We start from the raw sequence: 65,178 nt of genomic DNA, 5'->3' as shown, positions 1-65,178 counted from the left end.
AGAAACACATTCACAGACAGACATACAGTATAGGCACAGACATACAGTCCATACATGCAAACCTATATTTATACCAACAAGATATTACAGTCTGACTTGGTGTCCTGAGGTCCTTGGACAAACGTCTATTTTTGATGAGTAAACTGACTTGTAAAATGTAGGCACACAGAAACAACTCTAGTGTGAAGTGTAGGCATTAATTCCGACTGGGTTAATTAGGGGTTAAGGTTTGGGATAGGGTTAAAACAGAGACAACTCTGACTGGACGGTTGGTGGAGTGGCCATGAACTCTTGCTCTGTAGACTGTGGGTTCAATCCCAGTGCAGGGCTCTTGATTTATTTATTTATTTAATTTTTGGGGCGGTTTTGACAGAGTCTCCTGACGTCCAGCGGACCTGGCACAAACGTCGAATTTCGCCTTGGATCTGGAGTGATCCCTCTGATTTACACACAAATGCACACACACACACTCAGCACCCATTCCTCCTCCTCCTCCGCCCACACACACAGCATTCATTCCTCCTCCTTCTCCACCCACACACACACGACGCAACACCCATTCCTCTCCACCACACACACACACAGCCTCCTGCCAAATGGCTGAATGGAACTAAATGGAATGAAGGCAACGTATGAATGACAGAGAGGCTAATCCCCTCTATACCACCAGGACCAGCCTCTGGAGCCTTCAGCCTCTCTTCAAATCAATTCAATCCAGACAGCTCTGCCTCCCTAAGCCCTCTCCCAGCTCACCTAAACCCAGTTACAGAAAGATGCCTCGCTAGGGACTACTGGTGTGTAAGGCTCTACTGGGATGACATTCTAACCAGTTTGAATGTTGTTTAATTTAGAATGCACGCTCATGGGATGAGTAGAATGGGATGGGATATATTCATTCAACTATGAATATTGCACGCATGATTTTAATGAATGATTAGCACAGATAGTAATTTTGTGTGTGGGTGTGTGCGTGTGTGGGTGTGTGTTCCTTGATATGCAGGAGGAAGGACAGTGTCATTTTAACTAAATTGACCATGTCATGCTAACCAAGAATGTCACGTCTTAAAGCCATCTACAAAGAGCCACGCCATATGGTCCCAGACATCTCATCCATTGTGTACGTGCCTATCTTTGCACAGTGTGCATGTGTGTCTGTGTCGGGGCTGAGAAGGAGGATGAGTGTCCCTGCACAGATGTCCTGCAGTAAGATAGACAGGGGGATCACTGGCTATTGATGTCAGCCATTGATGAGAACCAGTTCATAGACAGGGGGATAACTGGTTACTGATGCCAGCATTGAATGGAACCAGTTCATAGTGTGAGAGAAAAATTAACATGCTTTGATTAACAAATAGTAAGACATTTCTGTTCTACTATTGCTGTGTTTTTGTAAAGGGATGGTTTCTACTCCAGCTCCCTGGAGCTAGTCTAGGCGTGTGGTCAAGGACATGGGTTTTACTCCAGATAAGGGTATCTGGAGCTGACAATTGATTTATGAATGGCTAGGTGATAAAACCAACAGCCACATTCCATTTCATGTTTAGTGGTGTGTGAAAGGGAGATGTCTCCGGTCTGACTGAGCCTGCATTTCATAGACTGAATTGGTGTCTGGTGTCTGTGTGTAAGGTACCAGGACGAGATCTGTTATGAATAGTTGATAAGAACCTTGTCTTGGGGGCCAAACCCTGGTTTGCATACAATGAGAACAGTCTTTATAGCAGATACTGTCTGCTGTAAATTATTCATTTATTTCATACAAATCCTAACCTTTTGACTCATTCCACACATCTGCTGTTTGTCATGTAGACTGAGAGGGTGTATCGTGCTATAAAATATATTTGTATTGTCTGTATGTGAGAGCCCTCGGCATCACAATTCAGAGTGTGGGGAAGACAGCCTCATTATTGCAATAATTAATCGATGTTAAATAAAAATAATTGTTTGAAGAAATGACAAAGTATTTTTCTCACTTGATTATAATTTCCACCACAATAGACAGGGGGATAACTGGTTATGGATGCCAGCCATTGAACAGAACCAGTTCATAGACAGGGGGATAACTGGTTATGGATGTCAGCCATTGAACAGAACCAGTTCATAGACAGGGGGATAACTGGTTATGGATGCCAGCCATTGAACAGAACCAGTTCATAGACAGGGGGATAACTGGTTATGGATGCCAGCCATTGAACAGAATCAGTTCATAGACAGGGGGATAACTGGTTATTGATGTCAGCCATTGAACAGAACCAGTTCATAGACAGGGGGATAACTGGTTATGGATGTCAGCCGTTGATGATAACCAGTTCATAGACAGGGGGATAACTGGTTATGGATGTCAGCCGTTGATGATAACCAGTTCATAGACAGGGGGATAACTGGTTATTGATGTCAGCCATTGATGATAACCAGTTCATAGACAGGGGGATAACTGGTTATTGATGTCAGCCATTGAACAGAACCAGTTCCTAGACAGGGGGATAACTGGTTATTGATGTCAGCCATTGATGATAACCAGTTCATAGACAGGAGGATAACTGGTTATGGATGTCAGCCATTGAACAGAACCAGTTCATAGACGGGGGGATAACAGGTTATTGATGTCAGCCATTGAACAGAACCAGTTCATAGACAGGGGGATAACTGGATATTGATGTCAGCCATCGAACAGAACCAGTTCATAGACAGGGGGATAACTGGTTATGGATGTCAGCCATTGAACAGAACCAGTTCATAGACAGGGGGATAACTGGATATTGATGTCAGCCATTGAACAGAACCAGTTCATAGACAGGGGGATAACTGGATATTGATGTCAGCCATTGAACAGAACCAGTTCATAGACAGGGGGATAACTGGATATTGATGTCAGCCATTGAACAGAACCAGTTCATAGACAGGGGGATAACTGGATATTGATGTCAGCCATTGAACAGAACCAGTTCATAGACAGGGGGATAACTGGATATTGATGTCAGCCATTGAACAGAACCAGTTCATAGACAGGGGGATAACTGGTTATGGATGTCAGCCATTGAACAGAAGCCGACCTACATTCTTTACCTGTCATCATGTCTCCCTCATGTCTGGCAGGGAGATTAACAAAATATCCTACCACACTACCAGAGAGGTGGAGGGTGTCACTCACAACCATAGAAATATAAATAGGTCTATGGTCACAATAACAGGAGGTTGGTGGCACCTTAATTGGGGAGGATGGGCTCATGGTAACGGCTGGAGCGGAATAAGTGAAATGGTATCAAATACATCAAACACATGGTTTTCATGTGTTTGATGCCATTCTATTCGCACCGTTCCATCCATTAGTATGAGCCATCCTCCCCTCAGCAGCCTCCACTGGTCACAACAACCTGAAGGGAGTTTACTGAGGGGTCAGGGGACAGTCAATGACCTATTAGTATTATTTATTTACCAAAACTTGTTGTTTCAACAATAACACACAAAGCAAGAGTTGCTGAATATCTTTTCCTCCATAGTCTGAAAGGAAATAGGAGGTCATGGGAATAGATCTCCCCCACAAAAACACAATGACAAGATTGAACCTTTATTAAGTTGTTCCTCTCTCCCTCCCTGCCTCTCCCTGTCCTCCGGTGAAAAGCTCTCTGTGACAGAGTAAACTGACACACACACACACACACACACAGGCAGGGTGGTCAGGGAGGAAATCAAATAATAAACATTGCTGGAGGGGTAATTGATGAAACAGCGTGACTCAACACTAGCTGCCTGCTGTAACGGAATACCAACAGAGAAAGGCATACAGGAGAGGAGGAGAGGAGGGGAAGAGGAGGGGGATGGATGGGGTGAGAAGGGCCAGGGGTGTCAGAGAAGAGCGGGAGGGAGAGAAGGAGTGAAGGAGAAAGAAGGCTCAATGAAAAGCGAGGTGGATTCTTGGTAACGCAGCATGGTTTCTGTGGTTGTGTACTTGGACACTGCCATTTAGAAAGCACTATAGGTTTTGTTCTTCTGTACCCCCATTCAAATGACAGAGGGGACGGACAAATCATGGGAATGTGCCAGGCGGAGAAAGAATAGAGAGTAGAGGACAATTCAATTCAATTCAAACAACTTCAGTTGTCCCCTTAGGGCAATTACTAAAAGGAAAAGCAAGAGGGAGTGAGAGAAAGATAACAGTTGAGTAAGAGGAATATAGAACAGTTACACAGAAAACTTAAAGGTTCATTTATTTTGTTACAATTTTTCCTTTAGTTTATTTATTTTTCTCTTAAAAAAAAAAAAAACTCTGCATTGTTGGTTAAGGGCTTGTAAGTAAGCATTTCACAGTAAGGTCTACACTTGTTGTATTCGGCACATGTGACAAATAACATTTACTTAATTTGATTTGATTTAATTCCACCACTTTTCAAGCTCATTTTCATTATCACCAGCTCAATTCCAGTTTCTATGTTTTGTAGTAAAAATATATCAAGTTAAAAAGTTCTACCTGATGGCATCAAAAGATAAAACATTTGAAAAACAGTGATTTTCAAACACTGAGATTCGCAGTGACGTAGGGAGCAAGAAAATACACTTAACTGGCTTGAAACTCGTTGCAGGTTTTTTAAAATCACTGTTTTTCTTACTTTTAATCCTACCATGTGATGTCACAGAGAAGCATTTTTTAAGAACTCTTGTCTTTTTAAGAAATAACCGAAACAGCAATAAGCAAGGCATATTAACATGGGAGAGAGGCATAAAGCAATCACTGGTGTTAGGGCGGTAGGTAGCTTAGTGGTAAAGAGCGTTGTGCCGGTAACCGAAAGGTCACTGGTTCTAATCCCCGAGCCGACTACGTGAAAAATCTGTCGATGTGTCCTTGAGCAAGGCACTTAACCCTAATTGCTCCTGTAAGTCGCTCTGGATAAGAGTATCTGCTAAATGTAAAAATAAAAAAAAATCATAGAAACTTGCCGTTTTCACATATGTTGACACTGGTATGGTGCTGAAAATAATGAATATGAGGTTAAAAAGTGGCGGAATTGCCCTTTATGTAAAGACTAGGAAATTTCTGAAAATTTTTCAGTTGTCTGAAGCATACGTACTACAGTATGTCACCTGGGTGGGACTTGTGTCAGGCGGGTGGGGACACAGGAAGGCTGAGTTGCGTGGGCTTTTTGTTAGCCAATTTTGACTTTGTGGCTGTGCTATCTAGTGGAAACCAGAAGATCCCCATTATGTGCCTACTGAACACCACCCTCATGTCACCATGACTACTGTCCTGCTGTATGTTATTATGTCTCTTTGTCTCTTTCTGCTCACCCCAGCTGACATCCCTCTGAGTAGCTTTCCATGGAACCTGTTCCCCTGGTGACTCAGTCACCCTGGAGGAGTGTGTGTGTGTTGTGTGTCTGTGTGCGGGCTGGTGTGGCAGAGCGCACACACCCACGGCCCGCTGTGTAAACCCGGTGCCACCTGTCACCCAGTCTGGACCAGCTTGTGCCATCCTCACGTCATTTGACTGTGGGTAGACTGGGCACGCATTGAATTGGCCCTTTTTGTCCTCTATAGGCCCCCCTACCTCTCACACCCACCTTCATAATCTCTCATATCGCATCAGTGTTTGACATCAGTGTTTGACAGACCCATCAATTCATATTCTATCACAACAGATCCTAGGATCAGAAGGGTAGAATAATAGATGTGGTCATGCCAGACCCATACATGCTGTATAAATCTATGCCATAAGCAGACAGGATAGGAAATTCCGTCAAAATGTATGAAACAGCAGACAGAGGCTATTCCTCTTAGATTGGGCATGGAAACTGGCCAGTCAAAGAACAGATCTAAATCATTTATCAGGTTTGTGCCTATGACTAAAAGACATGGAGATGAACACAGATAGCTGGTCCCTTGGGCCTACCCTTCGATGTTGGCCGATCTGAAGGGTCTCGATAGGGAGTGATTACTCACCTCGAAATGGACAAAGATTTTTTATTTAATGAGTCCGACGTGAATGATATACTGCTTCTCCGAGACCAGGCCCAAATCCCCGTCTCTCGCGTGAAGAAAAGACGGAAAAACAAGGGCGGAGATCGGGGTGCCTTGTGAGAATTGGTCGGCGAGTGGGTAACCTGCCTCTACCATCCGTTCTATTGGCCAACGTGCAATCACTGGAGAATAAACTGGATGATCTCCGTTCGAGACTATCCTACCATCGGGACATTAAAAACTGTAATATCTTATGTTTTACCGAGTAGTGGCTGAACGACGACACGGATAATACACAATTGGCTGGGTTTTCCGTGCATCGGCAGGACAGAACAGCTACAGTGGGGAGAACAAGTATTTGATACACTGCCGATTTTGCAGGTTTTCCTACTTACAAAGCATGTAGAGGTCTGTACTTTTTATCATAGGCACACTTCAACTGTGAGAGACGGAATCTAAAACAAAAATCCAGAAAATAACATTGTATGATTTTTAAGTAATTCATTTGCATTTTATTGCATGACATAAGTATTTGATACATCAGAAAAGCAGAACTTAATATTTGGTACAGAAACCTTTCTTTGCAATTACAGAGATCATACGTTTCCTGTAGGTCTTGACCAGGTTTGCACACACTGCAGCAGGGATTTTGGCCCACTCCTCCATACAGACCTTCTCCAGATCCTTCAGGTTTCGGGGCTGTCGCTGGGCAATACGGACTTTCTGCTCCCTCCAAAGATTTTCTATTGGGTTCAGGTCTGGAGACTGGCTAGGCCACTCCAGGACCTTGAGATGCTTCTTACGGAGCCACTCCTTAGTTGCCCTGGCTGTGTGTTTCGGGTCGTTGTCATGCTGGAAGACCCAGCCACGACCCATCTTCAATGCTCTTACTGAGGGAAGGAGGTTGTTGGCCAAGATCTCGCGATACAAGGCCCCATCCATCCTCCCCTCAATACGGTGCAGTCGTCCTGTCCCCTTTGCAGAAAAGAATCCCCAAAGAATGATGTTTCCACCTCCATGCTTCACGGTTGGGATGGTGTTCTTGGGGTTGTACTCATCCTTCTTCTTCCTCCAAACACAGCGAGTGGAGTTTAGACCAAAAAGCTCTATTTTTGTCTCATCAGACCACATGACCTTCTCCCATTCCTCCTCTGGATCATCCAGATGGTCATTGGCAAACTTCAGACGGGCCTGGACATGCGCTGGCTTGAGCAGGGGGACCTTGCGTGCGTTGCAGGATTTTAATCCATGACGGCGTAGTGTGTTACTAATGGTTTTCTTTGAGACTGTGGTCCCAGCTCTCTTCAGGTCATTGACCAGGTCCTGCCGTGTAGTTCTGGGCTGATCCCTCACCTTCCTCATGATCATTGATGCCCCACGAGGTGAGATCTTGCATGGAGCCCCAGACCGAGTGTGATTGACCTTCATCTTGAACTTCTTCCATTTTCTAATAATTGCGCCAACAGTTGTTGCCTTCTCACCAAGCTGCTTGCCTATTGTCCTGTAGCCCAACCCAGCCTTGTGCAGGTCTACAATTTTATCCCTGATGTCCTTACACAGCTCTCTGTTCTTGGCCATTGTGGGGAGGTTGGAGTCTGTTTGATTGAGTGTGTGGACAGGTGTCTTTTATACAGGTAACGAGTTCAAACAGGTGCAGTTAATACAGGTAATGAGTGGAGAACAGGAGGGCTTCTTAAAGAAAAACTAACAGGTCTGTGAGAGCCGGAATTCTTACTGGTTGGTAGGTGATCAAATACTTATGTCATGCAATAAAATGCAAATGAATTACTTAAAAATCATACAATGTGATTTTCTGGATTTTTGTTTTAGATTCTGTCTCTCACAGTTGAAGTGTACCTATGATAAAAATTACAGACCTCTACATGCTTTGTAAGTAGGAAAACCTGCAAAATTGGCAGTGTATCAAATACTTGTTCTCCTCACTGTACGTCTGAGTGGGGGTGTGTGTCTATTTGTCAATAACAGCTGTTGGAGTGATGTCTAATATTAAGGAACTCTCGAGGTATTGCTCACATGAGGTAGAGTACCTCATAATAAGCTCTACCAAGAGAGTTTTCATCTATATTTTCGTAGCTGTCTATTTACCACCGCAAACCGATGCTGGCACTAAGACATCACTCAACTAGCTATATAAGGCCATAAGCGTAGAAGAAAATGCTCATAGTGGCTGGTGACTTTAATGCAGGCAAACAAATCCGTTCTACCTCATTTAAAAAAATACAGAACTAAGAACAGATATAGCCCCTGGTTCTCCTCAGACTTGACTGCCCTTGACCAGCACAAAAACATCCTGTGGCGTACTGCATTAGCATCAAATAGCCCCCACGATATGCAACTTTTCAGGGAAGTTAGGAACCAATATACACAAGCAGTTAGGAAAGCAAAGGCTAACTTTTTCAAACAGAAATTTGCATCTTGTACCACTAACTCCAAAAAGTTTTGGGACACTGTAAAGTCCATGGAGAATAAGAGCACCTCCTCCCAGCTGCCCACTGCACTGATGCTAGGAAACACTATCACCACCGATAAATCTACAATAATCGAGAATTTCAACAAGCATTTTGCTACGGCTGACCATGCTTTCCACCTGGCTACCACTACCCCGGCCACCAGCTCTGCACCCTCCGCTGCAACTTGCCCATGCCCCCCCCGCTTCTCCTTCACACAAATTCAGACAGCTGATGTTCTGAAAGAGCTGCAAAATCTGGACCCCTACAAATAATAATAATAATAATATGCCATTTAGCAGACGCTTTTATCCAAAGCGACTTACAGTCATGCGTGCATACATTTTTGTGTATGGGTGGTCCCGGGGATCGAACCCACTACCTTGGCGTTACAAGCGCCGTGCTCTACCAGCTGAGCTACAGAGGACCACAAATCATCTGGGCTAGACAATCTGGACCCTTTCTTTCTAAAACTGGCCGCCGAAATTGTCACAACCTCTATTACTAGCCTGTTCAACCTCTCTTTCGTAACGTCTGAGATCCCCAGAGATTGGAAAGCTGCCGCGGTCATCCCCCTCTTCAAAGGGGGTGACACTCTAGATCCAAACTGTTACAGACCTATACCCATCCTGCCCTGCCTTTCAAAAGTTTTTGAAAGCCAAGTTAACAAACAGATCACCGACCATTTCGAATCCCACCGTTCCTTCTCCACTATGCAATCCGGTTTCCGAGCTGGTCATGGGTGCACCTCAGCCATGCTCAAGGTCCTAAACGATATTATAACCGCAATCGATAATAGACAGTACTGTGCAGCCGTCTTCATCGACCTGGCCAAGGCTTTCGACTCTGTCAACCACCGCATTCTTATTGGCAGACTAAATAGCCTTGGTTTCTCAAATGACTGCCTCGCCTGGTTCACCAACTACTTCTCAGATAGAGTTCAATGTGTAAAATCGGAGGGCCTGTTGTCTGGACCTATGGCAGTCTCTATGGGGGTGCCACAGGGTTCAATTCTTGGGCCGACTCTTTTCTCCGTGTATATCAATGATGTCGCTCTTGCTGCTGGTGACTCTCAGATCCACCTCTACGCAGACGACACCATTTTGTATACATCTGGCCCTTCATTGGACACTGTGTTAACAAACCTCAAAACGAGCTTCAATGCCATTCAACACTCCTTCAGTAACCTCCAACTGCTCTTAAACACTAGTAAAACTAAATGCATGCTCTTCAATCGAACGCTGCTGGCACCCGCCCACCCGACTAGAATCCCTACTCTCGACGGGTCTGACCTAGATTATGTGGACAACTACAAATACCTAGGTGTCTGGTTAGACTGTAAACTCTCCTTCCAGACTCACATTAAGAATCTCCAATCCAAAGTTAAATCTAGAATCGGCTTCCTATTTCGCAACAAAGCCTCCTTCACTCATGCTGCCAAACATGCCCTCGTAAAACTGACTATCCTACCGATCCTTGACTTCGGCGATGTCATTTACAAAATAGCTTCCAACACTCTACTCAGCAAATTGGATGTAGTCTATCACAGTGCCATCCATTTTGTCACCAAAGCCCCATATACTACCCACCACTGTGACCTGTACGCTCTTGTTGGCTGGTCCTCACTACATATTCGTCGCCAAACCCACTGGCTCCAGGCCATCTATAAATCACTGATAGGCAAATCCCCACCTTATCTTAGCTCATTGGTCACCATAGCAACACCCACCCGTAGTATGCGCTCCAGCAGGTATATCTCACTGGTCATCCCCAAAGCTAACACCTCCTTTGGGCGCCATTCCTTCTAGTTCTCTGCTGCCAATGACTGGAACGAATTGCAAAAATCTCTGAAGCTGGAGACTCTTATCTCCCTCACTAACTTTAAGCGTCAGTTGTCAGAGCAGCTTACCGATCACTGCACCTGTACACAGCCATTCTGAAATTAGCCCACCCAACTACCTCATCCCCATATTGTTATTTATTTTGCTAATTTGCACCCCAGTATCTCTATTTGCACATCATCTTTTGCACATCAATCATTCCAGTGTTAATACGAAATTGTAACTATTTTGCACTATAGCCTATTTATTGCCTTACATAACTTGCTACATTTGCACACACTGTATATATATTTTATGTTGTATTTTTGACTTTATGTTTTGTTTTACCCCATATGTAACTCTGTGTTGTTGTTTTTATCGCACTGCTTTGCTTTATCTTGGCCAGGTCGCAGTTGTAAATGAGAACTTGTTCTCAACTGGCTTACCCGGTTAAATAAAGGTGAAATAAGTACAAATAAAAGAAATCTACCAGCAAGTCACATGTGCAACCAGAGGAAAAATAACTCTAGACCACATTTACTCCACACACAGAGATGCATACAAAGCTCTCCCTCGCCCTCCATTTGGCAAATCTGACCATAATTCTATCCTCCTGATTCCTGCTTACAAACAAAAACTAAAGCAGGAATTACCAGTGACTCGCTCAATACGGAAGTGGTCAGATGACGCGGATGCTACGCTACAGGACTGTTTTGCTAGGGATTCACCCAATGGCATTGAGGAGTATATCAACTCAGTCACCAGCTTCATCAATAAGTGCATCGAGGACGATGTCCCCACAGTGACCGTACGTACAGTCATGGTCAAAAGTTTTGAGAATGACACAAGTGTTGGTCTTCACAAAGTTTGCTGCTTCAGTGTTTTTAGATATTTTTGTCAGATGTTACTATGGTATACTGAAGTATAATTACAAGCATTCCATAAGTGTCAAAGGCTTTTATTGACAATTGACAATTACAATAAGTTTATGCAAAGAGTCAATATTTGCAGTGTTGACCCTTCTTTTTCATGACCTCTGCAATCCGCCCTGGCATGCTGTCAATTAACTTCTGGGCCACATCCTGACTGATGGCAGCCCATTCTTGCATAATCAATGCTTGGAGTTTGTCAGAATTTGTGGGGTTTGTTTGTCCACCCGCCTCTTGAGGATTGACCACAAGTTGTCAATGGGATTAAGGTCTGGGGAGTTTCCTGGCCATGGACCAAACATTTCAATGTTTTGTTCCCCAAGCCACTTAGTTATCACTTTTGCCTTATGGCAAGGTGCTCCATCATGCTGGAAAAGGCATTGTTCGTCACCAAACTGTTCTTGGATGGTTGGGAGAAGTTGCTCTCGGAGGATGTGTTGGTACCATTCTTTATTCATGGCTGTGTTATTAGGCAAAATTGTGAGTGAGCCCACTCCCTTGGCTGAGTAGCAACCCCACACATGGTCTCAGGATGCTTTACTGTTGGCATGACACAGGACTGATGGTAGCGCTCACCTTGTTTTCTCCGGACAAGCTTTTTTCCAGATGCCCCAAACAACCGGAAAGGGGATTCATCAGAGAAAATGACTTTACCCCAGTCCTCAGCAGTCCAATCCCTGTACCTTTTGCAGAATATCAGTCTGTCCCTGATGTTTTTCCTGGAGAGAAGTGGCTTCCTCGCTGCCCTTCTTGACACCAGGACATCCTCCAAAAGTCTTTGCCTCACTGTGCGTGCAGATGCACTCACACCTGCCTGCTGCCATTCCTGAGCAAGCTCTTAGGAGACGGTCCTGGCGCTTGCTGGACTTTCTTGGGTGCCCTGAAGCCTTCTTCACAACAATTGAACCTCTCTTCTTGAAGTTCTTGATGATCCGATAAATTGTTGATTTAGGTGCAATCTTACTAGCAGCAATATCCTTTCCTGTGAAGCCCTTTTTGTGCAAAGCAATGATGACGGCACGTGTTTCCTTGCAGGTAACCATGGTTAACAGAGGAAGAACAATGATTTCAAGCATCACCCTCCTTTTAAAGCTTCCAGTCTGTTATTCTAACTCAATCAGCATGACAGAGTGATCTCCAGCCTTGTCCTCGTCAACACTCTCACCTGTGTTAACGAGAGAATCACTGACATGATGTCAGCTGGTCCTTTTGTGGCAGGGCTGAAATGCAGTGGAAATATTTTTGGGGAAATATTTGACTCCAACCTAAGTGTATGTAAACTTCCGACTTCAACTGTACATGTTTCAAGCAGACCACCATAGTCCCTGTGCCCAAGAAAGCGAAGGTAACCTACCTAAATGACTACCACCCCGTAGCACACGTCGGTAGCCATGAAGTGCTTTGAAAGGCTGGTCACATCAACACCATCATCCCGGAAACCCTAGACCCACTCTAATTCGCATACCGCCCCAACAGATCCACAGATGACGCAATCTTAATCGCATTCCACACTGCCCTTTCCCACCTGGACAAAAGGAACACCTATGTGTGAATGCTGTTCATTGACTACAGCTCAGCGTTAAAAACAATAGTGCCCACAAAGCTCATCACTAAGCTAAGGACCCTGGGACTAAATACCTCCCTCTGCAACTGGATCCAGGTGGTAAGGGTAGTCAACAACACATCTGCCACGCTGATCCTCAACACTGGGGCCCCTCAGGGGTGCGTGCTTAGTCCTCTCCTGTACTCCCTGTTCACCTACGACTGTATGGCCAACACGACTCCAACACCATCATTAAGTTTTATGATAACACAACAGGGGTAGTCTGATCACAGACAACGATGAGACAGCCTATAGGGAGGTCAGAGACCTTGCAGTGTGGCGCCAGGACAACAACCTCTCCCTCAATGTGAGCAAGACAAAGGAGCTGATCGTGGACTACAGGAAAAGGAGGGACGAACACACCCCCATTCACATCGACGGGGCTTCAAGTTCCTTGGTGTCCACATCACCAACAAACTATCATGGTCCAAACACACCAAGACAGTCGTGAAGAGGGCACAACAACACCTTTTCCCCCTCAGGAGACTGAAAAGATTTGCCATGGGTCCCCAGATCCTCAAAAAGTTATACAGCTGCACCATCGAGAGCATCCTGACCGGTTGCATCACCGCCTGGTATGGCAACTGCTCGGCATCCGACCGTAAGGCGCTACGGAGGGTAGTGCATACGGCCCAGTACATCACTGGGGCCAAGCTTCCTGCCATCCAGGACCTATATACTAGGCGGTGTCAGAGGAACGCCCAAAAAATGGTCAAAGACTCCAGTCACCCCCCCCCCCCCCCATTTGTTTTTACACTGCTGCTACCCCACTGCCTATTATCTATATATAGTCACTTTACCCCTACCTACATGTACAAATTACCTCGACTAACCTGTACCCCCGCACATTGACTTGGTACAGGTGCCCTCTGTATATAGCCTCGTTATTGTTATTTTATTGTGTTACTTTTTACTTTAGTTTATTTAGTAAATATTTTCTTAACTGTATTTCTTTAACTGCATTGTTGGTTAAGGGCTTGTAAGTAAGCATTTGAAGGTAAGGTCTACATCGGTTGTATTTGGCGCATGTGACAAATTTGATTTGGTGCGTGCCACAGGAGGTTGGAGGCACCTTAATTGGGGAGAACGGGCTTGTGGTAATGGTTGGAGCGGAATAGGTGGAATGGTATCAAATACATGGAAAACATGTGTTTGATGCCATTTCATTTGCTCCGTTCCAGTCATTATAATGAGCCGTCAACCCTCAGCAGCCTCCACTGGTGCGTACCTACACCACCTGTCGACCGGAGGAGTGTTGGCCGGGCAGGTGAGGCTCATGCAGTTGATCTACCTCTTCAATGTGTCGGAGGAAACACTGTTCACCTGATGACCGAGGTCAGTCTGCAGGCGCCTGGCCCGCCACAGCGAGTCGCTAGAGAGCAATGAGCCAAGTAAAGCCCCCCCGGCCAAACCCTCCCCTAACCCGGATGACGCTGGGCCATTTGTGCGCTGCCCTATGGGACTCCCGATCACGGCCGGTTGTGATACAGCCTGGGATTGAACCCGGGTCTGTAGTGACGCCCCTAGCACTGCGATGCAGTGCCTTAGACCGCTGCGCCACTCGGGAGGCCCCCACAATATTTATTTCTAATAATTTTTTCGTGTACTTGATATTTAAAATTCTAACTTAACATGCATTAAATAGATAAGAGGGAATGTAGTCTGTATAACAAGTACTAAATGTAAATGTAAATACTAATGTACAGCATGTAGGCTGTTCTTGATTTGAAAGGCGCGTCATGGTATGAAAATATATGCACTCACTAACTGTAAATCACTCTGGATTAGAGTGTCTGCTAAATGACTAAAATGTAAATGTATAGCGCCATCTGCTGCTAAATATAAAATTACAGCATATGCCATTGACCCCAACTTAGTTTTTATTTAAATGATTAAACAAATATTATTACACATTTGTAGATGTAGACTACCGAATGGAGAAAAGTAACTCTTTCAATATCCATACATTTGAATAATTTAATCTAATTATAAAAGAGTCTTACAATATACAAAAAGGAACAATGATTGTAAAACCAAAATGCTCACATAAACCAGACAGCATTCTCAATACACAATCACTCCAATAAATACACAGATCAACACTTCCAACACACAAAAATCCCTCTTTTCAGAAGATTCTCCATTCTTCTTCCTCTGTTCTCAGTGTCCCCTCCTAAGACATTCCATTCCTTGGTCTATTCTTCAATAGTCTTTCTTAGTCGTGTTCATTAGGCACCAAACGGAAGAACACAGAATGAAACAGGGAGGGGCTACCTGGACTTGTCCAATTAGAAACGTTCATTTTTGTTTTCCGTTGCATCGTGTGCCCTAATAAACATGACCCAGGTGATTTGGCCAGTTCGGTTCCTTTGACCTGTTCCTTTAGTCAGGTTCCGTGTCCAGGACCAGAGTAGGGAACATCACCCCTCCTTCTCCAAGCAGGGAGTAAATGTCACGGAGCGCGGCGGGGTTGGGAAGTCCAGGAGCGGAGAGCATAACCATGGTGTCAGAGAGAGCCTGTCAGAGAAACAAAACACACACCAAAAAAGTGACAAATGCACACAGGCGCAAAAACACACAGTAGTCTCGATATTGACCTTTGTGGAGAAATCAACTTTTACAGGGCACAGGTGTGTAATGGCATGACTCTTGGTAGAAATGTGTAAAAGGTGTGTTATTAGCTACCTGTTACAAGTGTGTGTGTCTGTGTGTGTGTGTGTGTGTGTATATACACTACCGTTCAAAAGTTTGGGGTCACTTAGAAATGTCCATGTTTTCCATGAAAACATACATGAAATGAGTTTGAATAGGAAATATAGCAAAATGCATAGGAAATGTAGTTATTGACAAGGTTAGAAATAATGATTTTTAATATAAATAATAATTGTGTCCTTCAAACTTTGCTTTCGTCAAAGAATCCTCCATTTGCAGCAATTACAGCCTTGCAGACCTTTGGCATTCTAGTTGTCAATTTGTTGAGGTAATCTGAAGAGATTTCACCCGATGCTTCCTGAAGCACCTCCCACAAGTTGGATTGGCTTGATGGGCACTTCTTACGTACCATACGGTCAAGCTGCTCCCACAACAGCTCAATAGGGTTGAGATCCAGTAACTGTGCTGGCCACTCCATTATAGACAGAATACCAGCTGACTGCTTCTTCCCTAAATAGTTATTGCATAGTTTGGAGCTGTGCTTTGGGTCATTGTCCTGTTGTAGGAGGAAATTGGCTCCAATCAAGCGCCGTCCACAGGGTATGGTATGGCGTTGCAAAATGGAGTGATAGCCTTCCTTCTTCAAGATCCATTTTACCCTGTACAAATCTCCCACTTTACCACCACCAAAGCACCCCCAGACCATCACATTGCCTCCACCATGCTTGACAGATGGTATCAAGCACTCCTCCATCATCTTTTCATTTGGTCTGCGTCTCACAAATGTTATTCTTTGTGATCCGAACACCTCAAACTTCGATTTGTCTGTCCATAACACTTTTTTTCCCCCAATCTTCCTCTGTCCAGTGTCTGTGTTCTTTTGCCCATCTTAATCTTTTATTTTTATTGGCCAGTCTGAGATATGCATTTTTCTTTGCAAATCTGCCTAGAAGGTCAGCATCCCGGAGTCGCCTCTTCACTGTTGACGTTGAGACTGGTGTTTTGCGGGTACTATTTAATTAAGCTGCCAGTTGAGGACCTGTGAGGCATCTGTTTCTCAAACTAGCCACTAATGTATTTGTCCTCTTGCTCAGTTGTGCACCGGGGCCTCCCACTCCTCTTTCTATTCTGGTTAGAGCCAGTTTGCTCTGTTCTGTGAAGGGAGTAGTACACAGCGTTGTACGAGATCTTCAGTTTCTTGGTAATTTCTCGCATGGAATAGCCTTAATTTCTCAGAACAAGAATAGACTGATGAGTTTCAGAAGAAAGTTCTTTGTTTCTGGCCATTTTGAGCCTGTAATCGAACCCACAATTGCTGATGCTCCAGATACTCAACTAGTCTCAAGAAGGCCAGTTTTATTGCTTCTTTAATCAGCACAACAGTTTTCAGCTGTGCTAATATAATTGCAAAAGGGTTTTCTAATGATCAATTAGCCTTTTAAAATGATAAACTTGGATTAGCAAACACAACGTGCCATTGGAACACAGGACTGATGGTTGCTGATAATGGGCCTCTGTACGCCTATGTAGATATTCCTTATTTATTTTTTTATCAGCCGTTTCCAGCTACAATAGCCATTTACAACATTAACAATGTCTACACTGTATTTCTGATCAATTTGATGTTATTTTAATGGACAAAAAAAAAAGCTTTTCTTTCGAAAACAAGGACATTTCTAAGTGACCCCAAACTTTTGAACGGTATATATATATATATATACAGTTGAAGTCGTAAGTTTACATACACTTAGGTTGGAGTCATTAAATCTTGTTTATCAACCACTCCACAAATTCCTTGTTAACAAACTATAGTTTTGGCAAGTCGGTTAGGACATCTACTTTGTGCATGACAAAAGTAATTTTTCCAACAATTGTTTACAGACAGATTATTTAACTTTTAATTCACTGTATCACAATTCCAGTGGGTCAGAAGTTTACACATACTAAATTGACTGTGCCTTTAAACAGCTTGGAAAAATGATGTCATGGCTTTAGAAGCTTCTGATAGGCTAATTGACATCATTTGAGTCAATTGGAGGTGTACCTGTGGATGTATTTCAAGGACTACCTTCAAACTCAGTGCCTCTTTACTTGACATCATGGGAAAATCAAAAGAAATTAGCCAAGACCTCAGAAAAACAATTGTAGACCTCCACAAGTCTGGTTCATCCTTGGGAGCAATTTTCAAATGCCTGAAGGTACCATGTTCATCTGTACAAACAATAATACGCAAGTATAAACACCATGGGACTACGCAGCCGTCATACCGCTCAGGAAGGAGACGCGTTCTGTCTCCTAGAGATGAACGTACTTTGGTGCGAAAAGTGCAAATCAATTCAAGAACAACAGCAAATGAACCTTGAGATGCTGGAGGAAACAGGTACAAAAGTATCTATATCCATAGTAAAACGAGTCCTATATCGACATAACCTGAAAGGCCGCTCAGCAAGGAAGAAGCCACTGCTCCAAAACCACCATTAAAAAGCCAGACTACAGTTTGCAACTGCACATAGGGACAAAGATCATACTTTTTGGAGAAATGTCCTCTGGTCTGATGAAACAAAAATAGAACTTGGCCATAATGACCATCGTTATGTTTGGAGGAAAAAGGGGGACTTGCAAGCCGAAGAACACCATCCCAACCGTGAAGCACGGGGGTGGCAGCATCATGCTGTGGGGGTGCTTTGCTGCAGGAGGGACTGGTGCACTTCACAAAATAGATGGCATCATGAGGAAGGAAAATGATGTGGATATATTGAAGCAACATAATAATAATAATAATAATAATAATAATATGCCATTTAGCAGACGCTTTTATCCAAAGCGACTTACAGTCATGCGTGCATACATTTTTGTGTATGGGTGGTCCCGGGGATCGAACCCACTACCTTGGCGTTACAAGCGCCGTGCTCTACCAGCTGAGCTACAGAGGACCACGTCTATTGTTGGACATTTGCACTGAATTCATTTGAAATGTCCCAAAATAAAATGCTGCATAAAACATCTCAAGACATCAGTCAGGAAGTTAAAGCTTGGTCGCAAATGGGTCTTCCAAATGGACAATGACCCCAAGCATACTTCCAAAGTTGTGGCAAAATGGCTTAAGGACAACAAAGTCAAGGTATTGGAGTGGCCATCACAATATATATATATATGAATGATAGTTGTGCCTCTTACCTGATGCAGGTGCACCTCCTGCTGTAGCAGCTCCACTCTCAACCTCAGCCTCTCCACCTCCTGGAGCTCTGCCTGGCTGGTGTAGGTCAGGGTGGGGGGCAAGGGGGTCACCCCACTCAGGTCACCCCAATTGCCCCTTCTCCTGACGGGGCAGAACGCTCCCGTTCCTTCCCTCTTCGGCCTCCTCCATCGATCCCATGCCTCCCGCTCTGGTTGGAAAAATTGTGTTTATTTTTAGAGTGCGAGGAGCGCGAGCAACCGAAGCCGAAAACGTTTGCGCCTCCTATGTGCTTGCTGCTGCCTCAGTTTAAATAGCAGGGCCAAGCATCGAGCGTCGTCAGGGATGGACTGACTGACGGCTTTAAAACCTCACTGTCACACTCACACAGGGGGACCTGAGAAGGAGCCTCACCATCAGTCAGACACACCTCAAAAAGGAGCCCAAGGAAACAAGAACAGATCTGTCTCCGGTGTGTTACGGTGTTACTCTGACGGTTTCTATTTTTATTTTCCATAAGTCAAGACAGTGAGGGGTTCAATTAGCTCGTTAGTGTGCGTCCGCGTGGAGATTGACTCTCAGGGAGCACATTTCTCCATTGGGGGATCGTGACGTGAGAATTAATCTGCTCATCGTCCTGTTGTGAGTTGACTCATGACAATGCTGCAACAAAAGCGTCACTGTACCGTTCTATTGTTGGACATTTGCACTGAATTCATTTGAAATGTCCCAAAATAAAATGCTGCATAATCATCAGACTACCAGAATGTAAATTAGAGATAAGAAGATAAGAAATATTACTGTTATACTGAGTGAAAAGACAAAAGCCTGTGCAGAATAAGAATATTCCAAAACATGCATTCTGTTTGCAACAAGGCACTAAAGTAATACTGCAAAATATGTGGCAAAGCAATTCACTTTTTGTCCTGAATACAAAGTATTGGATTTGCCCCAAACATATTACTGAGTATCACTGTCATATTTTCAAGCATTGTGGTGGCTGCATCATGTTATGGTTGTGTTTGTAATTGTTAAGGACTGGGGAGTTTTTCATGATAAAAAACAAACGGAATGGTGCTAAGCACAGGCAAAATCCTAGAGGAAAACCTGGTTCAGTCTTGCTTTCCACCAGACACTGGGAGATGAATTCACCTTTTAGCAGGACAATAACATAAAACACAAGGCCAAATCTACACTGGAGTTGCTTACCAAGACAGTGAATGTTGTTGAGTGGCCGAGTCACAGTTTTGACTTAAATCTGACTTAAATTTTACAGAGCTTGAAGAATTTTGAAAATAATAATGGGAAAATGTTGCGCAATCCAGGTGTGGAAAGCTCTTAAGAGACTTACCCAGAAAGACACACATCTGTAATCGGTGCAAAAGGTGCTTCTACAAAGTATTGACTCAGGGGTGTGAATACTTATGTACATGTAAATGAGATATTTCTGTGTGTGAGTGAATGAGAGAGAAAGAGGGAGAGAGAGAGAAAGCCAGGGCCAGCAAGGCAGCCAGTCGAGACTCTCAATTTTAAGTGGGGACTCTGGCTTTGACTCTGGACAGAGTGTGTGTATTCTGGAACATTCTGTCACAATCTAGCCCCTAGCCAGACATCTCGGAGGCTTTGGGAGCACTAAAAACGGTCAATTCTAATGAAAAGTTCCCACCATCAGCTCCACACTGTCACAGTGAGATTGGTGAGGGGGGAAAAAAGAGCTCAGCTTATAATTGTATTTGTTCAAGGCCGTGGAGAATATGTTGCATTATACTGTGAGATGCTATATAGGCTAATTTAAATTCTGCTGGGTGAATAAATTGCAAAAGGTCACAATTTCACCACAAGTTAAGTCCCTGGAAAAGTCAGTAAATGGGGAATTGGAGGGTAATATACCTACTTTCCAAGACTGATTTTTCAAATCCGAACTAATTCTCTTGACATTTGATTATACTCTACACTGTGCCAGTGAAAAACATTGAGAGGGAGAGCTCTCACTTCGAGTGGAGATGTGTGTGAGTGAGTGTATAGAGTGAAGCAAGATGTAGTACCTTTTCTCAGCTGTCCAGCACGTTTCAGGAGGTCTGCCACCATCTTCTCCAGGCCTTCCAGCATCAGCAAGGATTCATATTCCCTATTCTGGCATGTTGCTTCACATAATAACAAAGAAACAATAAATAAACAGTGAATTTTGAAAGTATTCAGACCCCTTTTTATGTTATGTTACAGCCTTATTCTAAAATGGATTAAAATATTTTTTTCCTCATTGATCTACACACAATACTCCATAATGACGAAGCAAAAACTGTTTTTTTAGAAATATTAGCAAATGTATTAAAAATTAAAAACAGAAATACCTTATTTACATAAGTAGTCAGACCCTTTGCTATCAGACTCGAAATTGAGCTCAGGTGCATCCTGTCTCCATTGATCATCCTTGAGATGTTTCTACAACTTGGAGTCCACCTGTGGTAAATTCAATTGATTGGACATGGTTTGGAAAGGCACACATCTGTCTATATAAGGTTACACAGTTCACAGTGCATGTCAGAGCAAAAACCAAGCCATGAGGTCGAAGGAATTGTCCATAGAGCTCCGAGACAGGATTGTGTCGAGGCACAGATCTGGGGAAGGGTACCAAAACATTACTGCAGCATTGAAGGTCTCCAAGGACACAGTGGCCTCCATCATTCTTAAATGGAAGAAGTTTGGAACCACCAAGACTCTTCCTAGAGCTGGCCGCCTGGCCAAACTGAGCAATCGGGGGAGAAGGGCCTTGGTCAGGGAGGTGACTAAGAACCTGATGGTCACCCTGACAGGGCTACAGAGTTCTTCTGTGGAGACGGGAGAACCTTCCAGAAGGACAACCATCTCTGCAGCACTCCACCATTCAGGCCTTTATGGTAGAGTGGCCAGACGGAAGACACTCCTCAGTAAAAGGCACGACAGCCCGCTCGGAGTTTGCCAAAAGTCCCCTAAAGGACTTGCTAAAAACCCGTTTTTGCTTTGTCATTATGGGGTATTGTGTGTAGATTGAAAAACAATTTAATCCATTGTAGAATAAGGCTGTAACTTAACAAAATGTGGAAAAAGTCAAGGGGTCTGAATACTTTCCGAAGGCACTGTATGTATGTATGTACAGTACCAGTCAAAAGTTTGGACACACTTACTCATTCAAGGGTTTTTCTTTATTTTTACTATTTTCTACATTGTAGAATAATAGTGAAGACATCAAAACTATGAAATAACACATATGGAATCATGTAGTAACCAAAGAAGTGTTAAACAAATCAAAAAACACTTTTTTGGTTACTACATGATTCCATGTGTTTTCTACAACGTAGAAAATAGTAAAAATAAAGAAAAACCCTTGAATGAGTAGGTGTGTCCAAACTTTTGACTGGTAGTATATACATACACATATACAGTGGGGGAAAAAAGTATTTAGTCAGCCACCAATTGTGCAAGTTCTCCCACTTAAAAAGATGAGAGAGGCCTGTAATTTTCATCATAGGTACACGTCAACTATGACAGACAAATTGAGATTTTTTTTCTCCAGAAAATCACATTGTAGGATTTTTAATGAATTTATTTGCAAATTATGGTGGAAAATAAGTATTTGGTCACCTACAAACAAGCAAGATTTCTGCCTCTCACAGACCTGTAACTTCTTCTTTAAGAGGCTCCTCTGTCCTCCACTCGTTACCTGTATTAATGGCACCTGTTTGAACTTGTTATCAGTATAAAAGACACCTGTCCACAACCTCAAACAGTCACACTCCAAACTCCACTATGGCCAAGACCAAAGAGCTGTCAAAGGCCACCAGAAACAAAAAATCAACTGTGGGAGCAATTATTAGGAAATGGAAGACATACAAGACCACTGATAATCTCCCTCGATCTGGGGCTCCACGCAAGATCTCACCCCGTGGGGTCAAAATGATCACAAGAATGGTGAGCAAAAATCCCAGAACCACACGGGGGGACCTAGTGAATGACCTGCAGAGAGCTGGGACCAAAGTAACAAAGCCTACCATCAGTAACACACTACGCCGCCAGGGACTCAAATCCTGCAGTGCCAGACGTGTCCCCCTGCTTAAGCCAGTACATGTCCAGGCCCGTCTGAAGTTTGCTAGAGTGCATTTGGATGATCCAGAAGAGGATTGGGAGAATGTCATATGGTCAGATGAAACCAAAATATAACTTTTTGGTAAAAACTCAACTCGTCGTGTTTGGAGGACAAAGAATGCTGAGTTGCATCCAAAGAACACCATACCTACTGTGAAGCATGGGGGTGGAAACATCATGCTTTGGGGCTGTTTTTCTGCAAAGGGACCAGGACGACTGATCCGTGTAAAGGAAAGAATGAATGGGGCCATGTATCGTGAGATTTTGAGTGAAAACCTCCTTCCATCAGCAAGGGCATTGAAGATGAAACGTGGCTGGGTCTTTCGGCATGACAATGATCCCAAACACACCGCCCGGGCAACGAAGGAGTGGCTTCGTAAGAAGCATTTCAAGGTCCTGGAGTGGCCTAGCCAGTCTCCAGATCTCAACCCCATAGAAAATCTTTGGAGGGAGTTGAAAGTCTGTGTTGCCCAGCGACAGCCCCAAAACATCACTGCTCTAGAAAAGATCTGCATGGAGGAATGGGCCAAAATACCAGCAACAGTGTGTGAAAACCTTGTGAAGACTTACAGAAAACGTTTGACCTGTGTCATTGCCAACAAAGGGTATATAACAAAGTATTGAGAAACTTTTGATATTGACCAAATACTTATTTTCCACCATAATTTGCAAATAAATTCATAAAAAATCCTACAATGTGATTTTCTGGATTTTTTTTCCCTCATTTTGTCTGTCATAGTTGACGTGTACCTATGATGAAAATTACAGGCCTCTCTCATCTTTTTAAGTGGGAGAACTTGCACAAATGGTGGCTGACTAAATAATTTTTTCCCCCACTGTATATACACACATACAGTGAGGGAAAAAAGTATTTGATCCCCTGCTGATTTTGTACGTTTGCCCACTGACAAAGACGTGATCAGTCTATAATTTTAATGGTAGGTTTATTTGAACAGTGAGAGACAGAATAACAAATATATCCAGAAAAACGCATGCCAAAAATGTTAGAAATGTATTTGCATTTTAATGAGGGAAATAAGTATTTGACCCCTCTGCAAAACATGACTTAGTACTTGGTGGCAAAACCCTTGTTGGCAATCACAGAGGTCAGACGTTTCTTGTAGTTGGCCACCAGGTTTGCACACATCTCAGGAGGGATTTTCTCCCACTCCTTTTTGCAGATCTTCTCCAAGTCATTAAGGTTTCGAGACTGACGTTTGGCAACTCAAACCTTCAGCTCCCTCCACAGATTTGGGATTTTGACCTATGGGATTAAGGTCTGGAGACTGGCTAGGCCACTCAGGGACCTTAATGTGCTTCTTCTTGAGCCACTCCTTTGTTGCCTTGGCCGTGTGTTTTGGGTCATTGTCATGCTGGAATACCCATCCACGACCCATTTTCAATGCCCTGGCTGAGGGAAGGAGGTACATGGCCCCGTCCATCGTCCCTTTGATGCGGTGAAGTTGTCCTGTCCCCTTAGCAGAAAAATACCCCCAAAGCATAATGTTTCCACCTCCATGTTTGACGGTGGGGATGGTGTTCTTGGGGTCATAGGCAGCATTCCTCCTCCTCCAAACACGGCGAGTTGAGTTGATGCCAAAGAGCTCCATTTTGGTCTCATCTGACCACAACACTTTCAACCAGTTCTCCTCTGAATCATTCAGATGTTCATTGGCAAACTTCAGACGGGCCTGTATATGTGATTTCTTGAGCAGGGGGACCTTGCGGGCGCTGCAGGATTTCAGTCCTTCACGGCATAGTGTTACCAATTGTTTTCTTGGTGACTATGGTCCCAGCTGCCTTGAGATCATTGACAAGATCCTCCCGTGTAGTTCTGGGCTGATTCCTCACCGTTCTCATGATCATTGCAACTCCACAAGGTGAGATCTTGCATGGAGCCCCAGGCCGAGGGAGATTGACAGTTCTTTTGTCTTTCTTCCATTTGCGAATAATCGCACCAACTATTGTCACCTTCTCACCAAGCTGCTTGGCGATGGTCTTGTAGACCATTCCAGCCTTGTGTAGGTCTACAATCTTGTCCCGACATCCTTGGAGAGCTCTTTGGTCTTGGCCATGGTGGAGAGTTTGGAATCTGATTGATTGATTGCTTCTGTGGACAGGTGTCTTTTATACAGGTAACAAACTGAGATTAGGAGCACTCCCTTTAAGTGTCTGCTCCTAATCTCAGCTCGTTACCTGTATAAAAGACACCTGGGAGCCAGAAATCTTTCTGATTGAGAGGGGGTCAAATACTTATTTCCCTCATTAAAATGCAAATCAATTTATAACATTTTTGACATGCATTTTTAGTTTTGTTATTCTGTCTCTCACTGTTCAAATAAACCTACCATTAAAATTATAAACTGATCATGTCTTTGTCAGTGGGCAAACTTTCAAAATCAGCAGGGGATCCAACTTTTTTCCCTCACTGTGTGTGTATATAACAGACATGGGCTAAGCATTATTATTACTACACATTGACAAATAATTACTCTCTCTTCAGTATTTGGACATGAAATTAAACAAATGCAGTGATAAAGCGCAATGCAAATCAATCTCAAATGTATTGTAATGGTGCTATAAAAAATGTAAAGGTTTTGCTGTATCTAATTGCTTTACATTACTCATTAGAAGTTACTGTAATTAATTGTTATCTGTAGCATAAAAACAGATCTGTCAAATGATTGCTAACGCTAAAGCCTTCAGCAGAATTAATAAGTTCAGCACTTAATGAGTCCAGAGGACTAAGAGGTGATGAGCTGAAAAATTATTAACACTGAACGTTCTAATTTCTAAGCTAACTAAATCCTTAGTTTTTGGATAAATGGACCCCTTCTCCAGACTCTTGTTTTCTCATCGCCCACACTTCTGTAATCTCCTACCAGTTCTCCATCTCTCCCTTCCCCCCTACTTCTGTAATTTCCTATTTCTTACTAGTTATCCATCCATCTCTCCCCCCACTTCTGTAATTTCCTATTTCTTACTAGTTCTCCACAATTTCTGCTACTCATCCCTTCTTCCACCCCCCCTCTGCATCTCCTCTGGCTGGGCTGGTACCTGGCTCAGTGCCAGTGGTTCTGAAGGTCTGGCAAGTCAGCAGCAGCCGCTCGCTTTGGTAGCAATGACTCAGGTCCGTGCAAAGCTGTGTCAGTCTGTCCACCTGAGCCCCGGGGTCGGCCGGGCTGCCACTGGTTGGCCACTCTCTGGGGAACTGACCCATAAGTGGACGGGTCAAGGAGAACAAGCAGACAAGACTCTGGGAGATTATATTAGAAGACACTCATATGCACGCGCACACACATTGAATTTTCTGTGTGTTATTTTGAGAAACGCTGGTAGACACTGAATTTGATGCCGTGCTAATTTTTCTTACATGGGCTGTGTGAACGAGTGGGAGTGAGATAATTAGTAACGAGTTTATACTCGTTGAAATGAACGATTGATATCTCTGCAGGTCCCATGTCACATCTAAGATATATTATTAAAACACTATGTAACTACTCATTAATGCATAGATTTAACGTAAAGCAAGAGGGTGCATTAAATCAGGTTTAGCTATATGTGGGTGTTAAATGTTCAGTTCATCTGAGGAAGGATACAGTGGCTTTCACTCTCTCCATGAAGTGACTCCTCTCCGCCACAGGTTTGGATTGTTGAGCCAGGACCTTGTCCCATAACCTGAGGGTAGAAAAAACCCTGAAAGGGTCAAATGAATGTCCCAGCCACCAATACAGTGGTATACAAGTATACATCAGCGGAGGCTGCTGAGGGGAGGACGGCTCATAATAATGGCCAGAACGGAGCAAATGGAATGGCTTCAAACCATGTGTTTTATCTATTTGATACCATTCCACTGATTCTGCTCCAGCCATTACCACAAGCCCGTCCTCCCCAATTAAGGTGCCACCAACCTCCTGTGGTTTACATGTATAGCCTACTTCTTGTTTCCCAACCAAAGACAGCTCAACATCAATGAGTATGCAAAAGACGTGTAGAAGAAAAAAAAAATAATCACTTTGTGGACATTTGTTTTGGATACCTAGTTAGCTGTTCCTGCCAGAACCATAGCACATGCACCTGGACACACTGCTGTGCACAGGGAATTGACCCTTTTGCACATAATACATTAGAGAAAATTATGCATGCATTACAGAACACTGGATGGAAACTGTTACATGGAGGATGATATGAGTCAGACATTTCATCCACAGAAGATATGATTCACTGGCTGACCTGGTTTGTTTGGTCCTTAGACTGATCCATTTAGTTAACAACTGGGAGGGAACCCTGCCACAAAAACACAATCAAACATGTAGTGTCATTAAACCACACTCAAACTACTTAGTGTCACAACAGACTAGTCATATTATATCACCAATGTTGAGTTGCTTCTAGCCAACTTCTTAACGATATCAGTATGGTACTTTGAAGTTCCATTTTCATTTGCTATGTTGCTTTTGGCAAAGGAATTTGACACTGTCACAGACCCATTCTGTGGAGGTGAAACGACATGTGCTTTTGGCGTCCCCTCCATGTGTGAAACAGACACCGGGTCCTCGTTAGGGGGCTGGAAGGAAGTGGCTGCAGCTGACATGCACCTGTGGGACACCTCAACCTGATGATGTGCTGATGAGGCCTGTGGTGATTGACCCTGATCATTAGACACAGGACCTGGAGGACCAGCCTGCTTCACTGCTTTCCCAGAGGACTGGGGATGAAACCCCTTTGGTGACACGACAGATTGTTTCTGGATCTGGACAGAGCCTCTGATCATGCTAGCCCTGCCTTGTCCTGAATGACCTACCAGATGACCCATCCTCCCCCTTCCATCCCTATAGAGATGGGACGCAGAAGACTTCCTGGACTCTTTTTTGTCCACCGTGATGGGTCTGGAGGTAGTTTTAAAGCCATTTCTATTCCCTTTGGTGCCACCTGGGGTCAGAGCCCTTCCTTTGCAATGTGTAGTGTCCACTGGTTCTTTCTTTGGTCCTGTACAGTTCTGAGGGTCTTTTTGGGGTGCTGTGCCAACACGAACTCTGAGGGCCTTCTCCAGCATTCGATTCAGCAGTTCCATCTCCTGTCTCTCCTCCGGTTGGACATCTGGGTCTAAACACAGAAAGATACAAATATGCTGACAATGTAGATACAAAAAACTAAAACAAATATGACCATATCCAGTTACTACTAGTACACTGGGCTTTCAGAGTAAATAACAGATTGTGGATCATCATCGTACCCATTTCAACATCATCTGTCAGTTTTATTTCCTTGCAGTCTTCCTGCTGTGGTCTCCTGGTGAATGATCAGATGCCAAGCAAGTTAAAACATAGGCCTATCTAGTTACGTACTCATACAGAACAACTTTAGACCATTAGCGTAACAGATAGCAATTAACGTGGAGGTTTTATTGTACTTACAAAGAGCGCAGTATCTCCCTGTATTGAATGATGTTCTCGTTTATCTTGGTCTCCTCTACTTCGCACAACTTGATGGCTTCATCCACAAGGCTAAGCAGTGACATGATGCTGCCTGGCACTGTTATACACAATAGACTAAAGTTCACAGTGAACATGCGCGAACAAAACAGCGCTACTATATCTGGGTTGTAATCATTAGTCCAAAACGTTTTGCAACGGAAAACTTTTACTCCAAACGGAAAACTTCTTACAGCGAAAACAACATTTTATATATGGACACATTCAGGTAGGTCCCTCTCCGTTTCGTTCCGTTTGGGTCCTAGTGAATACACCCCTAGTCTAGCTAACGTTAGATAGCTAAATGAAAACATACGCACACTGTAAACTTAAATGCATCACATACACATTTGAAAGCAGCATCTTGAGAAAGTGTGACACTTGCAAGCTGTCACGTGTCTGTTTTTGTACTGACCAGCGAAAGCAAAAAGCGGAAGTTACGCTAGCGAGCTAACTGGCAAAACAGAGTATATTTGCAAAGTCCCAAACGACTGTCACAAAACCCATTCAACATTGTCTGGCGTTCATATACAACGTCTACTATGTAATCCTTTAAATACTGGACAACATACATATTATTCACGTAAAAAATCGCACACACGACTTTCTCCACCAACTCCAAATCCAAGTTACGCCAACAACAATAACCTCAACATCTCGCGATATTCAGACTCGCTACTATGGAAACGGGGACACTGGTGTATTCACCTGCTGCAGTGCATGGGGGAAATTATAGTTATCGGAACAATCAACAAACATTTGACTTTTACTCACTCTGATTTACAAAACCATAATGGAACAATTTCGTGGTGCGGGAGACAAAGCAGTACCCGTGAAAATAACTGTACTACGTGGAAATAACCTGGTAAGCTTGCATCCCTATCTGCTTTGCAGTAGTATCACTGAGGTATAATAAGAAAGGTCAGTAGTAGCAGCTTGCAAATGGCTAACTCGGTGTTTTAAATGCTCGGGTTCTGGGGATCCATAGTTGTGCACTGTTTTGTCCTAGCTCAGGAAGCACAACTGATTCAGTTAATCAAGAGTTTGATGACTAACTTAATTGATCAGTTGAATCAGGTGTGTTAGGCTATGACAAAAATGTGCACCCCCGACAGTGACTGAGCTCCATTGATCAAATTCAGTTAGCTAGCTAGCTAACGTTAGTATTATAATAATTACACCTCAAACAAAATGGTGTCTCTTTTTCACTTCCAGAGGGGCAACAAGGCTGAGTCCCTCCTGAACTATGTGAGGGCTGAGTTCAATGGCATCATGCTGGGAGATTCCCAGAAGCTAGATGCTGCTGTGGATCAGGGCGTGGATTACAACTTCACCTGCAGCTTTGAGTGCTCAGATGCTGGCCACACATTAGATGACATGGCACACAAACCTGTCATATGTGAGCTACTACCAACTAATCCATTATTATGATGTATGCTGCCTATTTCAGATGTTATAGCCACTATTCATCTTGAGGATTGATCGATATCCTCATTGTACCGTGTCTCACTCGTTCACCAATTGACGGTTGCTTATCACATTAATCCTCTCTGTTGTGTTGTTGTTGTCATTTAGTGACAGTGATTGAGATCCTTCCCAAGGAGAAGAAGCAGAAGGAGGAGAAGACTGCAGTTATAGGGCAAGCTATAGTGGACTTGATACCTCTCTTGCATGGTGAGAGACCAACACATTAGATCCAATCAAGTATCCATCTAACTTAATACCTTCCGGGGACAAAAAAACCTCACTCATGGTTAAAATTTAAATTTAAATTGATTCCTCTCTCTCTCACCCTCAATAGGTCAGGTCAGCTTCTCATCCACTGTGCTACTTCATCCAACCCCTGGCTCACCTGCGGATGCAGCCTCACAGGAGGGCAGCTGTAAGGTACGAGTAAAGACTAACCAGCACGAGAGACTTTGTGTGTCTTCGTGTGAGTGTGTGTGTGTGTGTGTGTGTGAGTGTGTTCATATGTGACTGTGTGTTTGTGTGTGTGTTCATGCCTGACTGTGTGTTTGTTCATACGTGACTGTGTGTTTGTGTGTGTGTGTGTTCATATGTGACTGTGGGTTTGTGTGTGTGTTCATACGTGACTGTGGGTTTGTGTGTGTGTGTGTTCATACCTGACTGTGTGTTTGTGTGTGTGTTCATACGTGACTGTGTGTTTGTGTGTGTGTGTGTACTCTATGTTTGTTTGTAATTGACATCCCCCTCCTCTCTGCCTGGCACCCAGCCATCTCTAGACGTGACCGTCTGTGTTCCCGAGCCTCTGCTATCCGGCGTCCAGCTGTCTGAATCCAACCTGCTGAAGGTTACTGTGGAGACAGCTTACTCTGTACCGGAGGTGTGGAACCCTGTCTCTGGATCTGGTCCTCCCTGCAGCTATGTGGCTGCCCTGCAGGTTCCCCTCACTGCAGAGGTGAGAGATAAAATACCTATGTTGCCATCAGGGTTGGGGTCAATTCCATTTCAATTGAGTCAATACAGGAAGTAAAGTGAAATTCCTCTTCTTCTCATGGATTTTGGCAAATATTTGCTATTGAATAGAATGACAACTCTATAGGTTAGTTACATTTACATTTTAGTCATTTAGCAGACGCTCTTATCCAGAGCGACTTACAGGAGCAATTAGGGTTAAGTGCCTTGCTCAAGGGCACATCGACAGATTTTTCACCTAGTCGGCTCGGGGATTAGAACCAGCAACCTTTCGGTTACTGGCACAACGCTCTTAACCACTAAGCTACCTGCCGCCCCAGTTCACGATCACACTGGAATAGTACAGACCAAGTCCCATGCTAATGCACTAAAGCATTTTTACTGTGGAAATGTTATCAACTTTGAACTATTGACAGTAATTCAAGGATATAATACACACACATAGATGAACCCACAATCCCTAATGTCATATGACATTTAACTTTAACTTATACCTGACACATTTCTTGTTTCCCCCCAGAAAGAGCAGGTTCTGTTGTTCTCCAATGGGCTGCTGAAAGTGGGCGGGGAGATTGAACCCATGGGAAGACCCAGGAAGTGGCCCCTGGGTCCCCTGTTGGCTTCTGGAGCTCAATTCATACCAGGTGTCTCCATAGAGGCAGAGCCCATTGAGATGGAGGATGGGGATCTCACCAGCATAGAGGTACTCTAGCCTACTTGTACTCTAGTATTATGGTAGGTAAACCATCTCTAGTACTGCTGCATGATCTCACGTTAATACGAAATGAATACAATGTTTTTATTGTTCTGTCGTATTTTCAATTATTGTCATTGAGTCAATGTTGTTTGCCCTCTCAGTGGTTTGACCAATACATTATGTGTAATGTATGGACCTCTTCCCTTCATCTCTTCCTGTGTTTTCCAGGACAGGGATTTCCGGAATGAAGCGGAGACCAATAAGAAGAGAGTGAGCTGGGACACAGAGCGTCGTTGCTTTCTGGATGCAGATGGTGCAGCCTGGTGAGACAGATACACCACACCACCTCACTGCAAATGATCTGCTTCTATTGAATCCTGCTTTTAAACACACACATCTTGGATTTTATCTGTAACAAATATACAGTACCAGTCAAAAGATTGGACACACCTACTCATTCAAGGGTTTTTCTTTATTTTTATTATTTTCTACATTGTAGAATAATAGTGAAGACATCAAAACTATGAAATAACACATATGGAATCATGTAGTGACCAAGAAAGTGTTAAACAAATCAAAATATATTTGAGATTCTTCAAAGTAGCCACCCTTTGCCTTGATGACAGCTTTACACACTCTTGGCATTCTTTCAACCAGCTTAATGAGGAATGCTTTTCCAACAGTCTTGAAGGAGTTCCCACATATGCTGAGCACTTGTTGGCTGCTTTTCCTTCACTCTGCAGTCCAACTCATCCCAAACCATCTAAATTGGGTTGAGGTCAGTTGATTGTGGAGGCCAAGTCATCTGATGCAGCAATCCATCCTGGAGGTGTGTTTTGGGTAATTGTCCTGTGGAAAAACAAATTACAGTCCCACTAAGCGCAAACCAGATTGGATGGCGGATCGCTGCAGAATGCTGCGGTAGCCATGCTGGTTAAGTGTGCCTTGAATTCTAAATAAATCACGGTCAGTGTCACCAGCAAAGCACCCCCACACCTCCTCCTCCATGCTTCACGGTGGGAACCACACAGGCGGAGATCATCCGTTCACCTACTCTGCGTCACACAAAGACATGGTTGTTCTAACCAAAAATCTAAAATTTCGACAGATTTCCACCGGTCTAATGTCCATTGCTCGTGTTTCTTGGCCCAAACAAGTCTCTTCTTATTGTCCTTTAGTAGTGGTTTATTTTCAGCAATTCGACCATGAAGGCCTGATTCACGCAGTCTCCTCTGAACAGTTGATGTTGACATGTCTGTTACTTTAACTCTGTGAAGCATTTATTTGGGCTGCAATCTGAGGTGCAGTTAACTCTAATTAACTTATCCTCTGCAGCAGAGGTAACTCTGGGTCTTCCTTTCCTGTGGCGGTCCTCATGAGAGCCAGTTTCATCATAGCGCTTGATGGTTTTTGCGACTGCACTAGGAAGACATTTTAAAAGTTCTTGAAATTATCCATATTGACTGACCTTCATGTCTTAAAGTAATGATGGACTGTCGGTTTTCTTTGCTTATTTGAGCTGTTTTTGCCATAATATGGACTTTGTATTTTACCAAATAGGGCTATCTTCTGTATACCACCCCTACCTTGTCACAACACAACTGATTGGCTCAAACGCATTAAGAAGGAAATAAATTCCACAAATTGACTTTTAACAAGACACACCTGTTAATTGAAATGCATTCCAGGTGACTACCTCATTAAGCTGGTTGAGAGAATGCCAAGAGTGTGCAAAGCTGTCATCAAGGCAAAGGGTGACTACTTAAAAATATATTTTGATTTGTTTAACACTTTTTTGGTTACTACATGATTCCATATGTCTTATTTCATAGTTCTGATGTCTTCACTATTATTCTACAATGTAGAAAATAGTTAAAAAAATAAAGAAAAACCCTTGAATAAGTAGGTGTGTCCAAACTTTTGACTGGTACTTTATATAGAGAGGGTATGAAGCTACAGTATCCTCAATAAAGTTTTTATTTAATTGAAAAAAGTTGACTTATATAAGCCAACTACCAAATTGCCCTTTGGGAACAATAACGTTTTATTGAATTTAATGGAATTTAATTGAATTCTTTATCTATGTTTTATCCTCCTCTCTCAGTCTGACCCGTAGGATAGCAGAGAGCAGACTGTGGCCAGTAGAGGTCATGAGGTCACCACAGGTTGGAGCCACTAAGGGAGGGAAGGCTGGCAAAGACAAGGGAGTAAGACACTGAATTTCTCCTGTACAGGATCTGATTAAATCACTCATGGCCATTATTATTAATATCCTTACTAATGATTGTTTGAACTGCCTTTGTATTTGTCTGTCTGTGTGTGTGTGGGTGTGTCTGTTCAACAGGGTGAGGATGAGACCCAACTCTCCTTCCATGGAGTTGCATACGTGGACATGGCGCCCCTGTTGTACCCCGGGGCAAGGCGTATCCGTGGGGCATACCGGCTTTACCCCTTCTACGACTCTGACCTACTGGTCAAGGTGAGAGTATCTTCGACTACAGCCATTCAAGGTTTCTTTAGAATATGGTGTTGACAGGTTTGGTATTGCAAGGCTAAGGTGAGATAGGCTGGCAGTGGGAGGAGTGGAGGAACGGTCAACACTAATTTGTCACTCATGATTATTACAGAACTGCTTTAGTTGTGTGTGTGTGTGAGACTGAAATGAGTGGAGAAATGAAACAGACTTGCAGAACAGACTACCAGAACAGATGCAGCCATGTTGACTAATTCATTCTGAGACACAGCAGATTATCATCATTCCATTCCGTGCCAGTTTTCATGTCCTTGTCGCTCTCTCTCTCTGTCAGTTGGAGTTTCGTTCAAAGTATCATGCTGCTGAGGACATTTGGTTTGTTTTAGTACATTTCCTATGTAGATAGATAACACTTTATTGCCCTTAAAACATTTTTCTATGATACCCTCAAGTGTCCTAAAATAGAGAATCAAAACAGTTGATGGTCCAAGTTATTACAATCTTAAAACAAATAGTTTGTGTTAGCGCAGTAAATAACAAATGTGGAAATATGAGATACATCAGTTAACCACAACTCACATTTGACACATCTTTTATTATTTCACAGCTGTGCCAGCACTGTATCCCTGCGGGTATCGTTATTACTCATTGCTAATTGGCTTGTTGTGCCATAGTTTGGATTGTTAATTGTTATCTCTCGGTCTCATCCCTCTCTCATTACACCCTTGAAGCCAATAGGATCACTCTAATGTGCTCCAGTGGAGGCTGCTGAGTGGAGGACGGCTCATAATAATGGCCGGAACGGAGCAAATGGAATGGCATCAAACCATATTTGATGTATTTGATACCATTCCACTGATTCCGCTCCAGCCATTACCGCGAGCCCGCCCTCCCCAATGAAGGTGCCATCAACCTCCTGTGATGTGCTCTAATGCTCTCGTGCTCCACCTGAGGTGCTGAATGTGAGTTTTGGCATTACCTTGGAAACATGGAACCAAACCACCCCCTGCTGAGTGATTATCTGGTGTTATTATGTGTGACCTGGGTCATGTTCATAAGGCGACAAACGGAACAAAACGGACTGAAATAGGAGGGACGATTACATGGACTTGGTCCAATAAGAACCGTCATTTTCGTTTACCGTTGCAAAAAGATTTGTTACGGTGTGCCCTAATGAACATGACCCTTGTATTGTGTTTGATAGGCTAAGAGAAACATCAGTGTCCTGAGAGAGAGTATCAGGGCTTCGGCCACCCAGGGCCGAGGTAGGGCCCTCTCCTCCGTAGGCTCCTGTAAGGCGGCCCCTAGTAAGATGTTCGACGGCGGCCACAAGGGCGGGAAGGACACCAAGGAATCGCCCAAAAGGGTGAGTGACTGGCTTACTGCCTTTTTGACCATGATGGGGCTCTGCGTCTCAGACAGTGCCTCTTTCTCGATTCATCTTTCCTTGATGCCTAGAACCCTCTCTCCTCGCCTCTGTCTCAGAACACATTGGAGAACAAGGTGAGACGGGAGGGACCTTTGACCTTCTCCTCCAATATGGTTGAGAAGGAGGCAAGGAGATAGGATGCAAGGAATCGCAGAAAAACAAAATGAGATAGAGCCAGGATATGACTTCTTTGTAAAAGGTCTCAATAGCATTCAGTGACATCCTGTTGATAGGCCAGCTGCGGTCTCCCACAGAGCATCTTAGATCAGAGACCCTGATTTCCTCTCTGATTTAATTGTGGGTCGGCAGCAACAGGAGCGCTTCCCAAAGCAATTAGCGTTAATGGCAGCAGCTTGCCAGCTTCGTCAGAGAGCGGTGAATCATCTCGTTAGCTGTTAGCTCATCTGGCCCCTCACTACAGCCCCCCGTGGTCCATCAGCAGAAGGAGCGGCGAACACACACACACACACATTCATTTGCATACACACACATACACGTAAACACACACACATGTACACAGCCACCCCACCAACTGAGCATCTGGCACGGCCAGACAAATAACACGCTCCTACACACAGGCACGCACCCACACACGCATGCTTCCACAAGTGCACACACACACACTCACACAAGCATGCCCACGGATACACAAACACAAAGTGCACAAAGTACACATACATGTTCATATAGTACACATACATGCAGGCATGCACAGGTACGTACAGGTACATGAATCCATCCACACAAACAACCCCCTCTTATTCATGGTTCATACACAAGCGTTGCCTAGAAGTGTTGCCTACACATGCCCACATACACCTAGAAAATAACTGTTTAATAACTGTTTTGAACTGTAGCATGGTTGAACCAGGGTATCATTTGAAAACAGGTGGTTTACTATTGTGTATTTCCAACTTCGTCTTTCTGCAATGTCTCATGGCAATATTCTAACTCGTAAAGAGTGAACTAGAAGAGAAGTATACTGTGCTTGTTTCCCTTGCTTGGTGGGAGAGAAGGAGATAGTGATTTGTTTTATTTCAGCCCGGGACACAGGGGAAGTCGGCACCCGTTGGCACTGATAGTGTGACGCTGGTTGAACCTGAACAGCAGCAACAAGTGAACATAGAGGGCCAGGTGAGTTGGGGTTCTGTGAACCAATAAACAATATCAAATCTAGGGGTCATGTATACATTTTATAATGTAGTCATTTAGCAGACGCTCTTATCCAGAGCGACTTACAGGAGCAATTAGGGTGAAGTGCCTTGCTCAAGGGCACATGGACATTTTTCACCTAGTCGAACTAGCGACCTTTCGGTTACTGGCCCAACGCTCTTATCCCCAAGGGTACCTTCCGCCCTCTATAGGAAGTACCTATCATCTCTGTGTACCATTTCCAATGAATCTATTGCATATGGCAAATTAACTTGAACCTTGAACTTAGATGTATGCAGATTCCAGAACCTACATCATCATTGAAATCGCTTTTGAGAAGTCGCTGGTGCCAAAGAGATCACCGGAAGAGTTAGCCAAAAGGTAACGTGACGTTTGTTCAACTTTAATCAAATATGTGGAATGGCCTCAGAGATAAACATTTAAGTCTGAAGTAATTGAGTGGAAGTACTGCAGTAGTATAGATTAGAATGGGAAGAAAAAGGGATGGTTTGTTTGAAAAGATGTAGCAGTTGTAGTAATATCCTAGTAACGTTGTTGTAACATTGTTTTATGGTTTACCACGTTTTCTATGCATTTCTGTTGAAAGGGTGATGGAGCTGATACCTGCTAGAGCTCCCTTGCCTCGCAGACCTGCTGGAGCAGAGAGAGTAAACCATCACACACACACATTCCACAAATGCAATCCAATAACATGGTCTGATGATTACACTTCCCTCAATCATTACATTCACTCTGAGTGATTGTCATCTTGTGGCCATAATCTAGATTTGTGTACACAGTCAAAGGTAAGTAGAGGCATAAAATGCCAGTGGTTTCCAGTGATGATAGCTGCTGTCTCCTGCAGTCCAGCACATCCCAAACCAACGTCACACTTAACCTTATAACGGGCTCTGGGAATGTAAGTCGTTGCCAAATGTCATAATTGTTTGAAAACAAGTATATTTTTAGCCATTACTTCCTTCCTTGCTTCCCTACTTCCTTCCTTCTATCCTGCTGTACCAGGCTGTGCAGGAGTACCAGGCCCAGATAGCCAGTGTGGCAGGCCAGGTGTTGGAGCAGTACCAGCAGCTGTTCGGGCCTGCCTTCCTGCCCGGGGAGAAGCCTCTGGACCCAACCAGCCAGGAGCAGCGCAAGACCAAGCTCCTGGGAGAACTCAACTATTCTGGGAAGTACTTTGCTTTCAAGGAGCAGATTAAGGTGAGAAAGGGCTGGGTCGCATTTATTAGCCACCAACAAAAACTGACTGACTGAAACAGGGAGAGACTACCTGAACTGACTGACTGAAACAGGGAGAGACTACCTGAACTGACTGACTGAAACAGGGAGAGACTACCTGAACTGACTGACTGAAACAGGGAGAGACTACCTGAACTGACTGACTGAAACAGGGAGAGACTACCTGAACTGACTGACTGAAACAGGGAGAGACTACCAGAACTGACTGGCTGAAACAGGGAGAGACTACCTGAACTGACTGGCTGAAACAGGGAGAGACTACCTGAACTGACTGACTGAAACAGGGAGAGACTACCTGAACTGACTGACTGAAACAGGGAGAGACTACCTGAACTGACTGACTGAAACAGGGAGAGACTACCTGAACTGACTGACTGAAACAGGGAGAGACTACTTGAACTGACTGACTGAAACAGGGAGAGACTACCTGAACTGACTGACTGAAACAGGGAGAGACTACCTGAACTGACTGACTGAAACAGGGAGAGACTACCTGAACTGACTGACTGAAACAGGGAGAGACTACCTGAACTGACTGACTGAAACAGGGAGAGACTACCTGAACTGACTGACTGAAACAGGGAGAGACTACCTGAACTGACTGACTGAAACAGGGAGAGACTACCTGAACTGACTGACTGAAACAGGGAGAGACTACCTGAACTGACTGGCTGAAACAGGGAGAGACTACCTGAACTGACTGACTGAAACAGGGAGAAACTACCTGAACTGACTGACTGAAACAGGGAGAGACTACCTGAACTGACTGACTGAAACAGGGAGAGACTACCTGAACTGACTGACTGAAACAGGGAGAGACTACCTGAACTTAAGAAACAGTTGTTTTTGTTTTCCGTTGCAAAACATTTTGCTATGGTGTACCCTAATGAATATGATCCTGGTTAGGGAAATGGGTAAAGGAAAATGTTGAGAATGACAGTTGCATGAGGGCTTAATAGCTGCTTTTAGACAGTGGGGTCAGGGCTAACCAGTAGCCAGCTGGTGCTTATCTCCTAAAGTCTGGTAAACAAGCCAGTCTGCTTGTTGTTCTTCTCATCTGAGGCTGGTTCCTTACAATGTATTATAGATTTAGAGAAGGATCAACTGGATCCCTAGTATCCTGGTCCCAGATCTGTTTGTGCTGTCTTGCCAAATTGGACCAGGCTAGCTCCGTTGTCCCTTTTTAAGTCTTTTTGAGAAGACAATCCAACGGTGTCAGATGTTTCCCCTTGTATGTTATTCATAAACAATTGTTTTTCATAGAATCTCAGAAGTGGGATGTATAATAAGACTAACAATATACATCTGTGGCGATGTTTCTGCTGCCATGTCATGGCAGTACTCTGTGGTGATGTTTCTGCTGCCATGTCATGGCAGTACTCTGTGGTGATGTTCCTGCTGCCATGTCATGGACAGTACTCTGTGGTGATGTTTCTGCTGCCATGTCATGGTTAGTACTCTGTGGTGATGTTTCTGCTGCCATGTCATGGTTAGTACTCTCTGGTGATGTTTCTGCTGCCATGTCATGGTCAGTACTCTGTGGTGCGTATCGTGAGAGAGAAGATGCTGCGGACCGAGGCCTTCTCAGATCCTGAGCAGCTGCAGGCCTTCCTCAGCCAGCTCTATGTGTTCCTGGTGGACGAGATGCACATCGCCCTCAATAAGGCAAGACACATGCAAAATCCCCACAAGTATAGTTAAACACGTCCACACACACACCAGCGCAGGAATGCATGCACATTGCGCACACACACCCGTGCTCACCCTTCCCAGTCCCACCATACATACATTTACAGTAGCAGTCAAAAGTTTGGTCACACCTACTCATTCAAGGGTTTTTCTTTATTTTTACTATTTTCTACATTGTAGAATAATAGTGAAGACATCAAAACTATGAAATAACACATATGGAATCATGTAGTAACCAAAAATATATTTTATATTGAGATTCTTCAAATAGCCACCCTTTGCCTTGATGACAGCTTTGCACTCTCTTGGCATTCTCTCAACCAGCTTCACCTGGAATGCTTTTCCAACAGTCTTGAAGGAATTCCCACATATGCTGAGCACTTGTTGGCTGCTTTTCCTTCACTCTGCCGTCCGACTCATCCCAAACCATCTCAATTGGGTTGAGGTTGGGGAATTGTGGAGGCCAGGTCATCTGATGCAGCACTCCATCACTCTCCTTCTTGGTAGAATAGCCCTTACACAGCCTGGAGGTGTGTTGGGTCATTGTCCTGTTGAAAAACAAATGATAGTCCCACTAAGCCCAAACCAGATGGGATGGCGTATTGCTGCAGAATGCTGTGGTAGCCATGCTGGTTAAGTGTGCCTTGAATTCTAAATAAATCACAGACAGTGTCACCAGCAAAGCACCCCCACACCATAACACCTCCTACACCATGCTTTACGATGGGAACTACACATGCAGAGATCATCCATTCACCCACACCGCGTCTCACAAAGACACGGCGGTTGGAACCAAAAATCTCCAATTTGGACTCCAGACCAAAGGAGACATTTCCACCGGTCTAATGTCCATTGCTCATGTTTCTTGGCCCAAGCAGGTCTCTTCTTCTTATTGGTGTCCTTTAGTAATGGTTTCTTTGCAGCAATTCGACCATGAAGGCCTGATTCACACAGTCCCCTCTGAACAATTGATGTTGAGATGTGTCTGTGACTTGAACTCTGTGAAGCATTTATTTGGGCTGCAATTTCTGAGGCTGGTAACTCTAATGAACTTATCCTCTGCAGCAGAGGTAACTCTGGGTCTTCCATTCCTGTGGTGGTCCTTGTGAGATCCAGTTTCATCATAGCGCTTGATGTTCATCATAGCGCTGCACAATGTTCCGTATTGACTGACCTTCATGTCTTAAAGTAATGATGGACTGTCGTTTCTCTTTGCTTATTTGAGCTGTTCTTGCCACAATATGGACTTGGTCTTTTACCAAATAGGGCTATCTACCTTGTCACAACACAACTGATTGGCTCAAATGCATTAAGAAGGAAAGAAGTTCCATAAATTAACTTTTAAGAAGGCACACCAGTTAATTGAAATGCATTGCAGGTAACTACCTCTGAAGCTGGTTGAGAGAATGCCTTGATGACAGCTTTGCACACTCTTGGCAATCAAATTTAACACTTTTTTGGTTACTACATGATTCCATATATGTTATTTCATAGTTTTGATATCTTCACTATTATTCTACAATATAAAAAATAGTACAAATAAAGAAAAACCCTTGAATGAGTTGGTGTGTCCAAACTTTTGACTGGTAGTGTACATGCCCAGCTCTTTCTTTACATGGATTTCCGCATATTCTGTTCTTCCCTTTTCCCTTCCCTTGTGCAGACCCTTAAACACGAACACAGGCAAAAACATGACTAGGGTCTGGTTTCAATGATGGACTCTTTTGGCATAGAGGAACTACGTCACTACTTTATCCGCTTTAATAAAATACAAAATAGTAGCTAGCTAGATGGAGATCACGCAGAGGTAATTGTTTTAATGAGTGCATTTCGCAAGTGGCTAGTTTACATCATCTACCTTAACTAAAACCACTGCAAAGGTTTTGCCTGTAAACTTTGGTTTGTTGGGAGAGTCCCCAGATTGTTTTTATTTTTCTTATCGACGTAGGTAATGACGTAGTTCCTCTTCCATAGTTGAAACCAGACTCTAGTCACTGTTGCTTAGGGTTGGGTTTTCGTAACTATCCCTTATGGGGCTCTGTTTGTAATTTTCTATATTTGTTGAAACATTAATTAATTAAACGTTTGTGTCCACAAAATCTATCACAAAAAAATACGTAACAGCCTTGCTCTTCTTCTCTCTCCAGACATTGTCAGTGGATGCCCAGGAGACTCAACCTCGCCCCCTGGTGGACTGTGCCCAGCTCATCCATTTTGCCAAGGAGGCCCAACTCAACGGGGACTACCAGCTAGCTGCCCAGTACTACCAGGAGGTAAACTGAGTGTTTGAGGGGATCAGTTTGGGCGAAGCGAGGTGCTGAAGCACTCAACTTAATCACATTCTGAGTAGTTACACTGTCTGCACCACACCCTTGTGCTGCCGTCACTAGTGTGCCTGTGAAAAAGCTCTTGAATGTTTTCAACCATTGGACCTTTAGTTGTGACGGGAGGGACAAAACATCATAACAATGGACATTTCACCCTTTTAGTGAGCTTGGTTTGTTTGTGCAGCAGCTGACCCGTGACCGTAGCGACCCAGCCCACTGGTTTGACTACGGGGTGTTCTACATGCTGACGGCTGACTACCAGAAGGCTGAGGAGTGCTTCCACTACGCTGTGTCCATGGAGCAGACACACCTGCCCAGGTAATAGGGAGGGGGATAGTAACCTGGTTCAGCATTCAGTCTGGTTTAACCAGGCTAGGGGAATAGAGGTCCATACTTAAAACTTATATCCAGTGAAACCAGGAACTTGTCATTTGCATGTATACCTCTCATGGGATGAGGGCAAGGACCCTCCTACAAGCCCTTTCTGGGGTTTTTCACCCCTGCACAATCTTTTTTATTTTTTTTATGTTGTTTCTTTTATGAGCAAATAAATGAATTACATAAAGTTTAACTGAACGATATTCTGGATATTCTCTGTCTGTCTGCAGTTTGCTTATGTGTGGTATCCTGGCAGAGATGGGTGGACGCCTCGAGGAGGCAGAGACATTCTTTGAGGGAGCCACGTGTGTGGACCCGTCCAATGTGGTGGCCTGGACTCTGTTTGGTAAGAGATGAGAGCCAGGGAGGGAGATGCTAACCTGGTCCCAGATACTGTATGTTTGTAACAACAACCCTAGGAGTTGACTCTACAGCACAAACTGATCTAGGACCAGGCTGGAAACGCCTCTATTAATCACAACCACAAACAGACATCTTACTTTCATTTGTCAGCAAACATCATCTAATCCCAAGAATTCAATACAAGGAAATGCCTGGCACTTTCTAATGACACGGCATAATACTTATACAGTGTTACAATACTAGAATAATGTGTGGTAATAGGGCTGTATGACTTTAGAAATATTGGGAGTCGATTCTGATTCTTCAATTGGGAGTCAATTCCAAAAAATGTGCAGAGTCCAATGGTGGTGACTGTATTTGTTCTGTTTGGGTCTCATTATGTGTGGTCGCTGGTCAGGCCTGTTCAATGAGGGCCAGGAGAACTCCATCCAGACAGAGATGGCCTTCCTGGAGGCCACCAAGCAGCTGAGGGCAGCCCTGGTGGTCACCCCACCCTGCAGGGTGGAGACAGGGGTGGAGCCACCAGCCCTGGGGGAGGAGGAGCAGGAGGTGGCGAGCTGTGAGTCGCTCACCATCAAGCCAGGTGAGCACTAAGCAGATACAGTATCGCTAGCTGGTTAACCGAGTGCCAAATCGAGCAACGTGCAGTGGCCACCCTGCCTGACACTAGAAGTATTGTCGGCCTTGCTCAACCAAGACCATGCTTCGTGAGTGTGAGGTGTTGTTGTGCAAGAGGTCGAACTCATTTCTCTGATCTACTTTTGTTGGATGTAGACGTGGAGGGAGACACAGAAGCCAGTGTGGTGACCGGGTCTCAGAGCTGCCAGGGCAGCAAGCCTGGGGAGGGATACAAGGGAGGTGCTGAGGCTGAACCTAGCGCCATGCGACATCTAGCAACCCCCACCAGACTAAACACCACAATCTATATGGAGACAGTGCAGTTCCTGCTGCAGAACAACGCACTACAGGTCAGCAACACACACACACTCAGCTACTAGACACACATGCTGTATAGAAGCCTATTGATGTTTATACACTAAACCATGGCCCAATCCAACAGAAGATAGTGAGTGAAAAACCCATACAGAATGTTAGACTGGTAAGCCACTATAGCTCTGTATCAAAAGTAAGAGTTGCGTGGCGCTGATCTCAGCTCTGAATCTCACCTTTTATTTGTGTCTGACCCCTTCTGGTTGTGTGTTTGCATTGTTTACATTGTGTGTGTGTGTGTGTGTGTGTGTGTGTGTGTGTGCATTGTTTACATTGTGTGTGTGCATTTATGCATCACTCCTGATACATATCTGGCAGCCTTCCCTCTGTGTCCTGTGTTTGCTACAGATGAGATGATAAGAGACTCTGATGATCCATGTGGTTTATTGTGCGTATGTAACTAATCTTGTCCAATTCTGACCCTTTGCCCACAGATGGCCCAGAGAGCGCTGGCCCAGGAGCTCTTGTGTCCAGAGGGGGGTCTGAGCAGCTCCTACCACCTGGCCCTGGCCCGCCTGCAGCTGCTCAGGGCAGAGTACAGCAGTGCCGAGTCCAGCCTGAAGGAGGCGCTCAACGACAGCTTTCAGGTAGCGCCAACAGACGTTTCCAGCCCGTTTCCCAGACACAAATTAAGCCTGGTCCAGGAGTAAAAATCATGCTCAATGGAAATTCTCAATTGAACTAGGTTTAATCTGTGTCTGGCCCTTCAAGTTAAACTTTTGACTTTATTGTTTGAAAGGGAAATTGGTTTTGCAGCAATCTGATGATAATCTGATGCTTCTAAATTTATATATTATTCCATACAGGAATCAAATGGCTAGCACATTAGCAGAGTGTGATCCCTGCAGGAATTGAACCCACAACCTTGGTGTTATTAACACCATGCTCTGACTAAGTGATCCACACAGGACCTGATTGCTATATTGTATATTCAATAATAATAATAATAATAATATGCCATTTAGCAGACGCTTTTATCCAAAGCGACTTATAGTCATGCGTGCATCCATTTTTTTTTGTGTGTATGGGTGGTCCCGGGGATCGAACCCACTACCTTGGCGTTACAAGCGCCGTGCTCTACCAGCTGAGCTACAGAGGACCACCAAGACACTTATAGGACCCAGATGTATATTCTGGACACGTATAGGACCCAGATTTATATTCTGGACACGTATAGGACCCAGATGTATATTCTGGACACGTATAGGACCCAGATTTATATTCTGGACACGTATAGGACCCAGATGTATATTCTGGACACGTATAGGACCCAGATGTATGGGCGTTGTTTGGGCACATACACCACATGACTGGGGAGTTTGGGAAGGCCCAGGAGTGTTACGAGAGGACCCTGGACTTTGTGACGGATGCCACAGACACACACCCCATCTACCTGCGGCTGGGATCCATCTACCTGCAGGAAGGGGAGGTGAGATGGACAGGACAGGGGGGGTGAGGGCTACACACACACACCTCACCTGTGACCTGAGAACTCTTTATTTACTACTGGGGAATGTTCAGGAGTTGATAGTTGTTTTGGTGGAGAACAATACATTATTCTAAAAAGTAAAAAATATTAAAGTTACACACTCTAAATAACGCCCTGTAATTAAGAATCACTAGGCGTGTGGGAGATTTGTTGTTTTTAGTCTGACTCTGCACTTCGTCAACCAATCAGGTGTACGTCTCCAGCTCCTACCTACCTATGTGTGCCAACATGATTGAATTGAACCCTTTATGTATTGACACTTAAGTTTCAGAGGGCGAAAATGACTTACCTGCGCGCCTGCAAGAGCACCCCCTCCTGCCTCACCTGGCTGGGACTAGGGATTGCCTGTTACCGGGTAAAAATACCATATCTACTCTTCTCAAATGATACCACTCTTTTTGATTACGTATCAAGGCAATATTTGTGTGTGTGTGTGTATTTTTATTTATTTAACCTTTATTTAACCAGGCTAGTTAGGAATTAGGAATAAATTCTTAGTTGCAATGATTGTGTGTGTGTGTGTGTACGTGTACGTGCCCACACATAGCTAGGGGAGCTGACTGAAGCAGAGGATGCACTGACAGAGGCCAACACCCTGAACAACGGGAACGCGGAGGTGTGGGGTTACCTGTCTCTAGTTTCTCTGCAGGTGAGCGTCCAGTCCATAGAAATAGAATTCATAAAACGGTCCTCTCCATTCAAGTCAATGATGGCCAGCCAGATTGCCAGGGTTAGAGGTTTCAAGCCCTTTCTATGGATTCTGTTTCTATGATCCAAACCGTATGATGTCACTACCATAGAATTACATATATAATGAAAGGATCTCTGTTGTCACTTCACCCAGGAATGGTTGAGGAGATGTGAAGAGATCTTGTAATGTGGGACTGAGTGCTATAGGACAGTACAGTATATCGTGTGTGAAGGGGGCCAGAAGAGAATTGGCTCCTTTAGGGCCGTGTACTGAGGGTTTTGACACAAACAAATAGTTCAGGTGAAATCCATGTGTATTAACCCTCAAGTGTGTGTGCATGTGCTGCGTGGTTGTGTTTCAGACGGGCAGAAGACTTGAGGCAGAGCAGTCCTATAAATATGCCCTGAAGGTTGGTCCTCTCTGAATTGTTTCAAAACAATGTTATCTATATGTATATGCATTTAATGAAGTAATTTACTTTTATTTCACAGTTGAACCTACAGAAAGAGGCAGTTCTTTGTGAGATCAAGGCACTCCAAGATCATGTTGGCTTTGGAAATCCATGTTTCTGAAGAACAACAGCCGGCACCATCAATAATTTAGATTAAAAAACAAAGATGAATTGTGTTTCTGGTTGGCAAATACCTAATGGTTGGCATCACAAAGTGACTGTGAATTGTGGAAGGAATTACACATCAATGACTTGTACACTTGTCTCCATCTTCAGCTATATCTGATTAAAAGTAGTTACTTATGCATAATGTAGGATGTAATATTGTGACACAACAAAGATGTGCTGATCCAGAAAGAGTATCTGTCCAGAGGTGGAGAAAGTACTCATTTGTCATACTTGAGTTAAAGTAAAGAAACCTTAAAGAAAATGGCTCAAGTAAAAGTGAAAGTCACCCAGTAAAATATTACTTTAGTAAAAGTCTACAAGTATCTGGTTTAAAATGTACTTAAGTATCAAAAGTTAAAGTAAATGCTATAAATCTAATTCCTTATATTAAGCAAACCAGATGGCACAATTCTTAGGACAGCCAGGGGCACACTCCAACAATCAGACCCCATTTATACACAATCGCTATAACACTTGAGTAATGTACAGTTTATAACATTTACATTTACGTCATTTAGCAGACGCTCTTATCCAGAGCGACTTACAGTTAGTGAATACCTTTTTTTTTTTTTTATACTGGCAACCCGTGGGAATCGAACCCACAACCCTGACGTTGCAAACGCCATGCTCTATCAACTGAGCTACATCCCTGCCGGCCATTCCCTCCCCTACCCTGGACGACGCTGGGCCAATTGTGCGCCGCCCATGAGTCTCCCGGTCGCGGCCGGCTGCGACAGAGCCTGGATTCGAACCAGGATCTCTAGTGGCACAGTGATGCAGTGCCTTAGACCACTGCGCCACTCAGGAGCCTATATAAGCTACTTCCTACTGCATACAGTGCATTCGGAAAGTATTCAGACACCTTCACTTTTTCCACATTTTGTTACAGCCTTATTCTAAAATGGATTAAATTAAAATGTTCCCCTCATCAATCTACACACCATACCCCATAATGACAAAGCGAAAACAGATTTATTTTTATGTTTGCAAATGTATTACAAAAAAAAATTAAAAAAAAATACCTTATATACATGTGGTAAAAGTGAAGGGGTCTGAATACTTTCCGAATGCACTGTACATAGCGCTTAGTGTACGGATGACCACGGGAGTCGAGCATATACTTCTAAAGTGGAAAATACAATATCCAAAGCATTCACTGCATAAGTTGAATTACTATCAAGTTTAGCAAACAATAAACTACCATACAATCACCTTCCCTGTGGAAGACAGACATATTCAATATAATCAAAGCCATCCATTACACCAGCCACTTTTATCCACAGCGATGTACAGTCATGCAAGTACTATTATTTTTTTACATATGGGGGGTTCGAACTAACAATCCTGGTGTTGCAAGCGTCATGCTCTACCGACTGAGCCGTACAGGGCCACACATTAAAGTATTGTGCAGCACCAGGTATCTGTATAGTCATCAGCACTGGCTTTAAACTCATTCCCATAGACAAAGGAAATGTGTGTCTCCCTTCCACTTGTAGGTCACCTTGGTGATATGAATTATCTCGATGGTCTGGCGCTGCAGAGAGAGAGTGCGAGAGAGGAAAATAGGGTTCCCTTAATGTCATGGGATTGGTTTATTTTATTGATGTTTTTCATCTTGGAACAAGCAAATGTATAAACATTCCTCCAGTGTAATTAGATACTTTATGTGAAAAATGAGTTGCTGTAATTTGAATAATGAGGTGGAAAGAAACGAAACAGTCTACCTGTTGTAGAATGCTGATGTCTTGAGAGAACTTGGCTTGGTGCTCCCTCACTAGGCGCTCTGCAGCACGCATCACATTAAGGTCTGGGAAACCCATCACTGGGTGAACCTACATGAACGAGGGTATATGCGTGCCATTATGAAATGATAGGAATAACGTATTGCCTCATGTACATAACAAGGCATGATCAAATATTTTAATTTCCTGCTACATCATGTAATCCTCTATTTAGTCCATTATAAATTAATCCCAGAAATGTCATATTCCCATAAATATGGCATATTACCATGTACTGAGAGTTTTACCATGTACTGAGAGTTTTACCATGTACTGAGATTTTGACCATGTACTGAAAGTTTGATCATGTACTGAGAGTTTTACCATATTTACATTTTAGTCATTTTAGCACATGCTCTTATCCAGAGCGACTTACAGATAGTGAGAGTTTTACCATGTACTGAGAGTCCTTAAACATATCCTGCCCATGGCCATTTGTAAACCACTGGACTGTTCCCGACATAGTTTTCAGGATTATTAGTCCTAGTCAGTGTGGATTCAGAAATAGAGGAAATCAAGTGAAAGTAGAAGATAAACAATAAATACATCTCCTAGTTACTCATACAAGGGAAGCAGAGAAAGTTGATGGATCTACTGGATCCACTGTATGACACAGAGGCTGAGTTTACACAGGCAGACCAATTCTGATCTTTTTCCACTAATTGGTCTTTTGACCAATCAGATCAGCTTTTTTTGCCAATAATTGGGCAAAAGATCAGAATTTGGCTGCCTGTGTAAAGGCAGTCATACTGTTATTTAGTTGAACAATGCTGAGCCAGCAACACCACTCACCATTTCACCTTGAGGTTGATGTAGACCAAAATCTGTCGTTGCCCATGACAGGTCTCACACTCTTTTGACCCTTGGCCATCACAAAGGTCGCAGCTGCAGAGAAAAAACGTCCGGAGAAAATTTCAAGCAAGCCACCCAAGTGTCTGATAGGAAATAAGGAAACGACTGCAATACAAACACTGTACTACAGCTATTTCCTAAGTAAGCATTTAGTAGCACATTACATATATGGGGCAGCAGGTAGCTTAGTGGTTAACAGCGTTGTGCCAGTAACCGAAAGGTCGCTGGTTCTAATCCCCGAGCCGTCTAGGTGAAAAATCTGTCGATGTGCCCTTGAGCAAGGCACTTAACCCTAATTGCTCCTGTCAGTCGCTCTGGATAAGAGCGTCTGCTAAATGACAAAAAAAAATTATATATATATAGTAGCATATTACATATAGTAACACACTACATATAGTAGTAGCATATTAAATATAGTGGTAGCATATTACATATAGTAGTATATTACATATAGTAACACACTACATATAGTAGCATATTACATATAGTAGTATATTACATATAGTAACACACTACATATAGTTACATTTGTGTGATTTTCTGGGCAGTTTCCTACAGAAATGCAGTTTTCCTGTTTCTAACCTGTGATTAAAAGCTGTTCAATGGAGTGCATATCATACTTACTTTCCCTTCCTCTGCCCCTCGCAATGATTGTATTGATCACAAATCAGTACATACCCACGACCATGATAACCAGATCCATTGCACACCCTGCAGATTTTCTGGTAGTGATGAAAACAAGGAAATAAATAATCTGACACTGTCTTTTTAAAGAGCACCCACTGACAATTCATTCATTAACACAAAGAGACTCACATCATTTCATGAATTCATGAATTCATTCGAACAGACTCACATTCATTTATACAACTGAAAGTAACTGGTATTTAGTTCATGTGGCGCGCCATAGCGCGGCTAATTCAATCTTCAAAATCTCGTATTCTCTTTCTTTTCACATTGTTTCCAAGACTGCAATGCACCTGTGTTTTAGTGGTTAGTATTGTCACTTAACATTACCAACTAATTGTTCACAGGGAGTTCTCCCCACACCCACACAGGTATGACACTTCTGTTCAAATCAAAATCTAATGTTGTTTGTCACATGCGCCGAATACATCTGGTGTAGACTTTACCGTGAAATGCTTTCTTACGAGCCCTTCCCAACAATGCAGAGTAAAAAAAAAAAATATATATATATATATATATAGTAACACAAGAGGAATACAATTAAATACCCAAGAATGGAGCTATATACAGGGAGTATCAGTACCAGGTCAATGTGCAGAGGTACGAGGTAATTGAGGTAGAAGGCAGGGTAAAGTGACTAGGCATCAGGATATATTATAATTCCTCTGACATAGAGGTCCTGGATGGCAGGGAGTTCGGCCCCAGTGATGTACTGGGCTGTCAGCACCACCCTCTGTAGCGCTTTGCAGTCAAGGGCGGTGCATTTGCCATACCAAGCGGTGATGCAGCCAGTCAAGATGCTCACGATGGTGCAGCTTTTGAACTTTTTGATGATCCAAATCCCATGCCAAATCTTTTTTGCATCCTGAGGGGGAAGATGCGCTGCATGCCCTTTTGACGACTGTGTGGGTGTGTGGACTAGTAACCAGGATCCCGGGACTGTCCCGGGACCACGCTTCACATTTCCCGAAAAAATAAAATGACAAGACCCGGGAAATTACAAAATGTCCCACTAATGTCGCACTATTGCAATTCAACAAAATACACAACATGCGCAGCAACAGATTGAACAAATAGCACATTATCCAAACAGGTTGTCGCCTGGAAGCCTTTAGCCTAGCGGATTTACTTCACACAAAGTCGCCATAAATTTAAAGCATACACATAAATGACACTGCAGGACTGCACATGAGACCGAATGATGAAAATATAGGCTAATGGAATTGAAGGCATGAATCAAATTCTTGCTTATACTTAAACTCCCAAAGTCATATCCAACCGTTATGCTAATTTAAAGCAATAGTTGTGTGAGGTCACCTAGATTATCATTTCAGCACCGTTTTGATTGGAACAGCGCCATAGCGATGCTTTGAGGCAAGCTTGGGGGGCTCTTCTAGATAAATCAGTCAATGTCAGGTTTTAGTTTTTAGTTTTTGCTAGCATGTTATGCAAGTGGATTTGCTCTTCACTCGCGTAGTAGTAGCCTGTCCTACTGCTGACCAAAAGCCTGTGACTTGTCTGATAATCAATCAATGTGATTTTGTTTTACTGAATCTCTGTCTGTATATTTGGTTAACTGATCTCTGGCTAGACAAGTGGAAGTGGTAGCTAATTTCTTCGTTTGCTCATCTATCACTGGTCAGAATCATTTAGCAATAATGTAGCCTAAATCAAGTGTGTTATCTGACTCACGTAGAAGCCTTATATAGCCTTATATAGAGCCTGGGTTATTTTCCTATCATCCCAATCCCACTGAAACCCAAAATCCTGACCCCAAATCCTGACTGCTGTCTCGTATGAAAATTCCAAACTTTATTCTGGATCCATATGTTACATTATCAAAGCACTTCTCGCCTATGAATGTCAAAATACCGTTCCCCCGCTTGTGTGCGCTGTCTCGTTATGCTGCTCATTAGCGATTAATATTTTCCCAAAATATACCAAGTTTCAATAACGGGAATAATTCATATTTATCCCGAGAGTCCGGGGAAATACCGCAAAAATCTGAAATCTGAAGTTCCCATTTCAAGCCTTTAAAACCAAGATATGGTCACGATGCCAGGGTGCTCCCAAAATAAGATTGTCGCTGCGCCACATTGCGGCCTTGGCTGCGCGTAGGCCTAAAGATTTCACAGCAAGTGAAACTGATATTTATACTGAACAAAAATATAAACGCAACATGCAACAATTTCAAAGATTTTACAGAATTACAGTTCATATAATGAAATCAGTCAATTTAAATAAATTCATTATGCCCTAACCTATGGATTTCACATGACTGGGAATACAGATATGCATCTGTTGGTCACAGATACCTTTAAAAAACAAGTAGATCAGAAAACCAGTCAGTTTCTAGTGTGACCACCATTTTCCTCATGCAGCACTACACAGCTCCTTCGCATAGAGTTGATCAGGCTGTTGATTGTGACCTGTGGAATGTTGTTCCACTCCTCTTCAATGGCTGTGCGAAGTTGCTGGATATTGGCGGGTACTGGAACTTGCTGTGGTACATGTCGATCCAGAGCATCCCAAACAGGCTCAATGGGAGACTGATGAGTATGCAGGCCATGGAAGAACTGGGACATTTTCAGCTTACAGGAATTGTGTACAGATCCTTGCAACATGGGGCCATGCATTATCATGCTGAAACATGAGGTGATGGCGGCTGATGAATGGCACGACAATGGGCCTCAGGATCTCGTCACGGTATCTCTGTGCATTCAAATTGCCATCGATAAAATGCAATTGTGTTCGTTGTCTGTAGCTTATGCCTGCCCATACCATAACCACACCACCACCATGGGGCACTCTGTTCACAACATTGACATCTGAAAACTGCTCACCACATGACGCCATACACATGGTCTGCGGTTATGAGGCCTTGGACCTACTGCCAAATTCTGTAAAACACTGTTGGAGGCGGCTTATGGTAGAGAAATGAACATTACATTCTCTGGCAACAGCTCTGGTGGACATTCCTGCAGTCAACATGTCAATTGCACTCTCCCTCAAGTCTTGAGACATCTGTGGCATTGTGTTTGTTGTGAGACAAAACTGCACATTTTAGAGTGGCGTTTTATTGTCCCCAGCACAAGATGCACCTGTGTAATGATCATGCTGTTTAATCAGCTTATTGATAGGCCACACCTGTCAGGTGGATGGCAAAGGACAAATGTTCACTAACAGGGATGTAAACAAATGTGTGCACAACATTTGAGAGAAATAAGTTTTGTGTATGGAACATTTCTGTGTATGGAACATTTCTGGGATCTTTTATTTCAGCTCATGAAACATGGGACCAACACTTTACCTATTGCATTTATATTTTTGTTCATTGTAGTAATGATAGAGTAACTTTGATCGCCAATTACGTTGTTCTGAATTGCGAAATAGGCCGTTCATAAATTCAAAGCATTATCATATTTAATTCAGCGCATTTCAGCAGAGCGCGCTCAGGATGTACAGATCGCAACCCATGAAGAATATAGTACACGTTTTTTTGTAATCCGTTAATCCGTTAGGCCCCAACCCTGTAACCATATACCATATATATGAATCATATTGGGTAGCTAATAACACAATAATAACACAATCATGTGACTATGGATTTTTTGGGGACGATTTGTAATGGCCATATGATCTCTACTTAGCAACTCAACACGTGGACTCCTGATTATTTATTGTGTTTCTTCCGTCCAGAAGGAGCGGGCGCTACGGACCACGTGACTAGGGACAAGAACTGTGACTTGCTTTGCTCTTGGGAGCAGGGCGCCTTTGAAAGGAGTGATAGCGGGGTGGCATTAAGTGTTGCGGAAGATCAGATGAAATGGAAGATTCCTGGTGTCTGTGATGCCTGCTGTTTTGTGCGATGCAAACACGGCGGAGCACATGGTGAAACGGAGAAGACATTATCTGGCCTGCTGAGTTTTGATGCAGTCTTTGCCCAAAAAGGTCAAGTTCGGATGTGTTAGTTATCCCATGAGAGCTTTTTGTTCAGAAAATACTACGGTATTTTAGGTGCCAAGCTTATAGTCATGTTGCTGCAGTGTGTAGGAGGGAGATTCCTAGATGTGAGAAATGTGCAGGAGGGCATGAGATGAAGGAATGAGTAGTATCGTTGGAGAAAGTTTTATGTGTAAGCTGTGGGTTGCCCATGGGGCTGGAGATTGGAGGTGTCTGGTGAGAGAAAGGCAGGTTGAGGTCAGAAAGTAGTACAGAAAATGTAATATGCTGAAGAAGTGAAGAGAGTGGTAGAGGAAGATGGGTACATGGTGAGGTTCCTGTGAGTAGGCAGAGACCAAATCAAATCAAATCAAATCAAATCAAATTTTATTGGCCACATGCGCCGAATACAACAGGTGCAGACATTACAGTGAAATGCTTACTTACAGCCCTTAACCAACAGTGCATTTATTTTTAACAAAAAAGTAAAAATAAAACAACAACAAAAAAAGTGTTGAGAAAAAAAGAGCAGAAGTAAAATAAAATAACAGTAGGGAGGCTATATATACAGGGGGGTACCGGTGCAGAGTCAATGTGCGGGGGCACCGGCTAGTTGAGGTAGTTGAAGTAATATGTACATGTGGGCAGAGTTAAAGGGACTATGCATAAATAATTAACAGAGTAGCAGCAGCGTAAAAGGATGGGGTGGGGGGGCAGTGCAAATAGTCCGGGTAGCCATGATTAGCTGTTCAGGAGTCTCATGGCTTGGGGGTAGAAGCTGTTGAGAAGTCTTTTGGACCTAGACTTGGCACTCCGGTACCGCTTGCCGTGCGGTAGCAGAGAGAACAGTCTATGACTAGGGTGGCTGGAGTCTTTGACAATTTTGAGGGCTTTCCTCTGACACCGCCTGGTATAGAGGTCCTGGATGGCAGGAAGCTTGGCCCCAGTGATGTACTGGGCCGTACGCACTACCCTCTGTAGTGCCTTGCGGTCGGAGGCCAAGCAGTTGCCATACCAGGCGGTGATGCAACCAGTCAGGATGCTCTCGATGGTGCAGCTGTATAATTTTTTGAGGATCTGAGGACCCATGCCAAATCTTTTCAGTCTCCTGACAATAGAGAGGGATGGGAATAATATGTGATTCAGTCAGGTGGGTTTCTTAGCATTTATAGCCATGGTTGTCAAGGTTGTACTGCAGAAATGGAACGCAAGTCACAGAAAATAGAGGTTGTGGTGGAAGCTGCACAGAAGTACTTGGGAATTGTGAGGTTTTACTGCAGAAGACTTGCAGGGGGTGTTGAGTGGTAGTGTTCTGTCCTCTTAGACCGTTGGCCTATAGTAGGATTAGATAAGGTTAAATAGTGGAATGGGATGGTGTTTTTTTTAGTGAGGGCTAATAGTTGGCAGGGTAAGTTTCCTTTCCCCCCAATTTTGTATTACCGGAAGTTAATGTAGGTAGGATGTGACTGGCCTCACACTCCAGTACAGTAGGTGGCGGTGTATGCACCTAAAAGTTGGATGCGATCCGCCAACCCAGTCTCAAAGAAGAAGAATAAGCAACGCTGAAGAAGAGCTCCGCAGAGTGCGCAGAGAAGGTAAGCTACTGTATGTTTATTGTCTGTACAATAGTGCCAGAATAGGACGCTAGATAACCCTATGTGAGTTATTTAGCTTTCTACAGCATCAAAACAATAGATTTGGCTATTCTAAAATGATTGACACATTTTCATCCTGAAGTAACGCACGTATCAACTGTTTAGTTAGCTGGCGCTGTTTATAACACTTGTAAACTGTTTCATCAAAAGGTTAGCAGCTACATAGCTAGCTAGCGTGCAACATCTCAAACAACTGCCAGTTCAGTGACTTGATGTCATGGGCTAAATTGTTGAACTAGCTAATGGCTCTACTGGTGGTGGCTAGCTAGCATCTTTGTTTCAACGTTAGCAAGACCAATCGACATTCTGACCTCAGTTGAGTCATGTTAGCTAGCTTACAATATTCCCTTGCCATATCCTCAAATGTATACAAATTAAGATGTAAGACGCATTAGATCAAATCCATGTAAAGTGTTGGAACAATGTCATGGATACAACCAGAACTACTGTTTGATACAGTTTACAGTTAGCTATCTAGTAAACACCAGAATAACTGAACATCTAGCATTGTGTATACTATGAGCTCCTTTGTCTGGCTCTCTCTATGTAATTCCAGGCCTCTTCATTGTTGACTTCCCTCTTTACTATGTGACGCGACTAGGGCCTCCTAATACTAGGCCCCTGCTATGTGGTGCCAGCTATTCACTCTGTTGTTACATGTGTGTCAGTGCTGCCAAAGTCACACACACATTCCCTTATCTCTGGCACTCTGAATAAGGTCACAGCTGAATCAACTGTCAGAGGACTTTTGACCAGTGACCACCAACAGCCCAAGACGACGACAACAACAACAACAACAACAACACATTGGTAAGAAAAGAGCATTGTCACTGCCTGCGTTGACCACTGGGTTGACGACTGCATCTCCCTACCTTATCTGGGAGGCATGGTGCTCCTATTTATACATGCTATGGGTTTATGGTTCTCATTTGGATTTTATTCCCTAACCCGGACGACGCTGGGCTAATTGTGCGCCGCCTCATGGGTCTCCCGGTCGCGGCCAGCTGTGATACAGCCCGGGAACGAACCCGGGTCTGTAGTGACACCTCGCGCCACTCGGGAGGCCTCTCATGTGGACTTGAAGTGGATTGGACCTGATATCATAAGGCACAGAAGCTACATATAATTGTAGTATTTATTGTAGTAGGCTGCTCCTGTTACTGAAGTGACACTGATCTGAAAAGTGTCTGGTGTTTCTGTAGAGATTATTCTGTAGATCTAGCCTAACTTGTGTTGTGAGCTGATGTTCTGCTGGTCATAACTAGGCTACTTGTCAACAAGACATCGGATGGAGAGTCTGTGTATCAAATGCTGCCTTTCTGTTTAGTCCTTCTTCTCCTAAATGTAGAAATATGTTTGAAATGGGTTTTACTTGTCCCTAGGATATTAACACGTTTATATCATATACCCAATCTTTTGTTTACACCATGATGACAGTGTAGAATAATAATGAAGTAAATATTTTGGCCCACAGCAGAATAGAGCATAGACCCACCCACATTAGCCTGAGTGCTCTTTTGCCTCTTCCAAGAAACTCTTGCACAATCTTGGCACATGAGACATTTTCAGACCGCAATAACAAAGGGTACTAATTTATGTGGCCATATTTTCATTTCATGGACCCTTCTTGATGTTTTAATGAATGTAGCTTTAGCAAAGAGTTGAGTTCATTACATTGTCATAATAAGTCAAAGAAATTGGCTAATTATGATGGGTTCTGTTGTCACCCTCAAAGATGTAGGCTATGCCTACTACTACGCTTAAACTCTACCATATTAAGTTTATACAGGGATGAGCCGAGGATTCATCATAAAATCTATATGCTTTTTGCTATGTTGAAGTTGTATCTGATATGATATGTTGTGCTGGGTTTGCACTAATTTCTGGACTTCTGCTCTTATTAAAGAGATAGTTTGAGATTTAGGCAATTAAGCTATTTCTTCTACTTGCAGTGTTATTTTCAGTTATCTGCATTTATGCCCTTTGCAAGCATAGTATTGTAAGTATCATAACAACGTTGGCTATTATACGATGAGAGAAATGTTTAAAGGTTGTGGCATTATTTTTTACACTTGTTATGAGCAAACTTACAACGCTAGCTAACTAACGTTACTGTTCTATAGTTCTGCTTTCTAACTTGGCTACTGTTATGTAACGTCTGTTTATGTGGTCCTCTGTAGCTCAGCTGGTAGAGCACGGCGCTTGTAATGCCAGGGTAGTGGGTTCGATCCCCGGGACCACCCATACACAAAAATAAAAAATGTATGCACGTATGACTGTAAGTCGCTTTGGATAAAAGCGTCTGCTAAATGGCATATTATTATTATTTATTTCTACGGTGTTGTTCTTAAATGTTAGGTTTACCATGTTATTGTTCAGAGTTAAGAAATGTTTCCTTTCTGTATTTTCATTTTAAGAAAAAAGCAACTCCTCTCTCTTATGGATTTATTGGGCAACTGTTTATGCTAGCTGTCAACCTGTACCCCAGAACACAGTGGGGACAGCATACCCATAGTCAGATGAGCATGCTAGCTGATCCCATAGACTTTCAGTCATTGCACTCATGCTAGTTGGCAATTGCTCCATTAACACTAATTTCCTTCAACTTAATTCAAACTGCACGTAGAGACATACAAATGATATCCGTGAGTTCATCTGACTGGGTAAATTGAAAAATGGATTAGTTGCCAAAATCTCAAACTATAATAATAATATGCCATTTAGCAGACGCTTTTATCCAAAGCGACTTACAGTCATGTGTGCATACATTTTTACGTATGGGTGGTCCCGGGGATCGAACCCACTACCCTGGCGTTACAAGCGCCATGCTCTACCAATTGAGCTACAGAGAACTATCCCTTCAGACTATTGTCATTGAAATTTGGACTACTATTTACAAAAGCACTACTTCTATATCTATATATGTGCACATACTGTATCTAGGCTATGTGCCTCTCATGTAGGCTACCCCACCCACTCAATAGTGAGTCAGTTTTGAATGTGTGGGTCTTGTTTTGGGGTTCTGTCTTTGGCAGAGACTGGCAAATAGTGTCTGTCTGAGTGACAGGACCAAGCTGTCTGCAGAAAAGATGGAGGACTCTGTAAATGCGGAGAGTGTCGCCAATGGAGGAGGCCTGGTGAACGCAGAGAAAGAGCCAGAAGACACTCTCAGGTACAGAAATCTGGGATGGTCTAACTTCACTTCAATGCTATTTCTGAAACTAGATGGGGGCTGGGGAATTTCTGGAAGTGAGAGGTGTCCTTTCTCATGTGTATGTTAAAGTGCCAGGGTGTGGGCAGGGTATGTTTCAGTTCTGTCAGATTTGGTCTGTCTCTTTATTTCTGAGGAGAGTCGAAAACACAATGGGCACGTTTCCCGGACACAGATTACGCCTTCTCCTGGAGTAAAAAGCATGCTCAATGGACAATAAGCTACATTGAACGTTGTTTTGTTGTTGTGCAGAACTAAGATTAATCTGGGTTTGGGAAGCCAGCCCTATGGGTAATTTAGTTAGTGTGTGCCTCTAGTTGCCCATGCGTTGTCAGCCAATGTGTCCTCCCCACAGCCCCACAGACCTTTCTGAACTGCTGGCTGCCGGGACCAAAGAGGTTCACGAGAAGGCTGAGAACACCCAGTTTGTCAAGGACTTCCTCAGGGGGCGCATCCGCAAGGAGCTCTTCAAGGTCAGTCTGGAGAATAGAGCAGCCACATAAAAGGACTCCTCAGAGAAATGTCTTTTCTGAGACTTAGTACAGCTGCATTCACTGTCTTGAACAGTATGCATAATCTGATTTACCCACAGCAGTCAGTTTTAAGGGTGTAGGCATTTTGATCTAACTTTGACATCCTCACTTTGCAAACGCTTTGTAAGATAATACTGTCAAGAATCGTGATGGGTCTTTCAGAACCACTGGTAATGAACAACCACTGTACTGAACAACGATCTCCTGTAAAGCTTTAAAGAACATGAAGTGCTTTGACATACTCACTTTGTGAGACTTTGCCAGGATACAGAAAGGGATGTATCTTGAAAACGTGAATGTTGACGCACAGTATTTGAGGGACTGTCAATTATTTGAAAATAAAATATTTGGGGTAAAATTGTCCTTTTATTCTCTTCCTGTGTCCCTGCATCTCTCCTCCCCCTCAGCTGGGCGATGTGGCCCTCTACTACACCTACGAAGCCATGGAGGAGGAGATCGAGAGGAACAAGGATCATCCTGACTTCTCCCCGCTCTACTTCCCAGAGCTGAATAGACGTGACGCCCTGGCCCGCGACCTGGACTACTTCTATGGTGAGGACTGGCGGGAGCGGGTCAGCTGCTCGCCAGCCACGCAACGCTACGTGGAACGCATCCACAAGGTGGGTAACCCAGAGGTTAGAGAAGTGGACCGGAAACCGGAAGGTCGCTGGTTCAAGTCCCAGGCTAGACGATTAAAAAAGTGGGGACTGAACTGGCTACTGGAGGGCTGCTAGTTTCAGATTCACATTACCACCATCCACTACCGTTGTGCCTTTATGCAAGGCACTTAATGCCTAAAACTACTCCATGGGTGCTGCACTGCAGCTGACCCTGTGCTGCTTCAATCCTCTGGTGTATGTGTGGAGTCCAGGGGAGGTTGAGAATAACAGAAGACAGCCAAAAGGCAAGAACATTGGACAATGAAGTTGTATTTGTATTGTAGGTGGGTCAGGAAGAGCCGGTCTTGCTGGTCGCCCATGCCTACACTCGCTACATGGGCGACCTGTCCGGGGGCCAGGTGCTGAAGAAGGTGGCCCAGCGGGCGCTGAAGCTGCCAGCGACGGGCGAGGGCGTCTACTTCTACCAGTTTGACGGCATCCACAGCGCCAAGGCCTTCAAACAGCTGTACAGGAGCCGGATGAATGAGTTGGAGCTGGACATGGCGACCAAGGACAGGCTGGTGGCGGAGGCCGTGCTGGCCTTTCAGTTCAACATGGAGGTGAGGAAGGGAAGAGAGAGAGACCTTCTGGTGTGGTGGGTCTTCTAGTAAACAGAGACTGCTGCACCTTCTGGTGTGGTGGGTCTTCTAGTAAACAGAGACTGCTGCACCTTCTGGGGTGGTGGGTCTTCTAGTAATTCCTTCTAGGTAATGGCTGGAAATATTGCCATCTCATATCTGTGGTTCCTTGAGTGGCGCAGCGGTCTAGAGGCGTCACTACAGATCCAGGTTCCATCCTGGCTGTATCACAACCGGCCGTGATTGGGAGTACTATAGCGCGGCGCACACAATTTGGCCCAGCGTCGTCCGGGTTAGGGGAGGGTTTGGCCGGGGTAGGCCGTCATTGTAAATAAGAAATTGTTCTTAACTGACTCGCCTAGTTAAATAAAGGTTAAATAAAAAAAGAGACGTTTAATTTTCAGAGGAAGCCAGGTCGCATTAGTTTAGTTTCAGAGGTAGGTCACAGTAGTTTAGTTTCAGAGGTAGGTCACAGTAGTTTAGTTTCAGAGGTAGGCCACAGTAGTTTAGTTTCAGAGGTAGGCCACAGTAGTTTAGTTTCAGAGGTAGGCCACAGTAGTTTAGTTTCAGAGGTAGGCCACAGTAGTTTAGTTTCAGAGGTAGGCCACAGTAGTTTAGTTTCAGAGGTAGGCCACAGTAGTTTAGTTTCAGAGGTAGGCCACAGTAGTTTAGTTTCAGAGGTAGGCCACAGTAGTTTAGTTTCAGAGGTAGGCCACAGTAGTTTAGTTTCAGAGGTAGGCCACAGTAGTTTAGTTTCAGAGGTAGGCCACAGTAGTTTAGTTTCAGAGGTAGGCCACAGTAGTTTAGTTTCAGAGGTAGGCCACAGTAGTTTAGTTTCAGAGGTAGGCCACAGTAGTTTAGTTTCAGTGTTAGTTTCATAGATGGGCATTTTTCAGTATTGTATCATTAAATGATTACTTAAATCTCAATAACCAGCCACTGTATTGATCCTGTCTTTGGAGATAAGAGTCTTGTGCCCAGGGAACATTTTTGGCCAACAGCAGATGGTTGGATTTGTGCTTATCACCGTAACCACTGCCAACTGGTTCTGAGAGTGTAGCCAGACAATGCGCCATCTATTATATTTCAATTTCAAGTGCCCAGATATGATCATTAATTCACTTCCTCGCATCTGGCTTCTGATTACATTACATGAATGTCAAATGTTGAACTTGATCATATTCTTGTTACGGTTCTGCATCATGGCAAATGGCCATTTATTTTACCAGTGGCACCTCCTTAAGTGAAATATCACTCCTTTCACTCTCCCACCTACCCACCCATAATGTGAAACTTTGTGGTAAATTCTGGGCCATCAGAATTCAGCTTACTGTTTCAGTTCAGGGATTGTGTTCATCAGGACACACAATAGCAAACTGTTCCAAAGCAATAACGAAAATAAGCTTTCCTTATTGGACATTTTCAGACGGTACCTCCCTGTTTGACCTTTTTTTCTGTTTCGTGCTGAGTGAACACGAACCAGTTGTAATCCCCTGTCTTTTGTGTGTTTGGTGTCAGGTATTTGATGAGCTAGAGGAGATGGGTAAGGATATCCAGGAGGAGGTCATGGACGCGGGCATGCCCGTTCACGGGGCCCATGGGACCGGAGGAGACCTCAACAAATGCCCCTACTACGCCGCACAAATGGGTACGCTAACACACAACTCCTGTAGGCTCTGTCTGGAAACAGTTATTTGATCCAGAAAACCACCTGAAAGAAAGTTGTTGTGCCATGTTAGCAATACGTGGGCATTTAGAACCAATACCCTTTCCACACTGTCATGCTGGCTTGGATATTTGCTTTTCACATTGTCCTATCCAGCATGGCTTCAGCAACTATGGTGGCTTCCTAACTAGGCCAGTGCAGTACAGCTTGGCTTGGCCTGGCTTAAAACTGGTATAAGAGTGTTTCAGATGGTAATGTGGGAGGTTTGCTTACCGTGTTCTTTGTCCTCTGTCTATCTCAGCGGCCAGTGGGGGCTCGGCGTACGTCGGTCAGCTGGCCATGGCCGTCCTCAGACACCCCACAGGCCAGGTCCTATTCGCCGCCTGGGTCGCTGCCCTCGCCGGATTGGCTGCGTGGTACTTCATGTGATCTGACCCCACAGCCAATCGTTGGCTGTCCTGCAGGAAAGAAGGAGGAAAAACAGGGAGGGAAGAAAGGAAGAATTGTTTTCTGAACGTTTGGATGAGAACCCGTCCGTACCCAGACCTTGTAACCCCTCCTCCCCTCCTCTCGTTTTCTCTCTCTCTACTACCTCCCTCTCACTCTCCCTCCGTCCTGTATCCTCCCAGTATGGTTGGTCATATTTGTAGCTCTTAGTATCATTTTAGAGCCATTTTTTTTTATTCAATCCTGTTATAGGATTTATTTCTTCTTGAGTTGACATGAGGTGACAATTGATCTTACTTGATTAGATTATAGTGTGATTTGTTGTCAGGTTGAAGTCTCTTTTATAATCCCAAACAATTGTATTATCGAGTGATGCAGTAGAGTTAGAGTGAAAAAACAGCTACCCCGCTATGACAAAAAAGGCTTTGTGGATTTTGACACTTTTAGCTTGCCATGGGGACTTGGACTATATTCTGTTGTCCCCTGGGTGGCCCCACAATCCGTCCATCAAACCAAAATGTCATCTTGAAAATATGAGAGCGGTGAGCCTCAGTGCTTGAAGTGGACTGAATTAGGTGCTGGTACTGAAGAAGTAGAACATTTGAGGTGCTGGCACTCTGTACCGGTGAGCACCAGCCCAACTCAAACACTGCTGAGCCGTATACAGTAAAAGTAACAAGTTCTATGCATATGTTAATATGCAGACCTGGCAAAGTGCAGGAGTGTTTCTGCAGGGCAGACTACTATGTCTTGCGTGAGTAGGTTGAGAGGCATCTTTTTAAGTTTGTGTTAATGGTTATGGGGGCGATACTCTCTTGGAAGTAGTCCCAAGATTCGGTTACGGACAACACAGGCTAACTGACAGCAAGAGCACACTTTATAGAAAGGTCTAGACTTTAAAATGTCTGCCAACGGTTGGCACACATCACAATGTATTATTTTTCTCTTCTCTCAAAATGAATGCAGGCAGAAAATTCCAACCTCCTGTGAAAAGCACACAGACAGTGAGTGAGTGACAGGATGGACACCTTTTAGTTCTCGTGTTTTAGGATGGACGAGCAATATTACTATTAATAATTTCTGAAGTGTATTTTTTGTTTTATGCTACGTTGTATTTAGTTATCTAGTGCTGTCCAGTCCCTTGTCCTTTGCATTGCACTCAGACAGTCTACAGGGGTACAGCGTGTCTGAAAACGGACACATCCGTCCTGGAAACGTGTATAAAGTTGATTTTCAGTATTGTTCTAGGCCTGTGGACACCAGGTAGAGGCAGCGAATACAGCAGCTAGTGTAATGGTCTGGGAGACAGGGCAGGACAGGTGAGATGAGATCAGGAAAGATTGGTGAAGACAAGGTACCTCATTAGTCTGAATGGATAACATTGAAGACTTAAAAGCTATGCACCAACCTGATGAGGTTGGGCCATCGTTGTTTAGTTGTGGAGGAGAGCAGTGTGTTGTGCAGGTGACCATAAGTTTATATCTGAGGAATTATAAGGCCACTACAGTATTTAGCAGATCCTATTCAGGTTTCACACTGACATCAACGTTACATTCCTTGATTTGTTTGTAGTTTTAACATTGAAGACAACAGTTTGCGTTGTATTCTATGCTTTCGCTTGAAGATGAAGAGATTAATGGTCAGAATGCTGAATACCAAAGGTCAAGTTGCTGACATCACATGACGTTATCTCGGTTCAATATTTAAACAGGTTCTATGCTGTGTGTTTTCAGGTCTGTGGTTCTCTCCTATCCATCTCTGGTGTATTTGGTAGTCATTGAATCCTTTGCAGGTGTTCGATGACATTATGTGTTCAGTAGCCCTCCATCGGAGGCGTTGAAGGCCTTTACCAGGTCGTGTTCATTGGGTATCAACAAAACAGAATGAAACAGGGATTATCTGGATTAGTCCAATAAGACATTTTTGATTTCCGTGGCTTAACTTTGTAAAACTTTTGCATTAATGAACATGACCCAGGTGTAGTTATGGCTGTCCAGACCAGTCTAGAGCCTCATTACACAGTCATGTACCTGTTGGGTCTCGGGTTCTTAATGGTTTATGTTAACACTCCCGAGTGGCGCAGTGGTCTAAGGCACTGCATCGCAGTGCTAGCTGTGCCACTAGAGATCCTGGTTCGAATCCAGGCTCTGTCGTAGCTGGCCGTGACCGGGAGACCCATGGGGCGGCGCACAATTGGCCCAGCGTCGTCCAGGGTAGGGGAGGGAATGGCCAGCAGGGATGTAGCTCAGTTGGTAGAGCATGGCGTTTGCAACGCCAGGGTTGTGGGTTCGATTCCCACGGGGGGCCAGTATGAAAAAATAAAAAAATAAAATAAAAAAAGCACTAACTAACTAAGTCGCTCTGGATAAGAGCGTCTGCTAAATGACTAAAATGTAAATGTAATGCAATTACAGTAGGGGGAAAAAAGTATTTAGTCAGCCACCAATTGTGCAAGTTCTCCCACTTAAAAAGATGAGAGAGGCCTGTAATTTTCATCATAGGTACACGTCAACTATGACAGACAAAATGAGAAAGAAAAATCCAGAAAATCACATTGTAGGATTTTTAATGAATTTATTTGCAAATTATGGTGGAAAAGTAAGTATTTGGTCAATAACAAAAGTTTCTCAATACTTTGTTATATACCCTTTGTTGGCAATGACACAGGTCAAACGTTTTCTGTAAGTCTTCACAAGGTTTTCACACACTGTTGCTGGTATTTTGGCCCATTCCTCCATGCAGATCTCCTCTAGAGCAGTGATGTTTTGGGGCTGTCGCTGGGCAACACGGACTTTCAACTCCCTCCAAAGATTTTCTATGGGGTTGAGATCTGGAGACTGGCTAGGCCACCCCAGGACCTTGAAATGCTTCTTACGAAGCCACTCCTTCGTTGCTGGGCGGTGTGTTTGGGATCATTGTCATGCTGAAAGACCCAGCCACGTTTCATCTTCAATGCCCTTGCTGATGGAAGGAGGTTTTCACTCA

At 43.7% G+C, this 65,178-nt stretch overlaps 3 protein-coding genes across 4 annotated transcripts; 2 read left to right on the top strand and 1 right to left on the bottom strand.

The window, feature by feature from the left end:
• Window positions 1-14,626: 14,626 nt before the first annotated feature.
• LOC311103401 (uncharacterized protein) lies at window positions 14,627-28,837 on the bottom strand. Its single transcript, XM_084144965.1, has 9 exons — window positions 28,136-28,837; window positions 27,955-28,010; window positions 27,206-27,824; window positions 26,952-27,005; window positions 26,318-26,396; window positions 25,776-25,929; window positions 20,642-20,740; window positions 18,599-18,807; window positions 14,627-15,286 (listed from the first exon to the last, which is right to left on the bottom strand). Exons 1-9 carry the CDS (start codon window positions 28,288-28,290, stop codon window positions 15,152-15,154), a joined length of 1,560 nt encoding a protein of 519 aa, XP_084001091.1. The 5' UTR covers window positions 28,291-28,837; the 3' UTR covers window positions 14,627-15,151.
• Window positions 28,838-28,985: 148 nt separating this feature from the next.
• LOC311103600 (cilia- and flagella-associated protein 70-like) lies at window positions 28,986-46,135 on the top strand (the record flags this gene model as incomplete). The annotated part of the gene is made up of 26 exons (XM_084145195.1): window positions 28,986-29,057; window positions 29,408-29,591; window positions 29,768-29,866; window positions 29,994-30,079; window positions 30,426-30,611; window positions 31,149-31,331; window positions 31,554-31,648; window positions 33,430-33,532; window positions 33,670-33,804; window positions 35,003-35,164; window positions 36,269-36,361; window positions 36,669-36,760; window positions 36,987-37,047; window positions 37,403-37,597; window positions 39,170-39,301; window positions 41,473-41,598; window positions 41,837-41,970; window positions 42,261-42,376; window positions 42,791-42,976; window positions 43,168-43,361; window positions 43,818-43,970; window positions 44,651-44,812; window positions 45,138-45,227; window positions 45,420-45,521; window positions 45,925-45,972; window positions 46,055-46,135. The coding sequence occupies 26 exons, from the start codon at window positions 28,986-28,988 to the stop codon at window positions 46,133-46,135; spliced, it is 3,270 nt and encodes a 1,089-aa protein (XP_084001321.1).
• An 8,821-nt stretch (window positions 46,136-54,956) lies between these two features.
• Window positions 54,957-64,506, top strand: LOC311103751 (heme oxygenase 2-like). 2 transcript variants are annotated; one of them, XM_084145392.1, is made up of 8 exons: window positions 54,957-55,039; window positions 55,818-55,909; window positions 58,135-58,271; window positions 58,666-58,783; window positions 59,251-59,463; window positions 59,787-60,062; window positions 61,599-61,728; window positions 62,048-64,506. In XM_084145392.1, exons 3-8 carry the CDS (start codon window positions 58,189-58,191, stop codon window positions 62,173-62,175), a joined length of 948 nt encoding a protein of 315 aa, XP_084001518.1. In that variant the 5' UTR covers window positions 54,957-55,039; window positions 55,818-55,909; window positions 58,135-58,188; the 3' UTR covers window positions 62,176-64,506. The 2 variants fall into 2 exon arrangements, with proteins under 2 accessions (XP_084001518.1, XP_084001519.1); XM_084145393.1 differs by having other exon boundaries at window positions 55,033-55,102.
• Window positions 64,507-65,178: the final 672 nt, after the last annotated feature.

This window comes from Coregonus lavaretus (genome assembly GCF_964263955.1).
Source record: "Coregonus lavaretus genome assembly, chromosome: 28".
Taxonomy (NCBI): domain Eukaryota; kingdom Metazoa; phylum Chordata; class Actinopteri; order Salmoniformes; family Salmonidae; genus Coregonus; species Coregonus lavaretus.
This window is presented reverse-complemented; position numbering and strand designations above follow the sequence as displayed.

Coding starts and splice junctions, on each gene's coding strand:
- LOC311103401 (XM_084144965.1), bottom strand. CDS start 28,290: ATGTTCACTGTGAACTTTAGTCTATTGTGTATAACAGTGCCAGGCAGC. Junction 28,011..28,135: donor AGGGAGATACTGCGCTCTTT/GTAAGTACAATA, acceptor ATCATTCACCAG/GAGACCACAGCAGGAAGACT. Junction 27,825..27,954: donor GACAGATGATGTTGAAATGG/GTACGATGATGA, acceptor TTCTGTGTTTAG/ACCCAGATGTCCAACCGGAG.
- LOC311103751 (XM_084145392.1), top strand. CDS start 58,189: ATGGAGGACTCTGTAAATGCGGAGAGTGTCGCCAATGGAGGAGGCCTG. Junction 58,272..58,665: donor GAGCCAGAAGACACTCTCAG/GTACAGAAATCT, acceptor TCCTCCCCACAG/CCCCACAGACCTTTCTGAAC. Junction 59,464..59,786: donor ACGTGGAACGCATCCACAAG/GTGGGTAACCCA, acceptor TTTGTATTGTAG/GTGGGTCAGGAAGAGCCGGT.